A 70,306-nucleotide genomic window follows, 5' to 3' on the forward strand; every position below is an offset into this window, starting at 1 on the left:
ACCCCTCTTGGTCCCATAGTTGGTGTTTCCTGGGCAAACTTCAGTCCAACACGGCTGCCTTGAAAGGGAAGGGGATGGAGGAGGGATGTGGCTCAGTAGTAGAGCACATGCCTAACCGGTGTGAGGCTCTGGGTTAGATCCCTGGCAGGTAGTTAGGAAGGAAGGAAGGAAGGAAGGAAGGAAGGAAGGAAGGAAGGAAGGAAGGAAGAGGGAAGGAAGGAAGAGGGAAGGAAGGAAGAGGGAAGGAAAGAAGAGGGAAGGAAGGAAAGAAGGAAGGAAGGAAGGAAGGAAGGAAGGAAGGAAGGAAGCGAGGGAGGGAGGGAGGGAGGGAGGGAGGGAGGGGAAGGAAGGGAGAGAGGGAGGGAGGGAGGAAAGAAGGAAGGAAGGAAGGAAGGAAGGAAGGAAGGAAGGAAGGAAGGAAGAGGGAGGGAGGGGGAAGGAAGGAAGGAAGGAAGGAAGGAAGGAAGGAAGGAAGGGAGGGAGGGAGGGAGGAAGGAAGGAAGGAAGGAAGGAAGGAAGGAAGGAAGGAAGGAAGGAAGGGAGGGAGGGAGGGAGGGAGGAAGGGAGGGAGGGAAAGGGAGACAGAGGCAGAGAGAGGAAGGGAGGGAGTGAGGGAGAGAGAGAGAGAGAGAGAGAGAGAGAGAGAACAATTGTGAGGGAACAGAAGAAGCCTGTGGACAGCCGAGAGAGCGGGCCTGCGCACATCCTGAGATCCTGAGTATCCTGGGCTGGGTTTGCCTCCAGCCACTTGGGACCCCCAGCCAGTCCACCTCAGAGAGAAGAGCACCCTTAGTCCCAGTCAAGAGATGGGTGCCTCTCCCTTGGGCAGGGCAGGCATCCAGGGCAGCCCCTTCCTCAGACAGGACACCTCCGTCACGGCTGTCTCCAGGACAGGCTGGAAGAGCCAACCCTCCAGAGCCAAACCGCTAGCTCACCTCCTGCTCCCCGTCAGAGCCCTGTCAGCTCTTCAGTGTATGATGGATGAGCGATCTGAGGCGAGCTTTGCATCATGGAATTCTGGAGGTGTAGGTGGGGTGACCGGCACCCCTGGGTGTGTGAGAACAGGAGTAAACGTGCAAGTCCCAGATCAGTTCACCCAGCACGAACCCAACTGCAGAGTCTGATTCTTTGCAGAAGGACGCAATGGGGAGCTCGAAGCTCACCACGGCAGTGCCCAGGGGTGAGTGGGACTATGACGAGGGGGATCGAGGCAAAGAGAATAGCCCCAGGAACAGACACTTGTGTCTGGAGAGAGGGATTCATGGGACACTGGGGTAGAAGCTACCAAACGGGGAGTGGCGAGCCCTCCCTGAGCAGCTGGGCAGTGTCCACACAACAAGTTGAGGGGATGCCCTGAATCTAACCCACTTCCGGTGCCTGGAGTTTCTAGTCATGGGGCCTCTGTGTGCTCTTGGCTCTGCTCTGTGGACACACCTGGAAGAGGGGCTCCCAGGAGCAAGGGACCGGCCTGCTGCAAGCTGCCCCCTCTGGGCTAGAAGGAACCCACCACCACTAAGGTCCCCACCACCATCACCCCCAAGGTAACACATGGGTGTTCCAGAGCTATCTTGGGTGCCCTCAAACAAGTTGTTCCTGCCCGGGCCTTGGGTCCCTCAGCAGCCACCTCACCAACATGATTTACAGACCTCAGGCTCCCAGGGAAGCACCCGGAATGCTGCATCACAGTGCACGTGCAAGAGGTTCTTGCCATTGTGCCGTCGTGGAACTTACCAGAAATCAGGGGCCTGCCTGTTCAGCTTACCTCTATGAACTAAAGACCTGGCACGCACAAAAGACACTCAGTGCATATCTCCTGAGTGAGGAATAGGGTGTGGGGGAGATGGCCCAGAGGGCTGGTGTGTCGTTGGGCGTGTGGGCGCCTTTGGTTGGAACCCATCATAGCAGGGTCCCCCACCCCACCGTCACTGTCTGGAGCAAGTCCCGAGCACCTTACTACGGATGGGGCCTAAAACCAAACCAAACCAGCCAAAGGAGGCCAGAGAGATGGCTCAACGGGCTGAGCACAGCCTTTGCAGGTGGAAGGTCTGGGTTCCAGCCCACACTACATGGACCCCTGAGCACAGTAGACAGAAACCCCCTTCAGCACGCATAGAGGTGGGAGTAGCCCCAGAATATCACAGGGTGTGGCCCCCCAAAACACCCAAACCCAAAACCATCAATTAAGTGCTTTGAGACTCTCTCTCTCTCTTTCTGCCTATATATGCATATATATTTAAGTTGGGATCCCAATGAGTTTGTATCACTTTATAGATTCCAAAAGTGCTTTTTCACATCTCTTCAAAAATAAGTTGTCGAGGAAAAGGATAGACAGAGATTGATCTCTCCCATATGTGGGGCTTAAAGATACTCAGCGAGGTGGCAACAAAGACCAAAGGCAACTCAACGGGACAATTGATCCACAAAACTGAGTTGGGGGTGGGGGGTTGAAAGGGAGAGGGGAGGCTTTAGGTCCTTGAGGGAGGAGGTGGGTACACTGGTGATGGGGATATTGGAATTCCGTGCATGGGGAAACATCAGCAACCGCATTAGAAGTCACAGAACCCCAATCAATAAAAATGTTACAGAGAAAAATGTCAGCTGTCACACCATGCCATGACCAATAGGCCGATACCCCTCCGCCTACCCCACCCCTTGGGTCCCCTTCTTCCCCACCCTTGACAACCTCAACCTTAGTTCTGCAGTCTAAGCCCAAGCATCGGTTTCACCTGCTCCCTTGCTTTGGCTCTTCGTATCCCACAGGTGTGGGAGAGCCGCTGGTCCCTTTCTTTCTCTTTCTGACTTCTTGGGCTTAGCTGACTCCCTTAACCCCATGCATGCTGTCGCAAAGGCAAGATTTCCTCATACGGATGGCTGCATCAGAATCCACTGGCATCTATATCCCATCTTCTTTTTGGTTTTTTGTTTGTTTGTTTTGGCCTCACACCCAGCAGTGCTCAGAGCTGACTCCTGACTCTCTCGCTCAGGGATCACTCCTGGCAGGGCTTGGGCATCCAAATGGGGTGCAAGAGATCGAACCCAGGTCAGTCACGGGCAAGGCAAGTGCCCTACCTGCTGTGGCATTGCTTTGGACAACATGCCCGCCATCACCCATCCCCCACACCACTCCTTACTTACACACACACACACACACACACACACACACACACACACACACACTCATCTTTAGAAACTCATCCGGAATTGGGTTCTTGGGTTGTTCCCATTTACTGGCCATTAGAAGTAGCTCTACAATGAATCCAGGTCTGCACTTACTCTTTGCCATTGGTATTTTTCTTTTCTTTTCTTTTCTTTTCTTTTCTTTTCTTTTCATTTCTTTTCTTTTCTGTTCTGTTTTTTTCCTTTCTTTGATGTCTCCTTCCTCCCCCACCCTCTCCCTCTTTCTCTACTGCTCTCCTCTTTCTTTCCCTGGTAGTTCTCAGACTTCCTCCTGGCTGTGCTCTTGGGGTTCACTCCTGGAGGTGCCTCGGGGACCATATATGGTGCCAGAAATCAACCCCAGGCCATGCAAGTCGCGGTCTATGCAAGCGCACTACCCACTGCACTCTCTCTTCAGCCCTTGTTTTTCTATTCTTCAGACACATACTTAGGAGGGTGATTGCTGGGTGGTGTGGTAAGTCTGTTTTCCTGAGAACACTCGATATGGATTTTTGTTTCTTTGGGGCCACATCCAGCATTGCTCAGGGGTCACTCCTGCTCTGCACTCAGGGAGCGCTCCTGGTGGGCCTGGGAATCCATCCTGGGTCGGTCACGTGCAAGACAAGCGACTTACCTGCTATCGCTCTGGCCCCCTCAATATGGATTTCTAAAGAGGCGAGGGAATCCCTCCAGCTGCAGAGAGGGAGACTGAGGGGCCTTGTAGGAAAGTGGCTGCAACTAGAATGTCTAAGCCCAGTCCCGCCACCAGCTTGCTGGGGGACCTAGGGGCAAGCCCATGCTGGGTCTCAGTTTCCTCATTTGTTCAGTGAAAGAAAGGATTGGACATGCTGAGCTCTTCCACTGCTCTTGCTCCAGGGCCCTGAAAATTTGCTAGAAGGAGATGATCCGTGCACCCCCATCTGAATCTGTGACGAGCAGGAACCACTCTCCTGGGCACACCGTCCCCCAAGAAAGAACGTTTCTTCATTTTCTTGGTTATTTTTTTTTAACCTATGGGCCTATTTCCACTTGCAGAAATTGAAACACTACCTTAGCCTTTTAGGATGTGCGTGTCCTCCCCATCCAGTATTTTTTTGGGGGGGGTTATAGTCTTCCCCACCCCCACCCCTCCCGTCCCCCTCTGCTCAATGTGAAACTCTCCTGCCCCTCAGACGGGAAAGCCTGCTCTCCTCCTCCTCCTCTTGCCCCAGGTTTCGTCTGCCCGCGAGACAGAGGGACAAATGGACAGGGGGAGACAGAGTGACACGCTGCTGACAGAACGAAGCAGCACGCTGAGGGGCGCAGGCCAACAGCCGCAAAGGTGCAGCCTGTGCCAGGTGGGCCTTGCCAGCCCGGGCTATTTTTAGAAGCCGTGTTTGCAGATTCTGAATTAATAGTGTCTCTGTCCAGGCCCTGGCGCACAGGGCTGCAGGAGCAGGAGCAGAGCCGCCCGCGCGGCCGCCGTGTCCTCCGCCTCCTTCTCCTCACAGGTGGCTGGGATCAGCGGGGGCTTCGGTCCAGGCCTGAGGCCTCCCCAGCCAGCCATCTGCAGACAGGAACACCGGGGGCTTCTGGCTCAGGAAGGGAGCAGGACCCCCACCTCCACGTCTTTGGATAGGGAACTGGGAATTGCCTGGTTGCTCCCTCCTAGGCAAAGAACTCAGCCCCCTACCATTTGTGTAGACTCCAGCCCCCCCACATGGGCCTTCTCTGAACCTACGCCTGTGGGGGGAGGCTTCACTCATTTGGTGGCACCAGAGGCATCCTCAGGACCTAGTTTCCTAGCAAGGTCCAAAGCCCCACCCTCGGGCAGAATGTGCCATGTTCTGGGAGCACCCTTCCCACCCAGGCGGGCTTCCCCAAGGGGCTGCAGGGTATGCCTGGCGGACCGAGAGATAAGGGGAAGTCAGGTGGACAGAGGGTGGAGAATTGCAGGGGCAGGAGAGCCTGAGCAGAGTATGGGGTGCGCTGACCGGAGCCCAGGGGCGACTTCCCAGCATGGGGCTCTAAGGAGGGCCTGGTCCATCCACACAGAAAGCTACAGACGAGACCCCCTCCTCGAGGCCCAATCAGGAAGTGGCGCCCCCTACAGGGTAGCAAGCCCCATGCACAGCCAGGGAGCTAGACTCCTGCTCTGTGTGTGTGTGTGTGTGTGTGTGTGTGTGTGCATCCATGCATGTGTGCACGTGTGGGTATGTGTATGCGTAGCGTGCATGTGTGTGTGCACGCTAAGCATGTGCGTGTGCATGTGTGTGCATCCGTGTGCGTGCGTGCATGTTTGTTTCACCTGCCTTGTATGCTTCTCATTAGCCCCTGGATTGAGGAGCTCCACCTCTGCTCTGTGTGTGTGTGTGTGTGTGTGTGTGTGTGTGTGAGCATCCGTGCCTGTGCGCACGTTCGTGCATGCCTGTGTGCGTCCTTGCACTTGTGCATGCCTGTGTGAGTCCCCGCATGTGTGCATGTGTGCATGCATCCGTGCATGCGTGGTGCGTGTGTGCGCACTCGAGCATGTGTGTGCATCCGTGTGAGTGTGTGCGTGTGCTCTCCCGTATGTGTCTGTTTCCCCCCTCGGACACTCGGCACTGCTTCCTGGACTGGGGAGCCCTGCCCCTGCTCGGGTTATGTGTGCGAGTGTGCGTGCGCGTGTCCCACCTGCCTCGAACCCTCAGCAGGGCCCCCTGGACCAGCCCGGCCGGCCGGAGGCAGCTTGCCGCTGGGCTCCCGGGATTCCCGGGGCCGCGTGCAGGGGTCCCTCGAGCTTCATCTGTGCCACGGGGCGAGGATGGAGGCGGGAAGCGGCGGGAAGCGCTGAGCCCGGGAACAGGGCGCTCGGGCAGACGCGCGCAGTGGCCCGCGGGGCCGGGGCGGTGGCCGTGGCCTCAGGGGCCCTCTCGGCACTCGGCCCCCCTCGCCGCCCGGGCTCCGCTGGGCCGCCGCGCTTTACGAGCGAAAACAAACACGTCCCACAAGCGGCCCCTGTGCCCGCGGCCGCCGCTCAAAGCCGGCTTTGTGCCCGCCCGCCGCCCCCGCGGCCCAGGCGCTTTTAATTAGCGTCTGGGTCTGGGCCGCGCCGCGACTCAAAGCCGCGTTCTTCCAGCGCAGCCGCCGCCGCCCCCGCCCGGGTTCGAGTCTCGGCTGGGCGCGGGCCCGCTGCAGGGGAAGCTCGGGGGGCTAAGCCCGAAGCCCGCGCGAAACTGCGCTTCTCTAAGGGGGACCGCAAGGTGTTCGCCAGGGGCTCAGGGAGGGGCCGGCAGGGCCACGAAAGCCTGGGGAGTCGCATCCTCCAGAGGGGAGCCAGGAGGCCGGGAGAAGGGGGTGGGAGGGGGCATTGGCACCGTGGAAGCGGGTGGAGCGCTAGGGACCCGCGGTCAGGTTGGCTCTGGGGCTGCTGGGTAAGGAAGGGAGCATGTCCAAGAGTTGGGACTGGACGGGATGACCGTGCTGCTGATGCGGTGTGACTTGGGTCAGCGGCCAGCAGGGGGGCAGAGAGCAGGGACCATAATCCCCCACCGTAATCCTGGCCCGCAGATGCTGGAGGGTTCGGAAGAGGTAGCCTGGACGTTTGGGTCCAGCTGGGGTCCTTATTTTATTTGTATGGTAGTTCAGGGAACATGGTTACAATAGTGTTTACATGTATGAGTTTGGGGGATTTTTCCTGATTTTTTTTTTTGCGGGGGCAGAGGCCTGAGGGCACACTTGATGATATTCAGGGTTTACTCCTGGAAGTGCTGGGCGGGGGGCATCTGGGGTGCCGAGGATCAAACCCTAGTCAGCATGCAAGGTCAGCGCCCTACCCAGCTCTCACTCCAGAACCCCTACATTTATGAATTTTGATGTTCATACTGGGCTGGCGCGATAGCACAGTGGGTAGGGTGTTTGCCTTGCACGTGGCTGACCCGGGTTCAATTCCTTCGTCCCTCTCAGAGAGCCCGGCAAGCTACCGAGAGTATCCCGCTCGCACGGCAGAGCCTGGCAAGCTCCCTGTGGCGTATTCGATATGCCAAAAGCGGTAACAAGTCTCACAATGGAGATGTTACTGGTGCCCGCTGGAGCAAGCCAATGAACAACAAGAGGACAGTGCTACAGATGTTCATACTTCTTGCACCGTCACCCCCACCAAAGACCCAAGACCCTCCACTACTGTCTTTGTGTTGCTTCTCTCTGCCTCTCCCTAGTGCCACCCCCACTGCCTAGAAATCTTGATTTTGTGATCAAAGGCCAAGGGCTTGGGGCTGGAGAGATAGCACAGTGGGTAGGGTGTTTGCCTTGCATGCGGCCAACCCGTGTTCAATTCCCAGCATCCCATATGGTCCCCCAAACACCGCCAGGAGTAATTCCTGAGTGCATGAGCCAGAAGTAACCCCTGAGCATCACCAGGTGTGACTCAAAAAGCAGAAAAAAAAAGTCAAAGGCTTGTCATCACTGGGCACTGCCAACTGACTCATCTCTCACTCTGCCACAGACAGGTGAGACAGTTGGCTTTTGTCCTTCTCCCTCTGACTTGCTTCACTTCACAGGGTGCCTTCCAGTAGCAATGTCTGGGCTCCCCTTTTAGAGCAGAGTGCCATTCCACCATGCAGAGAGCAGTCTTGCTCTGTGAGCTCACTCCACCCCTGCTAGATCTGCACTTCTGGACTCAGGGCCCCAAAGAATCCAAAGTGGGGACAACCTCATCTTGAATGCATGACGCGGGCTATCCAGAGGATGAGAGAATAGGAACAGAGACTCCCTGCGCCCCGCGCCCAGCACCATGGGTGAAGGATATTTGGTCCTGTGACTGGACCTTATTCCCTTCCTAAAGCGCCTCATTCTTTAATGGGCCTCAGTGTCCCTGTCCATAAACTGCAGAACCTCACTCATCCACCCTCTCGCCTAGAGCTTTGGGATAATCTATGGGCTGAATAGAAAAGGCCATTAGAGGCAGAAAAACTTGAGGGGTGCAAGGAGAGGGGTTGAGGGGTTTCTGCTGCTTCGGGGGAATTGAAGCTGACCTCAAAATCAGGTTTTGCTTTTTGGGTCATAGCCCACAAATTGCAGGGCTTTCTCCTAGCAGATCTCAGGGTTTACTCCTAGCCCTGAACGCAGGGATGACTCCTGGCAGGCTCGGGGACCATTGGAGATGCTGCGAGTTGTACCTGGGTTAGCCATGTACAAGGCAAGCATAGTTGTATTATCTGCTGTATTATCTCTCTGGCTCTTGACCCCACATATCTGACCCCAAGGAAAGAGTGGCCTAAACACACACACACACATAGGGTGGGGGGAGAGGGAAAGGGGTGAGGGAGGCGGGGGGGAGAGAGACAGACAGACAGGCAGACAGACAGACAGACTACCATGTATCCTTCTAGAGGTTTTATTTTATTTTGTTTGGTTTGGGGGCCACACCTGGTGGTGCTCAGGGCTCAGGGCTTACTCCTGACTCTGTGCTCAGGGAGTTCCCTGCTAGGGCTCAGAGAAACATGTGTGGTACTAGGGATTGAACTGAGGTTGGTTGCGAACAAGGCCAGCACCTTACCCTCTTAGGCCGCTGCTCCACACCCTTCTGAGCTGCCCTCAGAACGAAGCTCTGACTCCTTGTCTTGGTGTCCATATTGGGTCCTGATCATCGCTCCCGTCTCCCTTCCTTCTCACAGACCACCATTCCACCCCGCCTTGAACGGACGCAGCCTTCCATGCCCCCCCTCATCCCAACCACTGAGATTCCGTTTCCTTACCTTTGACCAAGCTGCCCTTCTTGGAGTTTTGTTTGGTTTGTTCAGGGTTACACCCAGCAGTGCTCAGGGGTTACTCCTGGCTCTGCACTCAGGAATCACTCCTGGTGTTGCTTGGGGACCATATGGGATGTCCAGGACTGAACCTGGGTCAGTCATGTGCAAGGCAAGTGCCCTACCCACTGTACTATCTCTCCTGGTCCCTTAAACTACCCTTCTTGGACATAGTCTTTGTCTCTCTTTTTTTTTTCCCTTCCCCTATTTTCTTTCCTTTTTTGAGGGGGGGAGGGGACACGCTTGGCAACACTCAGTGGTACTCAGGGGCTATTTCTGGTTCTGTGCTCAGGAGGGAGCCTGGGCAGTACTTTGGGGATGACAAGTAGTGCGGGGGCCGGCTGCCAGTATGGATAGTATGGTGAGCTCCTGTACTGTCTTCCCAGATCCTCTTCCCAAAGAGCCACATTTGGTCATTTCTTTCTGACCTTGTTGAGAGCCAACGTGCTCCCTTCCTCTCTGGGCGTTTTTTGTCTCCTCTGGACCCACCCAGCACTCTCTTCCTTCATCAGAGCACTGCCTACCTCTTGCGCTGGTTAAGATCTTGGGTTTGGGAATTCAAAAAGAAACCTAGGTAAGGGGCTTGCCCTGACCCGACCTGTGGTTGACTGACTCGCTCTGTGGTCCTGAGCAGTCTCTGACCTTGCTAAACCTCTCATTCTTCCTTCTGCTGAGGGTGTTCAGGAAGCGAAGGAGAGAGGAGCTGGGAGCAGGATCAACCAGCGCTGGTTCCAGTGAAGGGCACAATCTCTGGGCTCAAGGAGGCGAGTGTCAACCCACATTCTGACTCCACTCCTTGGCCCGGAGGTCTCAGGCAGGTGTGCTCGCCTCTTCCTTGAGTGTCGGTGGTTTGCTCCTAGCCAGTGGATTAGAGCAAAGTTGAAGGCATTTGCAATTGTAGCACTTTATAAAAGTTACTTTTAAATCATCAGCTTATCAATTAGTAGTTTTACTAAAAGCAGCAGGATGTTTACGCTAGAAACCTATGTTTTGATGCCTAACAAACTTTTAAAAAATTAATTTTAACACTGTGATTTACAAACTGTCCTCCCATTATTCATCGATTTTGCTCGAACGGGCCCAGTAATGTCTCCATTTTGAGACTTGTTGTTACTGTGTTTGGCATGTTGAATACGCCACGGGTAGCTTGCCAGGATTTGCCGTGTGGGCGGGATACTTTCGGTAGCTTGCCAGGCTCTCCGAGAGGGGTGGCGGAATCGAACCGGCTTGGGTGGGCTGGCTGCGTGCAAGGCAAAAACGCCCTACCGCTGTGCTATCGCTCCAGTTTGCCTTGCATGCGGCCAACTTGGCCGACCTGAGTTCGATTCCTCCGCCCCTCGCAGAGAGCTCGGCAAGCTACCGAGAGTATCTTGCCCGCATGGCAGAGCCTGGCAAGCTCCCCGTGGCATATTGGATATGCCAAACGCAGTAACAACAAGTCTCACAATGTTACTGGGCCCGCTCGAGCAAATTGATGAACAACGGGGGGGACAGTGACAGTGACTGTGATTTACCAAGTCATTGATAATACAGTTGTTTTAGACATTCAATGTTCCAACGGCAATCCTACCACCAGTGTGACCTTCCCTCCACCAAGGTCCCCAGGTCCCCCCACCATTAAGCCGACCCCCTTAGCAGGCACAAACAAATGTATTACTTATCGCTTGTTACAACACAAAGGCAAGATCAATAGATCCATGAAAGTCCTTTTAGGATCATTTCTAGGTCTCACTATGGTGTTACTAAAGGTCTGAGGACTGACAGGGCTGTCTGGTGCTAGTTAAACCTTCTGGGTTATTGTTTTCAATCATTGAATTCGATGCTTTTCTATACAACTTTCCCACCGGATTTGCTGGGAACCTCTAACAAACTTGCTGGAAAGAAAGAAAGAAAGAAAGAAAGAAAGAAAGAAAGAAAGAAAGAAAGATGATAGATCACCTTACTGGGTGTGTCTCTTACGAGACTTCAGGCTCTAAGTAGAGAAAATCTGACATGGATGGGTTAGGTTGGGGGTTCTAGAAGCAGAGGGTGAGGTGAGGGAGTTACGTGAAAGTCAGCTATTAGCAGTAGTCTGTGGGAAACCCACTCCTGCCCGAGGGAGCCCTTGGTGCGCCTGGCAGAGGAGGGCTGGGGGATTGAGGGTGGCCGGGTCTGTGCGAGGCTGTGGGACGGCTGACCCCTCAGCTCTGCCAGGCAGCGGTGAAGCACCGCTAGCCTGAGCATCTAGCCTGAGTTCCCAGGCTCGCCGGCCCTTCGTGCTCCTGGACAAAGTGGGCTCAGGCAGTGCGCGGGCAAATCCTCCTGATGAGGAGAAGCAGGTGCCGGCTGTCAGAAACCAGCACCCTGGGAGCCCACACCCTTGGAAATGGCCAGGGATAGGAGTGGCTCTGGGTGGGTCGCCCGCCGCTCCCATCACGTAAGCTATAAGGACATCTGTTGTTTTCTGAGCAAGAAATGGAGGTGGTCCACCAGATTAGCTCAGGGTGAGTCATGGAGGGCTCAGCTCCCTGCAGCGCCCTCAGCGTTCCTAGCTTGCCTGTGCCCTCGCCTCATGGGCACAAGGAGGCTGCCACAGCTCTCCATCTCCCATCCCGAGTTGTTAGCAGCTGATGCAGAAAGTCAAGGGAGCTGGGGGCACAGCAAAGAGACTTTCCTCTCCTTGATTCCTTCCAAGACAGGAAACTCCCCGGCCCCACTTACACCCCCTCCCAGAATGGGGGTGCCATGTATCCAGTCTGAGGCTGGAGTTGCCAGTTCCTGGTATAGAAGAATCAGGCTGGGTTGCCAAGGCTGGCTTGATCCCGGGGTTCATCCCGGGGCAGAGCACCCAAGTGGGGCTCTGTTGGCAAAGGGGAAGTGGGGGGGGTGATTTGGGGGTGGATGATCAGCAATGGCTGCCAAAACTCATTGTTTGGGCTTTATTGTAGGAGTGACTCCCGGTGGTTTGGGGGGTGGGGGGTGCATTTATAGTGCTGCAGAGCAAACCGTGCATTCAGGCAAGTGCCTTCAGTGTTGTATTATCTCACCAGCCCTCGAGGTCAACGGCTCACTTGGGAAAGGAATATTGGCGCTCGCCTCTTTGATACTCGGGGAGCATTCAACGTGCCAGCTTGATTCCTGGTGTGTGGCCACGCCCGCCTCTCTTTCTGGCACAGAGCTCCCAAGGCTGGGCTGTGTCTGACTCATCCTAGCTCGTAACCCCCCACCTCTTCCCCGCCCCCTCCTCCCTGCTCTTTTTCCAGTCCCCGTTGCCACCTTCGCTCTCCCTGATAGCTTCTCCCTCCCTCCCACACGGCCCTGCCTGCTTCCCTTCCTGGCTCCTTCCAAGATTTTCTCCCACAGAAGCCAGAGGGAGCTTTGTAAAACATAAATCTGATTCGATCCGTCTCCTGCTGAAAATATTTCCAATCTTGAAAAAAAAAAAGGAGGGGTGATATTCATTATAACTGCTGCTTTGGAATGGGCCCTGGGCAATAGAATAGACCGGAGCATGGGCAGCCCTGCCAGCACACCCTCCCTGAACATCAGCCTTGTTCTGCGGGCCGGGAGGGCTGGCTGCTGCCCGCTCCTTCACACTCATCTCCAGAGATGGTCCCCACTCGGCCGCGGCCCAGTGCTCTGCTCTGGCCCAACTTAACCGCTTGCTCCCACTTGCCCTTCTCTGTTTTCTTTTTTTTTTTTTTTTGGCACGGGGCAGGGGGAGGGGGCAGCTATTCCTGACTCTGCACTCAGGCATTACTCCTGGCAGTGCTCAGAAACCATATGGGATGCTGGAGATCAAACCTAGGTTGGCCATGTGCAAGGCAAACGCCCTTCCCTCAGTGCTATAGCTCCAACCCATCCAAATGCACTACTTTGCCTTGACACCAGGCCTCTGCGTGTTTGCTGGGACTAGAATGCCATCCCCCACTCTCTTCCATACTTGTGACTCTCGCATCCCTTGGGCGGCTGTCACTCACAACCCTCACTGCTTGTGTCTCTTTTTCCCTCATCACACTGTGATCCTGTTGTGAGCAGCGGTGTCATCTGTGCGACTGGGGTGAGGTGCTGAAGAAGGGCAGTGCAGGTAGAGGCTGGCTGGCATAACTACCCTTAACCCCCAGCAAGCACCCCCCCTCCCGTCCCTCTTTTACTGGTACCCCTACCTGGAGTGCAAGGGACCCAGGGGGCCAAGGGGCCATGCAGCCCTACTTCCTTCTCAGTCAGAGGCCCTGAGACCCTCTGCCCATCAGCACAATCTGTTCCCTGAATCTAGTCTCTAAGACAAAGCAAGGTTTGGGCAAGATAAACTGCATGTGTGGTGGGAGGTGGGGGTGAGGACAGGGAGGGAGGCGTGCTTGGATGAAACAAAACATTGTTCCAGAGATATAGGCTTGGGCCCAGTTACTGTTCCTACAGAACTCAATACTCTCCAACAGAAGCTGGATTTATTTTTTATTATTTTGAACAGTGGTGGGAACGTGGTACTCAGGGGCTATTCCTGGCTCTGCACTCAGGGATCACTCCTGGCTGTGCGCTCGGGACCAAATGTGGTGCGAGGGGCCCAACTAGGGTGGGCCGCATGCCCAGCAAGAGGACAACTAGGCCTGAAGCCTCTGAATCCTGTGGCTCGGGATGGAGCATCCATGGGACGTTTCGTCTCTGCTCTGTACCATCAGCGTCTCAATCAGGAAGTCTCTGGGTTCCCACATTCTCATAACACAAGTCCAGAAAAATCAAAGCTGAACTTGGTTCTTCTCAGTCATTTAGAATGTGTAGGTGTCAAGAGAGAAAAGAGGGCATACGGATTTCATCGTTCCTTGATTTCTAAGTTTGACATAGTTTTGAATATCCTCCATAATGTAGGTTCCATCTGTATTCCACCCAGATAGTCAGGTAGTCCTGGTGGTGAGGGAGGGTGCTGGGCATGGTCCCAGCCCCGCCACCCGGTTGTGCCTGAGTTTCACATCCCCAGTTGCGGAGAGATCAAGTTCACACATGATAATGCAAAAGCAAAGGAACTTTATCACTAGCCCGAGCCGGAGCTAGCTCAAGCTAAGGTCCAAGCCTCATCCAACGCAGTAGAGTCTTGACAAGGACCCCGACTCCAAATCACAAGCAGTTTATATAGGGTTCAGAGTTAAGAGGCAATTTATATACTGGTCTATTTTTAGCTTTGGCCCTATGACAACAGTGGTCAACAATTAGACAATGGTTAGTAACAGTTTCTAAGGAAGGTCCAGTGACTCCTCATGACCAGCCAGACCCAACTGCCCAATTCCTTATCTAGGCAAATTACTCAACTGGGAATTTACCAGAAACTGCAAGTCCTCCTCCAGCAATGGAGGCCTAATTGAGACTTAATGTTAGTCGCACCTTGTCATGGCATCAATTTCGGCCTCACAACCTGTGCTTCCCTGTCTCCTTCAGTAAGCGCACAGTCAGTGTCCCCTGTGTCCTGGGTGTGAGGCACCCCTGTTGCTGGGAGACAGCTCAGCTGCAGATCCGTGAAATGCCGCAGGGTGTGCTAGCATCTGGTGCTGGCTCTGTGTGGGGGCCCAGAGCCCCGACAGGACTTCTAGGATGTGCTGGACGAGGCCAGGAGAGGCCAAGGCATTTCAGAAAGCAGGAGCAGAGTGTGGAAGGCGCGGGAGAGAAGTTGGCAGCTTTCGAGATGGCCCCAGCCACAGAGGTGGCAGCCTGGGGCCTGAGGTACCTTTTGTGACTAGGTATTCCCTGCCCTCTCTCTGATTTAGTCCAATCATGTGATTCTAGTACCTCATTTCTTTTCTCCTTTGGGAGGGTGGGGGTCAGCCACGCCTAGCAGTGGTCAAGGGCTACTCCTGGCTCTGTGCTCAGGGAACCGTGCATTACTGAGGTTGGTCCAGGTTTGGCCACATGCATGGTGAGCACCTTAAATTCTGCAGTAACTCTCGGGCCCAAGCACCTGATTTCTAACCACCCAAGAGAGATTATGTGTCACCGAGATGGGTCTTCAGAGTAATTCCCCAGACTCTACTGGCAGGGGAAGGGCAGACCTTTCAGAGTCTGTCTCTGGAGAGCAAGAGGGTTGGGGCTGGTGGCGGGGAGAGAACACTGGCCACAGAGCGAGAGAAGCTTGGATGGCGATAGTCTGTGCCCTGGCCATCCTGGGGCCCTGGTCTACTCCAACTTGGTCAAGTGAGGCAGCAGCTGGGCCCCAAGGTGCTGCTGGGAGCAATGGTGAAGGAATCAGGGTTGAAGAGGCAGATTCCTTTTGGGGGGGTGGGGTGAGGGAGTTTGGGGTCAGACCCGGCAGTGCTCATGGATCACTCCTGGCTCTGCACTCAGGAATTACTCCTGGCTGTGCTCACGGGATCCAGAGTCAGCCATGTGCAATGCAAACCAGCTGTACTATAGCTCTGGCCCTGCAGAGGCAGAGTTTGAAGGGCCAGGAGACAGTTTCACTGTCACCCCATGGCAGGAGGGCTTCAAATGAGGGGACAGCGTTGGGGCTGACCGAGGGGTTCGGGTCCCAGACCAGCTATCAGGACGGCTTGACTTGGGCTCATTGTACGTTCTCTGATCTGTGTCCAGGGTCCCCAGAGGAGGGGCTGGGCAGGGACTTTCACGGTCATGTGGTCATTTACACATGCGCTGGCATGCAGAGAGCCAGGCTCTAACTCCCACTCCAGAAGATGGCGAATAACGCGCCAGACAGGATACACCACACTGGCCCTGGCCACTCCACTCCAGCCCACCTCCTGCTCATCTTCTACAAACTGACCCTGCAGAGGGAGAAGGGGGGCGGAAGGGGGAGGCCACCAGCAGCCAGCGGCATGGAAGGTGAGACAGAGACAGACAGACAGACAGACAGAGAACAGCCGCTGTGGCCCTCGGCCTTCCCTCACTCCTGGGGAAGCCTCCAGGCCTATTTCAAGGCCTGTTTCTCAGAATCGAAGCCCTTTCCTTTCCAGAACACAGACTTGATGGGGTGACAGGGGACGGGATGGAGGAAGACGGGAAGAGGAAGAGAGGGAGGGGGAGGAGGAGAAGGAGGAGGAAGAGGAGGAGGAAGTCTCCCCAGGGAATCTGGAGGCCAGTCTTGGCATTCTAATAGGATGGTCCATTTAGGGGAGCAGCAGGCTGGGAAGGCTGGGTGGACTGTCACCAGGGGTGACACCAGCCGTACCCTGAACTCAGCCCCTCCTTGGTCCAGCATCCTGCCTGTCTCTGTGGCTCCGTCCTGCCCAGCCTCCCCTCCCACCCCCACCCCCGCCTCCTTCCTGCTGGCCTGCTCTTCCTCCAGCTTCTTTGCAAACTGCCTCCTCGGACCAGAGCACTAAAGTGCTCCAGGCCCCAGCTGCCCGTGAGACAGGCCAGGGCACCTGGGGGAGTCAGGCTCACCCCTTTTGTGCTCTGACTCTCGCCTTCTTCTCCCACAACCTGCTCTTTGGCATCTTCCCTGCAGCTCCTTTAAAGGGCTGCTTCTGAGAGCCTTCTGAACAATGGCGTGGGGGCAGGGATCATGCACTCCGCCCCCCCCCCCCCCATGTCACAGCCCTGAGTGCTCCCAGCAAAGGGCATGTGATGGTTCCTGACCCAGAGGCCTGCCCAGAGCTGCCCATGTGTGCATGAGGGTGATGCTAGCATGGAGGGGGCTTGGTTACGTGGCCCAGGGGAGAGCGCAAGGTGGGTTTGCACATGTGCACTTGGCAGGGGTTTGCCAGGGGCAGGAGTGCTACTCCCTCAGCCTGCCTTCTTCGGTGGAAATGATGGGACAAGGGGGTGAACCCCAAGGGCCCCGGGAAGGCCCTTGGAGGAAGCAGGAAGACTGTGGACCCACAGGACCAGGAAAAGCCTGCAGCAAAGCCCAGGCCTGAGCCAAGCTCCTCGCTGCTCTGCCCGGCTCGGCCAGGGCAGCAAGGAGCTGGGAAAGCTGTGTGGAGCAATCCTGGAGTAGACAGAGGCAGGAGCACTGCTCACGGGGCTCGCTGACCTCTCACCCCACACGGAGGGCCTTGAAGGCCTGTACCAGGCCGCCTTCCGGAAGGGTCAGGGGCTGGGAGGGCTCTTGCCTCACATGCAGCAGACCTGGGTTCAATGCCTGATACCCCAAATGGTCCCCCAAGCCCGCCAGGAGTGACTCCTGAGTGCAGAACCAGAAGTGAACCCTGAGCACAACTGGATATGCACCCCTCTCAACAGAAGCGTCAAAAGATGGTGGTGTTGGTGGCTGCTTATCAGACCTCCCCTCCTCCCGAAAGCAGACATAAACTAAGAGCACAGGGAGACAACAGCCAGGGCTACCACGTGGCAGAACTCCAGCCAGCCCGCGATGCCACCCCGTCCCTCTCCGTCTCCCGGGGTCTATGTCCATGCCAGAAGTCCTGGGGAGAACCTGGGAGACCGAGTTCCAGCCTCACTGCTCCTCTCTGGGATGCTTTGAGGGGCTCTGGGCAGCTGTGAGCCTGTTTCCTGTTCTTGAAAGCAACAGTGATAGGTCTGGAGCCATCGTCCAGCAGGGAGGGTATTTGCTCTGTATACAGCTGACTAGGTTCGATCCTCAGCATCCCATTTGGTCCCTGAGGCCCACCAGGAGTGATTCCTGAGCATGGCCAGGTGTATCCCCCCCAAAAAAAAAAAAAAAAACCAAACAAGGGTGATCAGGTCCAAGGAAGAGTACAGGGGTTAAGGTGAGCGAAGTTCAATCCCTGGCTCCATGTTTTGCAAGCAACACTGGGTAAACCCCCAAACACACACACACACACACACACACACACACACAGAGGTTCATTCCTACTCTGCTTTCTTGTTTTTTTTTTTTTTTTGAGAGGGGTCAACCCAGCGATGCTCAAGGATTACTCCTGACTCTGCACTCCTGGCAGTGCTTGGGGGACCATATGGAATGCCAGGGATCAAACCCAGATCAGCCACGTGCAAGGCAAACATCCTACCTGCTGTCTGACTGCTCCGGCCCTCATATTTCTACACTGTTCACCTGCACTGAATCATGGGCACGAAACCGTTGTTGAAACTGCAAGGAGCGATAGACACAGACTCAGGCAGGTCAAGTCGGAATGCTTCTCTCTCTGCAGTATCGGGCATCCACACCCGGGCATGCCTGGCAGACTGAGTTAGAGCATGGGGGGAATATCTGGATTTAGAACACCGGTCCCCTTTAAAGGACAAAGTAGTGGCTGCGTGGGGGCTGTGGCGAGCAGAGCCCTGGCATCGAGGTTCACATCAGCTAGTGCTCACTCCGGCTTCAGGCAACGATTGCCCCTCCCTCTCCCAAGCTCCTCGTGGCAAAGCGTGGCTGACAGTCGTAAGAATATCTGGGTTATTTGCTGGGGAATGCTGTGCGGCTCCACAGCCCCCCGCCACTGGCTAACCAAGCTCAGCTCCCTGGCACAGTGCCAGAGCGCACCGGAGGGAGCCATGGGAAGGGGGAGGTGCAGAGGTGAGGGCCGGGGTCGGGACAGCACGGAGCAGGGGAGAGGCGTGGGGACAGACAAGGGACAAGCGGGAACAAGCCCTGCTCTGCTAACAGCTCGCAGAGGGGCCACGACCCACGCTGCCCCACGTGTCCCAGTGCCACCCGGGGGGCGGGCCGACCAGCCAGCAATCTGCTCTCGCTGTGAGAACACGCAGAAGCGGGTATGAACTCCTCGGCGTGGTGAGGGTAATGCAGCTTCTTATTTATTAATATATAACAACAACAATAAAGCTCCTATCTGCCACCATTTAGGTCTTTATTATAAGGTCTTGGCTGCTTTGTCTGGACTCGCTGTGACCTTCAGCTCCGGGGTATGGGCTAGGAAGACATTCCAGTGACCTGCAGGAAGGAAGTCACAGAGCTGACTGTGAGAGGGCCGTGTGAGGGGTGGGGGCACCTGCGAGGGTGTATGTGTGGTATGCTGGTATGTATGTGTGATATATGGGCTGTGTGAAACTGGTGTGATGTGTGTATGTGGGGTATGTCTGAGTGTTTCGTATGTGGGGGAGATGGTGCGGAACGTGTACTATAACGTACGTGGGGTTTGAGGGTGAATTGTGGGTTTGCATATGTCGAGTGTGGTATGTATGTATATGGGTGTATGTGTGGGTGTATGTGTCTGTATGTGTGGGTTTATGTGTGGGTGTATGTATGTGCATGTGTGTGTATATTTGTGTCTATATCTGTATGTTGTGTTTTATGTGTGTGTGTGTGTGTGTGTGTGTGTGTTGCACACACACACCTGAGTGAAGGGGCTCAGACAGAGCCAGGAGTGGGCTGGGAAGGAGGAGGCACAGGTATGACCCTGAGCTCCATCACCTGACATTTGGGGACCCAGCTGGATTCTGAAGGTGCTGTGGCCCTTCCCGCCAGGCCCCTCCCCTGAAGTCCAGTTGGGGTCCACGTTCCTTAGTCTGGCATGGAGCAAATGGAGGAAGCGGTGCAGAGGGCCCAGGTGTGGGCAGCCCGGGCTGGGGCTCTTGCTTCCCTCCCTCAGGCCTGAGCAGCCGGGAACTCTCTGGCCCCTGACGCCCACAGGATTCCTGTGCTGGGAACTGACGTGAGTCTCGCGCGTGGGGGGGCGGGAGCGAGGGCACCCCGCCAGCTCCCAGCCCGGCAGCCAGCCTGGAGCTCCCTAGGAGGCTTGGCTCTCTTGGGCGTGGCCCCCTCCAGTCCCATCCTCAGGCCAGGGCCCACCTTCGTGGGTGCCGGTGAGCGGCCGGAAGTTGTGGGCCTCCTTCTGGAAGTCTGGCCTCCGCACCTTCTTGATCTGAATCAAGTGGAAGATTCCTGAGGCGGAGACAAAGGCAGAAGCAACAGCGTTCAGAGAAACGGGGCCCACAGACAGGGGCCCAGCTGGGAACACCCGCACACCTGCTCCCCCCACGCGCCTGGTCTCTGCGTGTGTGGCGGGGTGGGGTGGGTGGTTTGGGCTCCATAGGCCATATTCGGGGCTTTTCCGGCCCTGTGCTCAGGAATCGCTCCTAGTAGTGTTCAGGGGCCCCTGTGTGGTGTCAGGAATCGAACTGGGGTCGGACACGTGCAAGCGTCTCTCCAGCCCCCGTCTGAAATACTGACATCCTACTCTCCCCATGTCTGTGTCTCCCCTCAGTCACCGCAAAGGACGCCCATCTCTTTGACTGCCCAATTAATGGCCCTCAACAGTGGCCCTGGCAGAAACATCTGTCACCCTCTCCCTCCCCTGCATGACCACTCCTCAGCCCTGATCCTGTCCCCAGCCCTGCCCACTCTCACACCGTCCACCCCCACAGGCAGCGGGGAGAGGAGGAAAGGCACCAAGCCCAGAGGACAGGCCAGGCTCTCTCCCGGGCACACGGCTGGCCACCCATCCATTCACACACAGAGCACACCAGAGCACCGGGCCCTTCTGGCACAAGGGTCAGTGCACCCCACCTCCCTGCCCCAAGACTAAGGGGACTTACCTAATGCCTGCGCCCTGCCTATAGTTCCCCCACTCACTCGCCTTCAGGCTGAGCCTTCCTGGATTCTCTCTCACCCTATCCTAGTGATAAATTTCTTCTGTGGAGGTGCACAGACCTTGACTTCTATTTTAAGTGGGCATTACCTTCTTTTTTCCTGGTTTTGGGGTTATATCTCCCAATGCTCAGGGGTGATCCGGGATCTGCACTCAGGAATTACTCTTGGCAGTGCCTAGAGAACCATATGGAATTCTGGGGATCGAATCCTGGTAAGCTGCTTGGAAGGCAAGTGCCCTACTCACTGTACTAGGGGTCCAGCCCCAGGTTGGTGGGAGGTGGGAAAGAAGGGTTTGCTATTTTTTGGGAGGGGTCACACCTTTCTCTGCACTCAGGAATTACCCCTGGCGGTGCTCAGGGGACCATATGGGATGCTGGGAATCGAACCCGGGTCGGCCGCGTGCAAGGCAAACGCCCTACGCGCTGTGCTATCGCTCCAACCCCGAGTTTGCTATTTCTAATACTCTATAACTTTCTTGCCTTCCCTACAAGAATGGGAACTCCTGTGTAGCTTTGCTCTTGGGGTCCCCTGGGCTCTGCCCGTATTAGGGAAATCAAGCAAATTAATTCATCAATCCATAGCAAGTTGAGTGAAGTACTTAATCACTTGATAGCCGGCTGGCCAGAAGAACAAATGTCCCTGTGGATTCCAACCCAGCCCTCAGGGAAAAAAGGCAATGGCCAGTCTCCTGATTCCTGCATCTCACAGGGAACTGAGCACAGCACCCTGGTGACCCAGAAGCCCAGAGCATGTGAGCTGTGAGGCTCAGGGGCTGTGGTCAGAAAGAACAGACAAAGCAATGAGGCCTCTGCCAGGTGGGCCGGGCCCTCAAGGAAACCAAGAACTGGCCTTGATGTGGAGACGGAGCAGGAGAGGCCCAGCACTTCCACTGGCACAGACAGATGCCAAGACCAGGTTGGGGCAGAGACTTGCCTAGAAGGCCAGGTGACACACTAAGCACTGTGGGGTCCTCGTGCCACCCATCATGGAGGCATTGACCAAGGGTTGTCCCAGGGTCAGAGCTGGATCTTTGGGCCCTTGTTGCGCCACTAGGGAAGAGGGCAACCCAAAAGAGGACAGATGAGCTCGGGGTGAACGTTGACCCCACCCGAGGGGAGCCACTCAGGGTGGGGGGGAACCAAGCTGTCTGGGCATGAGGGGCCGAGGCGGGGGGGGGTCTGCCATCAGGGACCGGAAACCATCGGGGAGTTTCAAGGGCTGGAATTTAGACTCCAAGAGTTGTTCCGCCCTGACACTCCAGCCCCTCAGAAGCCAGTACCCTCAGCCCACTCCATTCCCCTCCTGGGTGGTCAAGAGCCCCGCCGACACCCAGAAAGGCAGGTTTCCACTGCCCTGATTGGGCAGGACCATGGGAAAGCTGGCAGGGCCCTGATGGTCCCGGCCGGCACATGCAGGGGGCTCTGCAGAGGCAGAAGGGGGGCTGCCGCTGAGAAGGGGGACAGGACTGCCAGGTTCCCCACCACAAAATAAAACACTTTTTTTTTTTCTGCTGGGCCTGGTGGGGGTCATGAGACCTCCTGGGAGCAGCAGCTCCTCCCTCCACACTGTCCTGGGGGGCCCTGTGGCTGGCTCCCCCAAGAGGCAGTCATTCACCTCTTAGGCTGTTCTGTTTTCTTATTTGCAATCAGATGCCCTTCTGGGGCAGGCTGCTAGTTCAGGCTCCCTTTCGCCTATGCCTTCACATGCGTACGCGCGCACACACACACACACACACACACACACACACTCCCGCCCTGGACTAACTCAGGTACCACTCCCCACCCCCTGCACCCCTGGACCACACTGCAGATGTCTGGGACCTCTCCTCAGGCACTCACATTGAGCTGCCGCACTCGGTCGAGACTCTGGAAGAGACCCCAGGACCCTGGAACCTATAGAGCATGAACGTTAATGCTCTTCCAGTTCCTTCTGTGGGTTGACTGGGCCCAGTGCTGTCACGGGGCAAACAAGCATTTGACCTGCCGCTGCCTCCAGCTCCTGCTGCAGTGCCTGTCTGGGGCCTGTGTCCAGTTCCGGCCATTGGTCACCGAGTCACTTCTGCCCACTCCACTCCCACAGCCCCGGCTGCACTAAAGCCTGTGCCCTGAGCTCCTGAGGATGGGGGTGGGGGGGTGGGGCATGGCCTTCCGGGGCCCCAGAGCCTGAGGAGTGCAGGGGCGCCAGCCTGAATAGACAGCTGGTGATGTGCCAGGACTGGTGGGATCTCACGGCTCTGAACACGTGTGAAGTTGACTGAGCATCCCGCCCCACTGTGGAGACCCGCCTGACCTGGGGTCCCGGGGAAGCCTGGGAAAGTGTTTCTCTGCCATTGTAGCTCACTCAGACCCAGGGCTGGTGTTCTTAGTGCCTATGAGAAGCCAGGGGGTGTCTTGATATTATTCCATTTACTTCTCCAAAACCCCTTGTCTCCAAGAAACATTTGAGGCCCAGTGAGGTCAAGCGATTTTCCCAAGGCCACACAGCTAAAATCTGACAGAGCTAAGATTCACACTCAAGCCTGTCTGATCCCCAAGGCTCTGCATGTTGTTCTGACCCTGGGGTCACTCAGAACACAGCGGCTCCCTCTGCCCAGGCAGGAACCCCGCTGCCCGGTGTCCCTGAGTCTTCTCTTCTTCCATGAACAGCTCCACCTTCTTCGTCCGTTCCTCCTAGGACAGCGGGCAAAGCAGAGCAGGGAAAGAGCCGCCTCTGACGTCACAAGACACAGGCGCTAGCTCCCGTTCACTTACTGGCTGTGTGGCCTTGGGCCAGGGACTTCACCTCTCTGAGCCTCAGTTTCCTCATCTGTAAAACGGGGATAATAATACCTAACCCTCAGGATCACGAGGATCAAATGAGATGATGAACAACGTGAACGCACTTTGGAAACTCTAAAGTGCTTCATCATCATCATTGTTCTTACCACCCCTCTCCCGCCCCCACCCCTCTCCGCCAAAGGCACAGAGAAAAGGGAGTTAGTTTACACTGCAGGGTGAGGGTGAGACGCTCTGTGATTCCGTTATCAACGACAACGCTTCCTGACATTCTGCTGCTGATTGGACCTCGTAGATGAAGAGGATGAGTTTTCCACAATGAGAGCTAAGGCACTATACTGATTTTTGGTGTTGCTTATAGTTTGGGGGCCACACCTGGTGGTGCTCAGGACTCAACCCCAAGTGCTCAAGGCTCACTCCTGCCAGTATGATCAGGGCTCACTCCTGCCTCTGTGCTCAGAGATAACTCCTGGCTCTGTGCTCCAAGATCACTCCTGGCTCTGTGCTCAGGGATCACTCCTGGCTCTGTGCTCAAGGATCACTCCTGCCTCTGTGCTCAGAGATAACTCCTGGCTCTGTGCTCAGAGATCACTCCTGGCTCTGTGCTCAGGGATCACTCCTGGCTCTGTGCTCAGGACTCAACCCCACATGCTGTGCTCAGGGTTCACCCCTGGCAGTATGATCAGGGCTCACTCCTGGCTCTGTGCTCAGAGATCACTCCTGGTTCTGTGCTCAAGGATCACTCCTGGCTCTGTGCTCAGGACTCAACCCCACATGCTGAGCTCAGGGCTCAGCCCTGGCAGTATGATCAGAGCTTACTCCTGGCTCTGTGCTCAGAGATCACTCCTGGCTCTGTGCTCAGAGATCACCCCGGGCTCTGAGCTCAAGGATCACTCCTGGCTCTGTGTTCAGGGATCACTCCTGCTCTGTGCTCAGGGATCATTCCTGACTCTGTGCTCAGGACTCAACCCCACATGCTGTGTTCAGGGCTCACCCCTGGCAGTATGATCAGGACTTACTCCTGGCTCTGTGCTCAGAGATCACTCCTGACTCTGTGCTCAGAGATCACCCCTGGCTCTGTGCTCAAGGATCACTCCTGGCTCTGTGCTCAGGACTCAACCCCACATGCTGTGCTCAGGGCTCATACCTGGCAGTATGACCAGGGCTTACTTCTGGCTCTGTGCTCAGAGATCACTCCTAGCTCTGTGCTCAGAGATCACCCCTGGCTCTGCGCTCAAGGATCACTCCTGGCTCTGTGCTCAGGGATCACTCCTGCTCTGTGCTCAAGGATCACTCCTGGCTCTGTGCTCAGGACTCAACCCCACATGCTGCGCTCAGGGCTCACTCCTGGCAGTATGATCAGGGCTCACTCCTGGCTCTGTGCTCAGAGATCACTCCTAGCTCTGTGCTCAGAGATTACCCCTGGCTCTGCACTCAAGGATCACTCCTGGCTCTGTGCTCAGGGATCACTCCTGGCTCTGTGCTCAGGACTCAACCCCACATGCTGTGCTCAGGGCTCACTCCTGGCAGTATGATCAGGGCTCACTCCTGGCTCTGTACTCAGGGTTCTCTCCTGGCTCTGTGCTCAGGACTCACTCCTGGCTCTGTACTCAGGGTTCTCTCCTGGCTCTGTGCTCGGTCTCACTCCTGGCTCTGTGCTCAGCGATTACTCCTGGCAGGAGTAATTACTCACTCCTGGACAGGCTCAAGGGACCATGTGGGATGCCGGGGATGGAGTGTGGGTCAGCCACATGCAAGGCAAGCACCCTGCTCACTATGTCGCTCTGGCCCCCACGAATCTATACTAGTGTCCATCTGCCCTGGAGAGGGTGACCATTCCACCCAGAAAGACTGAACGAGACTCGCTGCCAGACCCTCAGCTCTGAGTGATGTGGGGGTCTTCCTGCCCGAAGGGGTCTCCCTTCCCAGGGAGCCGAGGTTCTGCCGTTAGAGGCCAGTTTCATCCTCAGGTTCCAGCAGTCATCCTGACTGGGCTCCTCGCAAGACGCAATGCCCCCTTCCCTCCAGGAGAGGGAGCACTTCGAGGGCCGGGCCCGGGCACTGGATACGCTTATCAGAACTGTCCGGAGCCCCGCCAGCACCACGCAGTCGCCCTCTGTCCTGGGCTCAGGGACTCTGAACCCCAGGGAGGCAGCAGAACAGCCCTCAGGCCCCTGGGGGGCCTGACACGCAGCAGAGAGCAGAGGTGGGGGGCAGGGCCCGGGCAGCGCTCACCTCTCACCAGCTTCCAGAGGTAAATCTCCACCTGCTCCGTGCTCTCGCGCTCCAGGGCAAAGCGACGCAGGTTGTCTGGGCTGGGGGAGACGGACGTGTAGACGAGGGCCCGGCCTGGCGCCTTCGGACACGTGGTGGCGCTCACCTCACTGTGGCCGGGGTCGGCCCTGTCCTCTGGGAGAGACGGGGAGCTCGTGACTGCTCTGTCTTCCACCACTGGCCAGCCCAGGGACCACAGGTGTGACATCCCCCTCAGAGAAAGCTCTGGTGCCCCTGGGAAGAGAAGGGCAGTCTCTGGGGAAGAGAGAGGGGCATCTCTCCCATCACCCCCAGCAGACGAGCAGAGCAGAAAACTATTTAGCTTTGAGGGCCCACTCCTCCTCCAGGAAGCCCACTTGGAACAGCTCAGCCCACCCATGCCCTGCTCCTCAGAGCCTACAAAAAAAAAAACTCTTGAGAAGGGACTAGTATGACAATAATAGTTGGAAATGATCATGCCGGACAAGAACTGAGTGTTGAAAGGAGGTAAATGGGATATACAGGAGAACCTTTCAGTATCTGTATTGCAAACCATAATGCTGAGAGAGAGAGAGAGAGAGAGAGAGAGAGAGAGAGAGAGAGAGAGAGAGAGAGAGAGGGGTGCCTGCCACAGAGATAGGGGGGTGGCAGGAAGAAAACTGGGGACACTGGTGCTGGGAAATGTACACTGGTAGAGGAACAAGTGTTAGAACGTTGCATGCTAAAACCTAATCATGAACAATGTTGTAATGGTCTATCTCATGGTGATTCAATTACAATTTTTTTTAATTAAATTTAAAAAAACACCTCTGTGACCCCCACTCATGCCTCTGATCCCTCCTTGCCCTGCCCTGCAATTGTTGCACAGAGGTATGGTCCTCTGTAAAGGACGCCAGGGGAGGGGCAGGAGTCACTTCCTCCACAACTCCTCAGTCACACATTCCACCATGCACAGCCTCTGGACAAGCTCGTGAACAGGGGCAGCTCTCGGGGGGATCGGGGTAATGCTGGCAGCATGATGGCGAGGGAAGATGCAGTGATGCTCGTGGCCTAGGCAACCCCAGTGAGCGGGGCTCCTTGGGGTAGGAGATAGTGGGGGGAGGGGAGGATGGTGGCAACAGTGTAACGTGTCGTGGGAACCAAATTGGAACCAGTCTCGCTGGATTTCTAAGAAAAACCTCCCGATCATTCCCTCTACCAAGGTTTCCTGAGAATTTTTAACTAATTAAAGGATTAAGCGCAACACACACACACACACACACACACACACACACACACACACCTTTGAGACTCTAGTGGCAAGACCCTGTGAAAAATCTAAGTGCTTGTCAGGCTAGCGTCCACTTTTCTCTCTGCTTTAGGGTCACTCCTCGCTCTGTGCTCAGGGGCCATACCCAGCAGTGCTTGGGGGCCATCTGCAATGCCAGGATTCAGGCCAGCGTTGCGGCCACCGCTGCAGCCCAGGCAAGGCGAGGCCTCAGCCCGGGTGCTGTCTCGGGCCCACAGTAGCCCCCCCCCCCCGCTTTCAGAGAAAAGGGGTGCGCCCTGCTGGCTGGGCCCCGACCAGAGGTGCTTATGAAGGCGCCCAGGAGCGAGCCATGGTGAGTCTCAAGGAGAGTTCCCGTCGGACCCCCAGTGCTCACACGTCCAGCATCACGCTGACAGCAGGTTCCCCTGTGGCCCTGTTGCGGGCAGTACAGCTGAGTCAGTGACCCCTGATGTCCAGAGCTTGGTCTGCGGTTCACCAGACATTCTCATCAACTCTGTGTCGAACCCTCGCTCCTCTAAGCTAGGCCAGTCCTTAAAACAAACGCAGACCAAGTTTCCTGACCTGAGATTCTGGGCCAGGTGAGAGAGGCTTAGGGTCACGCCATCTCCGCGAGCTCATATGAGACAGCAGAGTCGGGAGGAGGAAAAGAAAGAGGAGAGATGGCAGTGCAGGGCCTGGGCACAGGAGACCCTCCATCCAGGGTTCCTTCCTCTTCCTCTCCTCTGTTCCCTCTATTTTCCCAGCCAGTGTAGGCAGGGCCCGAGCTCAGATCGGCCCCTCTTCCCACCTGCCTTCCTTCCGGGCCTGACACATGGGGCTCAGCCTCCCACAACTCCTGTCCACACCACAGGCTGCGCTTCTCCGAGTCTGCCTTCTGCATGTTCTTTTTTATTATAATCATTTTTAGTTTTGGGACCACACTGGGCAGTGTGCAGGGCTTACTCCTGGCTCCGCACTCTGGAATCACTCCTGGCAGGCTCAGGCGACCCTATCGGGTGGCGGGGATCAAGCTCGGATGGGCCCTGTAGCCAGGCAAGCGCCCGACCCGCTGTGCTATCACTCCAGTCCCCGTTGAAAGAACTCAGTGGCCAGGCCAGGAGCCTGAGTTCTAATAGCAACTCCACCCACTCCTTTGCAGAAGGGCTTGGGAAAGCCCTGATGGGTTTCCTATCTGCAGGTGAGGACCAAAGGGAGAGGTCAAGAGCACGGTGTTTGGTGGAAGGTTCAAATCCCAGCTGAGCAACCTGGGACAAAGCTCTGTCTTCTCATTCTGTACAATGCAGACAAAGATCCTGCGGGAACATGGCGCTGAGGACTGCCCCAGGCCCAGCAGGCAAGCCTGAGCCAGGCACCCGTCAGGTGCTCCATAGGCCACTGTTTGTCTCTTAACACATCCATACACACTGTGGAGTTCAGGAAATCACATCCAAGTGGGAGCCACTGGCGCCACTAGTGGTAGGTGCTGGTGTTATGTGCTAGTGCCAATGGTGGTAGGTGCTGGTGCCAGTGTAGTGTATCCTAGTGCCACTGGTGATATATGCCAGTCACTGGTAATATGTGCTGGTACCACTGGGTGGTATAAGCCAGTGTCAACATCAAGTGCAGCAGCCTGAGACTTCCCAACTTTGTACAATCCAGACTATTATCTAGTTCCACCTGTGTGCCCAAGACCCCCCAAACCTGCCCCTCTCACAGACAGCCCCTAAGCCCAGTGTTCTGGCGCCTGGCACTCCCTGCCCCGCTGTTTCTCACAGGCTCAGCCTCTCCAGAGCGCTGCACCCATGTCCTGAGCCTGCGTTCCCACCCCCCGCCCCTCCACGAGATGTTCCAGGCATCTGTAGCCCAGGGAGAGGGTCCCGTTGCCCTCCCCACCCCGCACCCATCATACCTGGGCATATCTTGCAGCACTTGCCGGCCACTTTCTCGGGGTGGTGGCAGGGGTACTCGGTGGGGCAGGTGAGGCGCTGGCAGTCCTGGCGGCCGTCCTGACAGGTGCACAGGATACAGGGCAGCGGCCCGAAGGCGCGGAAGGCCGGGTGCCACACCTCCCCGTGGGAGTAGGTCTTCCCGCTGTGCACACAGGCTGGCCCGGGGGCCATGGGGAGCAGGCTCAGAGTCGTGACCATGCAGGTGGGACGGGGGTGCCCTGACCCCCAGAGGGCCCAGCGAGGGGGAGGGCTGGGAGTAAAGCTATCCTGCCCCCACCTCCCCTCCCCACGCTCAGACTGAGATTCTGGGGAGTCCACACCTTGGTGCCCCTCGGGGAGGGGCACAGAGAGCACAGGCCTGGCAGAGAGGCAAGAGGCCCAGCCTGACCCTGTTCTCGGGAACCCGCAAGGCCCCTGCGCCTTCCTCAGCCTCAGCGCCAGGCGGCACAAAGGGGCTGCCAAGGGCTGAGGGGGAGGTGAGGATGTGAGGAAGGAAGCCCCCCCGCAACTGCAAGCCCAGCCCTGCTGCCCTTCCCCGGCCGCCCCCAGCTTGTTCCCATAGGGGCCCCTGTCGGCTTTCTCCCCCTCATGAGCCCCCCAGGTAGGGACCCTTCTTATCTCTCTGACCTGTGTGCCCCAGTTCCGGCAGAGACATGGCAGGTGCCCAAAACAAATATCTCCTGCCGCCCCCCCCCCCCGGCCTGCCCCAGGGCCCAGCTCTGCCCCCACTCAATACTCAGCACCTTGGGGGTCTTATCTGCTAAAGGAGAGGTCCCTCCCTCACGCCCTGGCCCAGCCCTTCTCCAATATTCTGAGCCTCCAGGTTCACGGCCAAGTGGAGCCGGGGCAGCACCGAGTGGGGCATGCAGGGGACCCCCCAGTGTGGTCCTAGTACCCACCTTTCTTGTGTTTCTCCTTCAGGACGATCTTGACCGTGGTGCCGCCTGCCGCCTTGGGCCGGAAGTGGTGAGGGATGAAGCCCAGCGGGGAGCTGGGCCCGGTGGGGGCGGGGGTGCCCAGGCCTCTTTTCCTTGCACCATCTCCTGCACACGGATCCTGGGGAGGTCTCTGCAAACGGCAGGGTGGGGGAGGTAATGGGGGGTGGGCGTGGGGGGGAACCTGTCCGTGGAGGATCAGAGAGCTCGTGGCTGCAGCAAGGGGAGAGGACGGAGCACAGAGTGGGGTCAGAAACACCCATGGGCGCGAGATATGCTCAGACAGCAGGGCCTGGAAAACTCCAGTGTGATAATTCGGAAATCTCGTTCCCACCAAGCCCTTCTAGAACCGTCAGAACCGGGCCAACAACTGCTCTGGGCAGCCTTACTCCAGCGCCAGTGCGAGCAGAGTTGGGCCCTCCAGGTAAGGGCAGAAGGGCCAGCAGGGGCTTCCGGCTCCTCTTGGGATTTGTAGGTGACAAGACAAGGGGGTTATGAAGGCAGTCTCGAGGGTCAGGAAGACTGGGAGCAAGTCCCATCTGCAGAGAGGGTGGGTCTCTGAGCTTTCATGACCCTGAAATGCAAGACCCTAAGTCCCAGGCAGTGACGGGTGTGTGGAGGGGCAGCGCCCCAGCCGGAGTTCTGCTGCTCAGAATTCAACATTGGGAGCTCCGGGCCACAGAAGAGGAACAAGCCACTTAGGGTGGGTGGGGGCTGGGGACAGAGCTGAAGAAGCCCCTGCCGAGCCTGGGGTACTCACAGCTCTTCTGCCAGGCCCCGTTCTAGCTGGCCTCTGTCAGTCTGAAGCTCAGAGACGAGCCCCTAAGAACTTCCGGAAACTGTACGCCAGGCCCCAAATTAGGCCCAGGCTGGAGGACGCAGCGGGGAGATGCTCGAGGTGGGAGACGGGCCAAAGAGAACCAAGGAAACCGGCGCCCAGCAGTGACACAGTGACAGGTCCTCAGGGCCTGCAGCTAAGGCTGGCGGTTCCACTCAGGGCAGGGCCGAGGCTCCCGGATGGGGGCTGGGCAGAGCAGCAGGGAGAGGCCATGGGGTGGCCTGGGGCTCTAGCAAGGGGCCACCTCTATCAGTCCCCAGACTCCCAGGACTCGGGGAAGAATAGCAGAGGCTCCATTTGGACAGTGCAGATGGCAGGCAGGCACTGGACTCAGTGCTCAGCTTGGACTTGAGCCGATGGCGGACACCATCAAGTCCACCAGTGACTGCCTGGAGTCCTCCGAGCCACCACCATGGCCCCAACAAGGGATGGACAGTGCTGGCCACCTTAACTCCAGCCCCAAATCAGGACAAGTCAAGATTGGGGAGAGCAGAGAGGAGCCCCCCCAGACCGGGAACTGAAAGGTCACACGCTCCGGCCATGCTTGGAGGTCACCTGGGCGGACAGTGGGCACTGGGTCTCATTGTCATGGTTAGCAGAGCTGCCACGACAGCAGCTGGGGAGTCTGGGGTCTGCTCCTCCCCTGCATGGGGCAGTTTGGGGGGGGCCCTGCTGGCTGTTAGCCCAGACGGGCGTTAGGAAGAGGGGCAGGAATATTGGGGGGGGGGTTGATGGACTGACCCGGAGACCCTTATGGAGACGTGAATAGAACAGGTGCCGTCCACTGCAGTGGTCAAGCTTCAGCCCTTGACTGTGGTACCCCTCCCCCGGCCCAGCCCTTCCCTCCCTGTCACCAAAGCAGGGACTCACCCCCCTGTGGTATGACTGCGCGGCTTCCTCCTCGGCTGGCTTCTCCCCGGATCCATCTGGAAGCCCCAAGAGACATCGAATCAGCCAACACTCCCGGGCCACGCCCAGGGCCTCTGGCACAGGCCCCACATCTGCACATGTCCCTGAGCCACCTCACATCCCGGGCTCCCAACCTGGGGTGGAGGAGGGTCCTGCAACTGGGTTGCTGCCTCAGTTTCCCCACACTGTCACCAGGAGGACTGACCTGCTTGGAAGAGCCAGGTTCTCTTTTCAGTGTCCATCCGGGCTGGTCATGGGCCCAGGATCCCAGGCCTGCAGCTGCTGAGCTATGGGCCGTGACAGCGATCACCTGCAAGGCCTCTGGGAATCTCCTGCCTGCCAGCCCCCAGGGCTCCCGGAAAGCCCCTCAGCTTCCGGAGTCCCGGGTGGACTCTCCCCCTCCCTCCCACCCCCTGCCTTGCAGCCATCTGCCTCCCGCAGACTGTTTCTGGCCCCAAGACCAGATCACAGGAATCTATCATTAGAGAGGCTGAGGCTGGAAAGACAGTGTAGGGTCACGGTGCTCGCCTTCCACACAGACAACCACAGTCTGACCCCTGGCTCTGCCTGTGGGCCCCCAAGCCCTGCCAACAGTGATCCCTGAGCACAGAACGAGGAGTAACCCCTGAGCACTGCTAAGCATGGCCCAAATCTGCACCCTCAAAAAAAGAAAAGACAAGACAAGAGAAGAAAAAGAAATCACTGGGGCCACTCAGCACACAGGAGAGTGAGGGAGCAATCCACACTGGCACCACCTGGTTCCGGTCCAGTGCCCTGCTGTGACGCCAACAGCCAGGGCACATGTCCCTGGGGAGCAACCCCTCCCCCAGGCAGCTTTCCTGGACTACCCCAGCTCTTAGAGAAGTGTCAAATAACCTGAACACTTCGTTCTGCTCAAGCCTTTTTTCTCCGCAGGGAGGTTGGCTCTGTCTACTCTATACAGTGACTTTAGCTGACACTCACACGGGGGACCCCGGACCACCACTACCTGTACCCCACTCTGCCCAGTCCGTAGGGGTGTGGGTTCCGGCTAACTTTCCCAGGCTCAGTCTGTTAGCACCTGCCTTCCGGCCTACACCCCCTGTCTATATCTCCAGCCACTCAACCCCCCCATGTGTCCTTGGTGTCCGAGCAGCCACACAGGAGGGACTATCCCTGAGGCGGGTGGGGGGGGGGGGGGTTGGAACCAGTAACAGTTACAGGCTGTTGAACATGTTCTTCTTTCTCCTGTACCACCTCACACTTTTTGGGGGGGGGGGTGGAAAAGCGGCCACCTCCGGCTGTGCTCAGGGCTTATTCCTGGCTCTGCACTCAGGAATTACACCTGGCGGGGCTTGGGGGACCATATGGGGTGCTAGGGATCAAACCTGGGTCAGGTGTGTGCAAGGCAAATGCTCCGGCCCCTCCATCACCTCAAACTTTTCTGGGCAGCACAAGAGTTTGAACGAGGGCCTCCCTGACCCCAGGCTGGGACCAACTCCTCCCTGCCTCCCTCATCCTCTCTTTCCTTCTTCCCTCCTGCTCCCTAGAACATTAAGCTCCCTGTGGTGACTGGCCCAGGCTCAGGTTCTTTTTTTTTTTTTTTTTTTTTTTTTTGCTTTTCGGGTCATATCTGGTGATGCACAGGGGTTATTACTGGCTCTGCACTCAAGAGTTACTCCTGGAGGTGCTCAGGGGACCATATGGGATGCTGGGAATCGAACCCGGGTTGGCCGCTTGCAAGGCAAACGCCTTACCTGCTGTGCTATCAGTGTTCTGGGGAGCCCAGATGAGTTCACTAAAATGGGGGAAGGCAGGGTTAGCCACGTGCTGGGGTGCCCTGTGCTGGGTGGTGGGGGGGCATGGCCAAGCCGACACTCACCTCTGCAGGCCTGGCAGCAGGCGGCGGGCAGCGGGCGAGGCGCGGGGCAGCCAGGCTCCGGGCAGCTCATGAGGCCACAGTAGATCTGGCCCTCCTGGCAGACACAGTAAACACCCACTGAGGATGAGCTCCCAAACATTCCAGGGCGGTCCCTGGCGGGGGCGAATGACCCAAGGTCTCCGCTGAGGTCTGGGGAGCCGCAGAATTGAAGCCTGGGCAGCCCAGAGCCCACAGCCTCTGCCCCACTGCCACAATGGCCCGAGGTCTCCACTGAGGTGGGGCGGGAAGTTCCATCTAGCCTTCAGTCCCTAGGGCATTTCACCCACTTCTCCCCAAAGCTTCCCCGGAGGTGAGAGGGGAAAGTGAGGAATGGGGCCTGGAGGTGGCGAAGATGGACAGAGCCCTGCCCTCCTCATGGAGGAGGCTGGCTGGGGACAGCTGGGTCATCTTGCTTTTACTGGGAACCCAGATGCTCCACTCAGGACCCCACCCAGAGAGTCAACACAGGGGGCGCAGAGCAAGTTCTGGGCGTCAGGAGGCCGGGGGAGCTTTGGTGAGTCAAGTCTCTGGGCTTCAGTTTCCTCTTCTGGAAACTGGACCTTCGATCCTGAAGACCAATGGGGGAAGGCCCTGGGCCTTTCCGTGAACTGGCAGGTGGCAAGTTCACCTGGCGGGCTTCCTGCTCTTCTCCAGCCAGTCTCGGGGTTCCGTTCGGATCCCTCAGAGGAAGCTGGGAGTCCAGCTGATCTCATCTGAGCGGGGCCAATAAGGAAAGGACCAAGGGGAGAAGCCAGTGTCCCAGGAGATAGGGGGACGCACAGCAGGAAGGAACGTCCTCTCAGCCCACCTCCTTGTTTCTCTCCCAACTGCACCCACCCAATTCAGGCCGCAGTCTTCAGAGACAGTGGCATTGTGAGGGGAGAGTGACCCGGGCAGGGGCCCTGGCCTGGCTCTGGCACCTGCTCTCCACTCCGTTAGCTGCGTGACCTGAAGCACGTTTCCTCATCGGAGAGACAAGAGCAGGGCCCTCCTCCTTCTGAGTTCCCCAGGCATTCTGAGGAAACCCTTGACATCTCCCTGGCCTGCTGGTGCTACATGCTAGTCCCCCACCAGTGGTCCAGATCATGGAAGCCAGAAACGCACAGCAGGGTTCAGGGTTGCCAATCCTCTCACTGGGACAAGGGGGGGGGGGGGCAGACCCAAAGGGAGAGAGGCACAATCACCCAGGAAACCGTTATGGAGAATGAGCTTGAACCACTCAGCGGTGAATAACCGCTGGTCCAGGCCTATGACCCACTCAACCCCGCTTAGTCAGATCACTGTTTCAAGCAGGGAACACTGGGGGCCAGCTGCTAGAGCCCCTTACCCTCGAGAGGAGCAGAGTAAGGAAAGCTGGACGCAGTGATTTTTCATGCCGATGCATAGGTGAGGGGCTCTGCCCCAAGGAAAGGAGGAGATGCTAAGAGTCATCTGTCACCCACCTACACAGGACCCTCTCAGAACCCTGCCGGCTTGTCAAAAGGAAGAGGAGAAGGTTTCTGGATCCCACTCTACTGGGCTCCAGTCAAGTCCCTGGTTGCACGCATTGTTACAAAGGCCCAACTCTGACCACTTGTTACGAACCTGAAGCAGTTCTGACTCCACCGAATTTATGAATATTCTGGCCCTGTCCCTATGACCCAGTGCTAATCATTCACACATCTGTCCATCCACTCATCCAACCATCTGTCCATCCAGCCACCTGTCCATCCTTCTGTCCATCTGGCCATCCATCTCTCCATCGATCTATCTACTTCTCTATCCACCCACCCATTCATCAATCTGTTCATCACTCATTCATCCACCGACTCATTCATTTGTCCATCTATCAGTCCATCCATCCACTTATCCATCCATCCGTCCACCCATTCATCCCTCAGTCCATCTGTTCACCCATCCATCCACCCATCTGTTCATCCATTCTTCAATTCGTCCACCATCATCCATCATCTATCCATCTATCCATCCATCCATTAGTCCATCTGTCCACCCATCCATCCATCCATCCATCCATCCATCCACCTGTCCATCTATTCATCCACAATCCATCTGTCCACATGCCCATCGTCCATCCATCTGTCTGTCCGCTGTTTATGAGTGCAGATATCCTCTCAATGCCTGGGCCTGGGCAGGGAGCAGTGGAGGAGACAGAGGTGAATTGGGTTTGTTTTCTCTTCTCCATGTCTACTGGGGGACCCAGGAGTGGGCAAATATCCGTGTGAGGAGCCTGGTGCTCTGATAGGAAGCCCGGAGTAGGGCAGGCTGGTCCAAACGCCCATCCTCCATTCTCCATCCTCACTCGGCTTTGACCAGGGGCACACGCCCTGCGCTTTTATGTCACCCTTCCCCCACCCCTCCCCCCCTACCCCCACTGTAGAGGACCCCGGGGGTCTTACTGCGCAGCTACACAGCACACATTGGCTGGGCAGGCGGGAGGGGAACAGCTCGGGGGCACTGAAGATCTCGCCATGCTGGTACATGGTCCCGTTGTGTGGGCAGGACTTCGGTGGGGCTCGGAGTCCAGAGGGCGTGTGAGGCTCTGCAGTGGGGAGGGGCGGGAGGAAGAAGGGAAAGGAAAGAGGTTTCCTGAGGCTCTAACGCTCTGATGAACAAAGCACCACCAGGAGTAATTCCTGAATGCAAAGCCAGGAGTAACCCCTGTGCATCACTGAGTATGACAAAAATAAATAAATAAATAAATAAAGGGAGATTTCCAGGAAGACATTGAATGATTTTTCCCCCAGTTTGGGGTTTTCTGATCCAAACTGTCTCTCTTTGTTTGCCGCATATCCAGTCCCCACTAGCTACCACCTCCTCCCTCCCACCTCCAGCCAAGGAGCTGCTTCTCCCACTGGGGAGAGTCAGCCTGGGTGGGGGACAGAACCTGACCCCCGCACTGTGGCCTGCCCGGCCCTGTGTGAGTGCGGGGAAGGCCTGGTTTGTCCCACCAACGATCTCCTGATCCAATGGGAGTTGCGCAGAGACCAGCCACAACATCCACCTGGTCTGCGTGTGGCAAAGGCCAGGACAGAGGGACACACAGAAGCTGAGGAGACACCTCTGACGGCTGATACAGAGGTAGGGCTCAGGGAGGGCTTCCTGTGCGCTGACATGAGTCTTGAGAGCTTCGGAGAGTCAGTGGGCCAAGGAACAGAGCAGAGACAGAGAGTGAGGGGCTTGCAAGAACACCTCTGGGATTTTGAGCACCCTCCTTGAGGGTCACGAGCTCAACCCCTCGGGGCCCAGGGCACCGGGCATGATCTTGGCAGCTCTGCTGTCTGGGCACTGCAGGTAAGTCCTGGGGACACCACCCGGGGTGGCCCCAAACGTCCAGACACATGTGAGCATTTGCCCCCCTACAAGTCTGCAACTGAAAATCAGGTGTGAGCAGGCCACAGCCCGGAAGTGGGAACCCTGCTGAGAGCACACAGGTAAGGCGGCTCCATCTCAGTGAGCACCACCGCCAGCCTGGGTGACCCCATTCTCAGGGGGGCACCACCAACAGCACGCGTGCAACCCCATCATTGCATTGCTAACAAGAACTGAGATGGGCCAGGGTGAGAGTACAGCAGGCAGGGCACTCGCCTTGTGCATGGTGAAGCCAGGTTCAACCCCCAGCAGCCTACTCGGTCCCCTGAGCACTGCCAGGAGTGATTCCTCAGTGCAGAGCCAGCGATAAGCCATGCGCATTGCTGGGAGTGGCTCAAAAACCAAAACCAACCCCAAACAAACAAACAAAACCAACCACAAGAAAACAAACAACCCCCCACCCAAATCTAGGAGGGGAGGGACTTGAAAATAGCTCAGGCCAGAACGACAGTACACAATAACGCACTTGCTTTGCATTCGGCTGACCCTGGTTCGAATCCCGGTACCACCTGTGGGCCCGCAAATGAAAGCAAGTGAAGAGTAGTGGGAGAGTCTGGGTCCCAGCTAAGCCAGGACCCCCAGAGCCAGTCTGGGACGCAGCCTTCATGGGGTGAGAGGAAGCTCCCAACTGGATTCCCAAGGGAATCCAGAGCCAGGACAACCCATGACTCAAGCCAGCTCCCTACTGGGTGTCGCGGTAGAAATGAGGCCTCTAGATGCTTCTCCCTCCTGGGCCCCAGCTCAGCAGGAAAGCCCTGGCTCCGCCCTGAGCCACCATACAACCTTCTAGAAGCTTCCAAACACGAATCTGCTCCCCACAGCTGCCCAGGTCCCTATAATACCAGATTACTCTTGGACCTCTTCTATGTTCTTCTCTCCCTGACCTCTGGCCTTGAATCCTGACCTCAGAGACTCAGAGGCTCAGGGAAGGAGTCACAGATCTGTGACATCAGGGTTCAGTGTCCCCGAGTCAGAGCACTGGGAGGAAACTCAGGGTACAAGCCCGGCTCAGGCCTGTCACTCCCAGCCGGGTCTCCCCAGAGGGCCAGAGGGGCGTCCAGCATAGCTCTGCCCGAGTACACAGGGCCAGTCCACTCCAGCCAGGTCCAGCCAGCCAGAGATGAGCAGACCCCCAAGTGAGCCTCAACGGGCGCACCCCAATTTCCTTCTATCCTGCCTCCCTGCTCCCACTAGGCCTGGCTCGTCCCAAAGGAAAGGCAGCTGCCCCCAAGCCCCCACCCCGGGCACCCAGGGGCTTTCTTCCCTGGTCACCCCACACACCCCTCTTCCCCAGGGGTCCCTCCACCCAAGGGAGGAGGCAGGGTGAGTGGCCATGGGACTACTTACCCACACAGCGGGGACAGCACTGCTGGGGCTCGGTCACAGGCTGCGGGCAGTGGACAGGTGGGCAGTGAAGGCGGAAACAACTCACGTGGGCGCTCTGAGAGGGACACAGGGAGCTCAGCACCCACCTCCCCCCAGAGCCATCCTCCTCCAGGTGGCTCCCCAAGGGGCCATCTGCTTACACCAAGTGGCCAGAGAGAACCAGCCCCCGCCCCAGCCCGGTCCCCTCTCCCCCCAAGGCTGGGCTCCCCCACCCCACACATCCCCCTGCCACAGAGGAACACAGGTGGGGGGACAGTCCATTTCCTTCCTGGTGGCCTGTGGCCTCTACTGTGTTGGAGGGACAATGCCTTGAGGGACAAGGCAGCAAGTAGGGTGCTCGCCTCGCATGCAGCCAAGCGGGGGTCAATCCCCAGCCCCCAGAGGGCTCTCTGAGCCCCAGCAAGAGTGATCCCTGAGTACAGTGCCAGGAGCAAGCCCTGAGCACTGCCGGGTGTGGCCCCCAAAACAAAAAAAATAAGGAAAAGCCTTGAGTTCTTTCTCCATGGATGGTGACGGGGTGATGAACCCGGGGACTCTGTTCTCTTTCTCAGCTCCAGCCTAAGCCTCACCTATGAGCGAAGTGGGGACACACAAGCACGGGGGGATGGAGATGGGAGATCGGGACTAGAAGTCTGAGGAGGGTACAGGGCACGCGGGACAGTACAGCAGGCAGGGCATGTGCCTTGCATGCAGCTGAGCCAGGTTCGATTCCCGGCATCCCATACGGTGCACTGAGTCCCACCAGGAGTGGTCGCCGAGTGCAGAGCCAGGAGGAAGCACTGGGCACTGTGGGATGTGGCCCCCGAACCCAAATAAGATAAAAATAAAGATAGATGATTGATATTTTTGTTAATGAGGTGGGGAAGACTCAAGGGATCCACCCCCTAAATCTCCAGGGAGGGGCGGGAGAGACCTACACGGACTGTTGGCACCAGCCCCAGAGAAGGAGGTGCCCCGAGATCTGCTGCTCCTCTGAGATCTGGAGTGAGTGGGAGGGGTCATAGTACGCACACAAAGAGGCACAGACACAGGAGCCACAGCCTCAGGCAGTCCCAGGAGGCCGCTGCCCTCTGAACTCACTGCCAGCCTGCCCTGGCTCCCGGTGCCAGCACCCTGGGGTGGGGGGAGGCACAGACAACTACAGTTGTCTCTCCGACCTAACCATGGATGTTCTTCTGAAGCATAAACCCAGGGCTGGACTCCCTGTGGGTGTCTGCTGAAGTTGGAATGAATGAATGAATGAATGAATGAATGAATAAGATCTGGGAGAGGAGGGAGAAATGAAACTCTCACGGGACCGAAGAACTCTCACGGGTTTTGCAGTCTTGTTCAGACTGGAAAACGACATGTTTGTCCCCAGCCCTCCCCCACCTGAAGGTTCCAACAGCTATGGAAAGCCCTAGAACCTAGAGTTCTGGGCTCAGCGCTTCCTGAGAGTGGGAGAAGCCACATGGGTTAGTGCGGAGGGTAGCTCAGAGGCCACACAACTGCCCGGAGCTCTCGGGGGTCTCCAGAGTCCCCTGCCCAGGGGTGCTTAGTGTGGACAGGGCAGAGGGCTTCCCACAGGGGCCACACCATCCTTGGGGACTCAGTGACAGCTTCCGGTGCACGCAGGGGCGCTTCCTCTGTGTCCAGAAGAAGGAAATACAGAAAGTAAATTTCCAGGGGAACACCAAATGACTTTTTTTTTCCTCAAAAGGGGGCAATAAGCCAAATGGGCTTGGCACCCGTCTCGCAGAGGGTGAGCTGAGCCCCCGGAGAGGCACCCAGTGTCGGTGCCAGGTGCACTGGGCCTCGGGAGTCAGAATCACTCTCTTGATTCCAGCCGGGGGAAGCCAGGGCATGGGATGGAGGTAAACAGAGGCAATTCAGGAGAGAGAAGGGGCCTGGTGGGAAAGTCCCCGCCACCATTCACTGAGGGACTATGAGGAAGGACTGAATGTGCTAGAGAAAAGTGTGCTTGCTTTTATCTCTGTGGCAGCCCTGGAGCTCGGTGCTGGCTGGTACCGAAGTTTCCTTGCTCTGGAGAGACAGGACAGGCTGAGCTGCCTGAGAGAGATCACATGGCAGGGAGGCACAGTGCTGTTGCGTGCGTGCGTGCGTGTGCGTGCGTGTGCGTGCGCGCACATGTGTATGTTGTGTTTTGTGTGCATGCATGTGCATGTGTGTTGTGTGTATGTGTTATGTGTGCGTGCACATGCACATGTGTTGTATGTATGTGAGTTGTGTGTGCATGTGTGTTGTGTGTATGTCTGTGTGTGCATGCACGTGCATATATGTTGTGTATATGTTCGTGTATTGTGTGTGCATGTGTGTTGCATTTTTTTAAATTTAATATTTCCATTTATTTAAAGTTCCGTCAGCCTGTGTACACTATTTATATTAAAAACACAGGAAGCTGGGGCTCCTAGCAAAAATATATATTTCAGTTTTGGAGATTGTTCAGACACTGAGAAGGGCCCTCTATCCTCAGCACCAGATGGGGAGGGGGGGGGCGGGCACGCTGGGGAACGGGAGATCAGGTCGTTTCCTGTCCCAACACTGGCCCACTGGGCTTACCCCGACCCAATTCCTGGTCAGCTGGGGGCCGGGGTGTGTGTGGAGGGGACCTGAAGGGAACAAGACCTCTGGGGCCTGGGTGGACCGGGACAAGGGCCAGTCCTGGGAAGAGAGAAATCTGGGCGGGGCAAGGCTGGGAGGGCGGGACCTGGGCGGGGTGAAGCTAGGAGGGCGGGGCCTGGGAAATATGGGCGTGGCCAGGCTGGGAGGGCCTGTGCGTTCTGCATGCCGAGCTGAAGGACAGAGTGGGGCTTATTATCCCCTCAATGTGGGCTGCATGATCAAGGGCCCCTCTGAGGACAGAGCAGACAGCAAGACCCAGGAGAGTTTCTGCTCTCCTGGGGTGCACCTCCTAGTAGTGGGGGACCAACCCCCAGACATACCCAGGCAGTGGTGGGGAGGCGCTGACACCCGTGGAGGGTGTGCTGTGGGGCATCGTGTGCCATCAGTAACAATACCGTAAATCACGGCCTAAAGGAAAACTGACTGGAGGCCCAGAGCTACAGCATAGCAGGAGGCGTTTGTCCTGCACGTGGCCAACCCCGGTTAGATGATCAGATCCTCGGCCTCCCCTATGGGTCCCCCGGAGCACGACTAGGAGCGATTCTTGAGTGCAGAGCGGGAGGAATCCTGAGAACCCCCCAGGTGTGGCCCCACCAGACCAAACAAAGAGGGAAAGGGAAAAAAAACAAAGAGAAACAACTTAGGACCACAGTCAACCAGGGTAAAGGCGGGTCCCGGTTTTGCAGTGAACTGAGGGAGCAGAGGGAGGAACAGAAGTGGGGAGGAAATGAGGCCTGGAGGGAGACAGCAGTGAGCCAGCATGGTTTACGCTGGGGTACAGCCTCAGCCAACGCCTGGGTTTGGAGCAGAGGGGCTCTGGCAGTTTAGAAAAAACGATTTTAGCACTTGACGGGGGAAGTGGGCACAGCACCCGCTGGGAGGCTGGTGGAGCAACCCCGCCGAGAGATGAAACTGGTCTAGATTAGGGCGTGGAGAGAAAATGAGGGTTTGGGGGGGTACCTTTTTGGGGGACCTGGGGCCTGAGGAAAATGCCTGAGAGCTCTAGGGAGGGAGAGGGGAGTGAGCTCCAAGCTCCAGCGCAGGACAAAACCTGGAGCCTGGGCACAGAGAGGAGCTATGCCTGGAATTCTCTGTTAGGTTTCCTTTGGGTTCTTTGGCTGTATTTCATCGAGTTCTTCCCGGTGAGGCTGCAAGGCCTCCTGGGTGCTCAGGGAAAGGGAGGGAGGGAGGGAGAGGTTGGGGGTATCAGGGCTCACCCTGGGCCCCAAAGTAGTACAGTGAGGAAGTGGGGGAGGGAGGGGGTTCTGCCTGAGCTCCTTCCCACCCACCCCTCTCAAGCTCTTCTCAGCCCCATTCCAGGGTGGTCTGACTAGGGGGCGTTCTACCAGAAGCTCTCTGAGTTCCTCGTGGTTCTGTGCAGAGAGAGGGGCTGAGGGGCTAGGTCCTCACATAGCCCCCGTGAACAGAAAGATCCTTCATCCCCACCCTCCACCTTCACACCAGGCATCACAGATGCCTCCATCATTCTCCCCACACCCTAAAACCCCACTATCCTGGACCAGGCGCACCCCAGGAAGACCTGGTCTCGGGCTTCCATGTAGGAGGGGCGAGGCACCCACAGACACAGAGAATGCTCCTGTCTGGCCATTCATGAAGAGGAGAAAAGGACAGAGAAAGGGCCCTGGGAAACCACAGTGGGTGTCTGAATAAGGCTCATGGCGCTTGGAGCAAGGAGGGAAGGTTACAAGGCTGAAATGTCTGAATGGGCAGGGAGGGGAGGGGAGGGCCAGGGGGAGGGAGGGGAGGGGAGGGGAGGGCAGGGGAGGGAGGGGAGGGGAGGGAAGGGAACGGAGGGGAAGGAAGAAGTGGGGAAAGGGAAGGAGGGGGAGGGGAGGGAAGGGAGGAAAAGGGGAGGGGGAGGGGAGGGGAAGGGGAGGGAAGGGGAGAGGAGAGGGAGGAAAGGAAGCTCTGTCTTCCCAAGAAAGAGGCAGGGAGGGGAAATGGGAGCTGGGTCCTCAGCCCGGCTATGGCTTGCTCATCTCCGGGGTGGGGGCCAGGTGCTGGGTGGTAGAAGCAGGTACTGGGGTGCTCAGTAGCCAAATGACTTGGCCCCAAGTCCCCTCAGCTGCTGGCACAGGGACCTGGTTCTCGAGCCGCCCTGGCCCCCGGGGGGTGAATGCTTTGGGAACCCCAGACATCCCTGACACAGGGGGTCCAGGGGAACGTACCTGGGAGCAAGTGCAGCGCAGGCAGTACATCAGGCCCTGGGGTTCCAGGTAGGGGTGCCAGCTCTCGCCGGGGGCGTATCTCTTCCCGTGGAAAAGGCAGAACATATCCGGGCCTGGAAAACAAGGCCCTGATTGGTTAGTGCTGGAGGCTCCAGCTGCAGGACCTTGCCCTGCCCGCTCCACCCCTCTCCCTACTCCCTCCCTCCCTCCCTCCCTTTTCCTCCCTCCCTCCCTCCCTCCTTATCTCCCTCCTTCCCTTCTTTCCTTCCTTTCTTCCCTCCTTCTCTTTCCCTACCCTTATTCCCTCTCCCTCCCTCCCTCCCTCCCTCCCTCCCCTCCCTCCCTCCCTTCCTTCCTTCCTTCCTTCCTTCCTTCCCTCCCTACCCTACCCTTCTTCCCTCCCACCCTTCCTCCTCCCTCCCTCCTTACCTCCCTCCCTTCCTCTCTCCTTCCTTCCTTCCCTCCCTCCCTCTCTCTTCCCTACCCTTATTCCCTCTCCCTCCCTCCCTCCCTCCCTCCCTCCCTCCCTCCGTGTTCCCCTCCTTCTCTTCCTTCCTTCCTTCTTTCCTTCCTTCCTTTTCCTTCCTTCCTTCCTTCCTTCCTTCCTTCCTTCCTCTCTTCTTTTCTTTCTTCCTTCCTTCCTTCCTCCCTCCTCCCCTTTCTGTCTTTCTCCTCCTTCCCTCCTTCCCTCCATCTCTCCCTCCCTCCATTCTTCCTCTCCTTCTCCTTCCTGGCTCTGGGTAGGAGCCATCCATCAGACACTCCTGGAGAGTGCTCAGTGAGAGGATGAATCAGGGGTGCAGCCTCAGGGTTGCAGGGCCAGAGCACTTGGCTTTGAGACCCTTCTTGACCACATCCTTGCTGTGTGATTTGGGGGCTGGTGGCAGTCACCCTTGAGCCTCAGTCCTTCTCCCTCGGGCAGCGAGGGCACCCAGTGGCCACAGCACCTTTCAGGTGGAAATCCTGGCCTGAGTGTTGGCTATGAGATGAGGGGAGAACGGAGAATAGTGGGCGGGGGGGGGGGCGGGGCTGGAGAGGAGAGACCACAGCGCTAGGGACACACCAAGTCCTTCATCAAACACGGAAGTGATGACAGCCCACGTCCCCTGAGCGGCCCTGTTCTCCCTGAGCTCTCTCCTGGCCAGCCGTTCCCTCACGGGCACTGGGGCACACACAGCCCCAGGGATGCTCTCCTCCCAGAGGAAAGGGCTCCTAGCTAAAGGACCAGCTGCGCTTTCTCGGGAAGGACCTGGAAGGCCCAGAACAAATTTGGTGCTGGCAAGGGCTGGTCAATGAGATGAGTCAAAATGTAGGGAAGAAACCAACATTTATTGTCTGTCATCTGTGAGGAGCTCCTGGCTGAATCAGCTCGCTCAGACTGCCGTTCTGGGAATGGAACTGGAGGAGGCGTTGGGCAAGGCTTCCTGAGCCTAGTCCTTGACGCAGAGTTCAACACTCATAGGATGAGTCAATCGCGGTAACGACGATCTTGCGAGACGCACATTTTCATCTACCCCCGGAAGACAGCAGGGCAATGTCCACCCAGTAGGGAGGGGACTGTCGCGATAGATATGGAGGTCACTACACTGCCCTGCCTGACCCTTCCTTTCTTTTCTTCAAATAGCGTTTCTTGAAAAACAAACAAAGGATCATACAGACAAAGTGGCGAAGTCCCTGTGGAGGCGAAGGAGGCCAGGGCTCTCCGGGCTCCAGGCAAAGTTCCTTTCAGCGCTCACCCGCCTGAGCGCTTTGCCCATGCCCAGGCCTCTGGCTCTTGATCTCTGCCCTCACTCTAGTCACTGTTCCCCAGCCTTTAATATTTTCCCCTCCCAGTTCTAGAATTTTCTCTCTAGTATTCCCTGACTCCTGATCTCTCTAGAGCTCTCTGGAACTCTCTAGAACATTCTGGTTCCTGCTCTCTGCCCCACCCCAGCCATCCTCCTTCAGTCCCTACTTTTTTTTTTTTCTTAAATTTTTATTAGTGAAACACCATGAGGTACAGTTGTAGACTTACAAATTTTTGTGCTTGGGTTTCAGTTATACAATGACCAAATACCCATCCCTCCACCAGTGCCCATTCTCCACCACCACCAGTTCCAGTATCCCTCCCACCCCCCATCCTCCCATCCCACCCTACCTCTGTGGCAGGGCATTCCAGTCCCTACTTTTTTCCTCCTAGAATTTTCTCCCTGTTATTGTAGAATCTGTGGGCTGGAACAATAGCATAGTGGTAGGGTGTTTGCCTTGCGCGCAGCCAGCCAGGCTGAGCCGGGCTCGATTCCTCTGCCCCTCTCGGACAGCCCGGCAAGCTACTGAAGTATCTCACCAGCACGGCAAAGCCTGGCAAGCTACCCGTGACGTATTCGATATGCCAAACACAGTAACAACAAGTCTCACAATGGAGACATTACTGGGCCCGCTCGAGCAATCGATGAACCATGGGAGGACAGTGTTTGTTTGTTTTATTCTAGAATCCAGGACCTCCTCTTTGTGTCTCTCCTGTCTCTTCCTTCTCGCTTCCTAAGTCACCCTCTCAGACCCTCCAGACCCAGAGAGGGGCGAGCACAAAGCGAGCAGGAGACTCACAACCAACCCAGGCCCTCCCCCTCAGTGTGGGAGACCCTACAGCACAGCCTGTTTCCAGCAGAGAGGCGCTCATGGACCATGATTACTCCTGTTTCGTTTTATTTTCACTGCTCTTTAGGTAATGTGATTACAACAGTGCTAACATGTATGGTTTTGATATACAGTAACTGCACCTTCACCAGCACCAAAGCGCCCGATACTGTCCCCTCTCATCCTCTGTCACTTCTAGTCGGCCACGGGCCACTCCTCAGCTCAGGAGCACTTCCTGTGCAAGGCGCTGGGGCTCTGCCCACCCTGTGGACGTCCAGTACAGAGATGTGAGGCCCTTGTTCCTGTCAAGTCCTAAACGAACCTGCTGCTCAACGGCCCTGGGCGACTCTCGGGCTGCGTTGTCCCTGCCGCTGTCTCCCCACGTCCCCAGACCTCCGTGGCCTTCCAGCCAGGCCGCGCTGGCCCATATCAAATATACCATGTTTATCTGTCGGCCTCCTCTGCTGGCAGGGAGGACGGGCCAGGCCCGCTGGGCTCAGTGAGCGCCAGCCCCACTCTCTGGGGACTGAATAATGTCTTTCTTTGCCCTGGCCCTGCCCCCACCAGGGAGCAGGCAGTTGCGACACCACGGCCTCAGGTCTCAGCCTTGTGGGTGAAGAAACCCAGACCCACCTTCCTCGGGGCAGCCCCAGGACCTGGCCCCCGCGCCAACTGGCACCTTCTCCCCAGCTCACCGAGACAGAGGGAACGTCTCAGCCTCTGCCCAGGCCAGGAGATCCCTTCCTGACTCCCCCCTGCAAAAGGTCTGGCAGAGGCTGGGAAGAGGGGGGCCTGGCAGGTACCACTCACCCCCACACACACACCTTTCTCCGACACGCCACCCCACCTTTCAAGGTGAGAGGTACAAGGAAGGGTGGCCTGCCTGGCCTCGAGTTCCTTCTTCCTCTGGGGAACTGTGTGCCCGCCGGGGGCCAAGCACAGACTGGAGGAGGCACCCGCTCCCCCGGTCCCCGCGGCCCTGGCATCTATGCACTCACCAACTCGTGGCCTGGAGGGAGGATGGGCTCCAGTCCCACAAACCCACTGAGCAACACTCTGGAGACTCTGTGACTCTGTCTTCCCTCTCTGGGTGCCAGAAGGGAGCCTCGAGACTCTATCTTCCAGGGCCTCCTGAGCAGATGATTTCTGAATCCCCGGTTCCGGAATTCTAAGACTCCGGGCTTCCAACTGTGACTCATGACCAGAACCCCCCCCCCACCCCCCACCACCAAAGTCCAGAGAACATACATTTCTGAGAATCGAGCTTCGGACCTTTGATTGTTTCAAGCTTCCGTGGTCTCCAGGGCATTGAGAGTGCCATACCCTCCAGGACCCTGGGAACCCAGGTGGTGGGCTAGAAGCCAGGGATGGGGAGGTGAGCCTGAGAGACAGCAACAAGGAATCATGTCTGCACATTCCCATCCCCTTCCCTGCCCATCTATTCTCTTCCCTCTCTGTGGCCTTCACTCCTGCTCTCCCTGACCCAACACGCCCTGCCATCCGTCCCCACGCCCACCCACCTGTGCCCACATCTCAATCCCCCAGCTTGAGGGGTTGAGGGGGCTTCGCTTTCTTTCTGGAATCTTTTTGAAGTCATGGCCCCTGACAGTGATTCCCTAACTCGGGAAATAGACTTCACTAGACAATAGTTGCCTTTGAGAAAGACGACTGGTCCAGCTCCAGGCTTGAGATAAATAGAGAAGAATTAATAGTGGATAAGTCCTAGAGCCCACAAAGCCCCCGCAAAGCCCCCTTGCTCAACCACATGTGCATATGCCCAGAGACCCTGCTTTGGCAGCAGAGACACCAAGTTTCACGCTGGATTTAGCCTCACGGGTAGCCGAGTTTAGACAAGATACTAAACCATTTCAGCCTCTCTTTCCACCTCTGTTACATGGACTTGGTGATCTCTACCTTTTGGGATTATTACTGAATTAAATCAAATCATACATCTACCTGCCTGTGCCTGACAGATAGTTGATGTTCCATTAAAAGGTAGCTAAGGTGACTGGAGTGATAGCACAGCAGGTAGGGTGTTTGCCTTGCATGCGGCTGACCCGGGTTCAATTCCCAGCATCCCATATGGTCCCCCAAGCACCGGGACGAGTGATTCCTGAGTGCAGAGCCAGGAGTAACCCCTGAACATTGCTGGGTGTGACCCCAAAAACTAACTAAATAAATAAAAGGCAGCCAAGGAGGACGGGCTGGCGGGTGAAGGTTGGGAGTGTGTGTGCTGTGTAGACTTGAGCCCTAGTTCTGTTCCTGATTCCCAGAACCACATACGCCCCAAGCATTGCTGGGGTAGCGGGGACGGGGGAGTGGAGTAAGTAGGATTAAAAAGAAAACATCTCTCATAAAACAGACAAAAAGCAGAACTGGGCCTTTACCCCAAGCTTCCTTCATAGCCTCTTCCTTGGGATTTTCCTTTATTCCCAGGTCCCTGTGGCAGTCCCCATAGCACCTGCCACTAAAGTAAAGTCCCCCAGGCCTCCTGTTTCCTGTTGGAACCCCCACCAGCATCAAAATACCATCTCCAGCCAGAGACCCAGACCCAGGCATGAAGATGGCCAGAGGGGTTGAAGGAGAGCGTGAGAAGGCAGGGAAGGAGGCAAGAAGTCAGCCCAGAGAGAGAGGCAGGGGCTTCCGGAGGGCCAGGGCCAAGGAAACCCTCTAGGACACTGCACATGCTTGGGTCAGCTGCATGGGTCAGCACTGTGGCTGCAGGAATGGAAACTGGAGGCAGAGAGAGCAGAGGGAGGCCACTGAGGGCATCTGTTTGGCGATATTGCTGGCGGGCCAAGTGAGGAGCTGTGGGCCTGGGCACCAACACGGTGCTGAGCTGGCTCGGGAATGTGAGAACGTTTACGTCTCTCCACTCATGCCCATACAGTCACACTTTCTCTGTTTATTTATAGTGTCTCCTTTTCTCACCAATGAACTTGCTCTCCACCAGGACAGAAGCTCTGCTCTGGGGTCTGGTGGTCCATGGAGGGGACACAGTGCCCAGTGGCATTGTCCAGCCTAAGGAAGGAGGGTGTATGTTTCTGAGCTGTACTCTTCTTATTGGGCCCCTGCCAGGGAACCAGGAGCATGGAAGGGCCTGGCAGGAGAGAATCATCAGGCTAGGAAAAGGAGCTCGTGATGTGGAGAGCTAACTGCATTCACAGTGCCATGGGCCACTCTACAGTGTCACAGCCATTTCAAAGGCCAAAATCTCAAAAAATGCGGGACTGAAGATGATTGACTGAAGATAGTCAATCCCCAATTTCACTGGTGCGGGAACTAAATCCCAAGGAGTGGTCGGGACTTGCAAACAATCATTGATTCATGTGAGCACAATCTCCAATGCCAGGTTGCAGATCAGAGGGGCTTCCAGGAGGAACAACCCTTCCTTAAGGGAGAGGAGCAGATGACATGGATGTAAACAGCAAAGGGTGGTTCAGGTGAGATATAAGGAAGAATCCTGGGCACCGCACAGTGCACTGTGTCAGGAATGGGTGAGCTCCCCTCAGTTCCCTGTTCTTCTGGGAGCCTGGTGGTTACACCCATGAACTGCCTTTGGGCACCATATAAGCTCATTAATGGCTATGATCCAGAGACTCACAAATAAATCCTGGAAGAGAGCAACGAGCCACAGAGATGTCTCCATACCCCAGACCAGGCTGAGCGCATCAGGGGGCGGGTGAGCACACCAGCCACCCCAACAGAGCCCCCACAGCTGAAAACCTCCAGAACCCAATCACCCCCATGCTCATGGCTGATTGCCACAGACTTGGGATTAGCCCCACGCATGAGAATGAATCTTCTGAAAAACTCAGGTATGCGGGTTTTGTGGCCGAAATTTCCAAGCTCGCATGGAGTTGGGGATGGGTGGTCTCCCCTCATCTTCCAGTTCTTCCAGGAGCATGGCAGTCACGCCCACAAACTGCCTCTGGGTGCCATATAAGCTCATTAATGGCCATGATCCAGAGACTAACAAATAAATCTCGGAGGAGAGCAACAGGCTGCCAGAGATGCATTTAACTCCAGCTGTATCACCCTATTAAAATTTTAGAATTCCTGGAGTGACATCTCATATTCTATGCCACTGATGTACCAAGAGTAGCACACCACATTTGACGGGGTGTAAAGCAGAAGGCAACTGATATCAATAAAGAAAAATGTTAACACACACGGCTCAACCTGTAACAACATGTTAGTAATTTCTTATTGAGAGATTACTTAATAATCTTAATATTATATTATTAAGTACTTAATACAAGGGCTTAATGATCCCGAGCTGAGATAAAACAATCTTCATACACTTTCCTCTAAGGAAAACTTTTTGGATCATTTTTAGCAAATTACTTTTAAGACGCAATACAAAATAAAATGTTTGGAATCTGCCTTTGGGGTAGGCTTGGGTGATGGTGGGAACATTTGAAATAATGGTGATGGGTATAGTGTAGTGGGGTTTGGTGTTAGAATATTGAATGTAATGAATTAATTGTGAATAAAAAAATAATTGAATTCTTTAGAAAAGAATCCTGAGCACAAGAATGGGTATGAGGAGAAGGTTCTGGAACTGGCTTCTCAGGGGGGCGGGTGGGGTCACCTGGAGGCAGGCAGAGGCCTGAAATGACCCCTGCTCCCCCACCTCCCACCCCTGGAGCGCCACTCTCATGCCTATCCTTTACTTTACTTGAGGAGCCCAAAGAGACCCGGGGTGGCTTCCCAGAGCCGGCGCCACGGCCTGTGGCTGGGGGAACTTGAGAGGCCGGTCCTGGAACAGGTGCAACAGCTGGAACAACTGTGCGGCTGTCAGCCGGCTGGGCTCAGCCGCGGGGCAGCGAGTGCGTGAGACAGAGACCTCTACTGGTGGGAGAGGGGCAGTGCAGCACCACTTGGACAAGCCCCAGAGGGGCCCAGAGTCAGCCTCAGGCTCATCCTCCCTCTGTATCTGGATAGAGACATGTGGACAGAGATGCAGAAAAACTGCACGACAGAGGGGCTGGAGCGAGAGCACAGCAGGTAGGGCATTTGCCTTTCACTGCACGCGGCTGACCCGGGTTCCATTTCCAGCATCCCATATGGTCCCCTGAGCACCGCCAGGAGTGATTCCTGAGTGCAGAGCCAGGAGTAACCCCTGTGCTTTGCTGAATGTGGCCCAAAAAGACCAAAAAAAGTAATAATAATAAATTTTAAAAAAGCTGCGCAACAAGCCTCCTCTGGGAGGTCTCCTTCTCACTCCCAGTGTCCTCCAGCCTCTTTAAGATCTGGTTGCTAGCGTTATTAGAGTCGCCCGCTGCCACCCCATTCCCTTTCCGAAAGGTCAGGAGACAACAGAATTAAGGCCCCCAGCACCTTCAGCTCCTCGAGTCCTCAGAATGAGAGAATGTCTAGAAACCAGAAAGGGTCAGCAGTAATTTGCTCCTCAGTTTAAGCATCTCGCTTTACAACTGGGAAAACTGAGGAACAGAGAAAGGCCACTTGCCCGGTGCCGGCGCTGAACTCGTGGCTGAGCCAGAGCAGCAGCCTCACAAGCTGACTCCAAGTCTGCATTACATCACTCTGTGGGGCTTCCTTTCCTTTCTCCTCACCCCAGATTCTGGGGTCTGGGATTCTATCTCCTGGAGCAAAGGCTTTCATTTGTAGCGGGAGGTGGGGGTCACACCCAGCAGAGCTCAGGGATTACTCCTGGCTCTGAACTCAGGAATTACTCCTGGCTGTGCTTGGGGGACCATATGGGATGCTGGGGCTCGAACCCAGGTTGGCCATGTGAAAGTCAAGGGCCCTACTTGCTGTACTATGGCTACAGCCCCAAAGCTCAGGTTTCTATAATACCCACAACCTTTGCAGAGAGAACTGAGAGTCTTATGTTTTTCTTTTAGTTTTGGGACCACACCTCGCGGTGCTGAGAATTCACTCCTGACTCTGTGCTCAGAGATCACTCCTGTCAGGGTTCAGGGTGCCAGGAATAGAAACTGGGTCAGCCACATGCAAGGCAAGAGCCCGACCCACTGTACTATCTCTCCGGCTCCCAAGGGGCTAGTGCTTTTGCCTTGTACTTGATAACTGACTCTCTCCTAAATACAGAACAGAATTAAAGAAAAGGCAGAAGCTTGAAGGACACTGGGAACGAGGTAGGTTGGAGGGAGGATAATAAGGAAAGAGTTCAAAGCTCAAAGGAGAGCAGCTGATAGGTGTACAGAACACTGGAGAATGAGCTAAGATTCTGGAAGGTTCTTGCTTCACTGAGGGATACATGCTCAATGTGACCAACCCTGCACATGTATGTGGCTCAGTCTGGGGCTGGGGTCAGTTCCAGGAAGTAACCAGGTCAGGAAGCTGCCCCTGGGTGGAATCAGTGTTCATCTGTAACCAGAGCTTGAGAATTGGGGTTCAGCCTACAACTAGAGTTGGCTTGGGATGAGGGCTCGGTGTGTGTCTGGAAACAGAGTCACATACAGAATGACCCATGTTTGACTAGCCTGATACTCTGAGGGAAGAGAAAGCTGCCCTGCCCTCTCATAGGCCCTTGGCACCGGCAGGGCTGGACCACCTCGGGGAGCTTAACAGCATGAACACGAAAGAATTTCCATCCATTAGTACCACACAGAAAGCATCTAAGACATCACCACTTCTTACCCACAATAGGCCTGGGATCTTAAACTAAGATGACGAACTTTAACTTCAAAAATGACTGCAGGATTATTTCCAGACTCATAGGTCATCTAGACTAGAATAAAAAATGAAGCTCAGTGATTTGCTTTTGGTCCTCCTTCAGACCAATAAGTGACAAGGCAGGGACAGAAATCTAGTTCTCTGTTCTTGGCCATTCTCTTTGCTGTCTGGCATCGCTCCTCCTTCCTGATCTTCAGCATAAGGCCAGGGAAGCAGAAGACTAAGGCAGGTGATATGCAGAAGCTCTTTCAGCTCTGGTATTTCAGACTCACACACCTGCCTCTGAATGTCAGCCCAGCTCTTTTAAATGAGTCTACACCAATGTCCACTCCTTCTTGCAGGTCTGGAGCAAGGCTCCAGGCTGCAGGAGAGAGAGAATACTGGCAGGACCCAGGGTGAGGCATGGACCTGAATGCCAGAGCAGTCACAGAGAAGGAGTGAATCGGGTAGCCAGGGAGAGTTGGCTGAAAGAAGTGTGATCTAAGGAAGGCAGAGAAGGGCAGACAGGTACCAGTGGCAGGAGGGTGTGGGCAAGAGGTGGGCAAGCCTGAAGGCGAGCTGGTTCTAGAATATCAAGACCCATCAAGTCTGATGGGAAACCTTGGGGTTAAGAAGGATGTGCTAGGGGCTGGAGTGATAGCACAGCGGTTGGGCGTTTGCCTTGCACGTGCAGACCCGGGTTTGATCCCCAGTACCCCATATGGTCCCCTGAGTAATTCTGCCAGGAGCAATTCCCGAGTGCAGAGCCAGGAGTAACCCCTGAGCATTGCTGGGCATGACCCAAAAAGAAAAAAAAAAAGAAGGATGTGGATGTTCTGGGTGGGAGGGCTAGAGGCAGATAGGTCATCTGGTGCCCAAACAGATAGGCACAACAGGCAGGTGTTGGGAGGAAACACCCAGGAACCAAGGAACGGCCGAGACACTTCCCAGGTCCCAGACAGACCGCTGAGCCTGGTAACACTGCCACCACTCCTTCCCCAAACCCCTGCAGGTTCCAGGTGAGGGTGTGTCTTAGAAAAGTTGCAGTTTCTAAGGAGCCGAGTCAGGACTTGAACCCAGAGCCAAGCTCTTTTCATTTCTCCTTCCCCAGGACTTCCCGGAGCCACCAGCTGCCGGCAGCTCAGAGGCACGCCCTCACAAGCACAAACAGGAATGCAGCAAAATGCAGCAGCAGCGGCGGCTCCAGAGACTCACATGCCAAAGAAAGGTCCAGGTGGAGATGCAGAGAGGAAGGGAGGGCCCGCTAGGCGGGAGGAGGAAGCCCTGGGGCCATCCAGGTCTGCCCTGTGGGCCAGACCAATGGGACCAAGTCACTGTCCCTGGGTCTCAGTCTCCTATGCCTCAATCTGGTATCTCTGAGTTTGAGAAGTGCCTTCCCTTGCAATATGGTTTTGCTCCTCATCCTCTAAGGAGATTGATGGGATGGGGAGGGGTCCACCTTGCAAGCACAGCAAGGAAGCAGGTTCAGGGGGACTGCAAACCTGTTTCAAGCCTGAGTCCAAGCATGAATTCAAAGCATGAATCTCGACAGGGATTGCTGAGAACCTACCGCTGGCCAGCTCGGCAGTCCAGGGTGCCTGTTGCTTTATGATTAACCCTCAGGGGAGTCCTGGGAACTGAGGTGCATTAAGGTACCCTTCTTGCCGGTTCCCAACAGCTGACGGGAATGGGGGGATTCTAGGGGGGAAGGGGCTGGGATGGTTCCTGACACTCCCTATTTCTCTCTGTGCCCTGCTGCCTCCCAGAGTCCCAAGGCAGAACGCTGCCCCCCTGGGACTCGGCATAGGGGATTGGAGCATTCAGGCTTGGGGGCAGCTCACTAACCGAGAGACTGCACCATTCTTCCTCTCTCAGCCTAAATTCTCCCCCATTCCAATGCAAATGCTAATGTCCACCTCAAGGGAGCCTTTTGAGTTCTTGCTTCCCCTTCAGACGCTGCCCGGGGCACCCTTGCATACTCTCCCTGAAGATATGGAGGACCCTCCCCACCCCCTCTCTCTGGGTCTTCCCATCCTCGGGTCCTGGGCAGCAGACCCCTAGGCTGTGACCCTTGCCAAGTTCCCCCAGACTCCCCAGCAAGGAGCGCTCCCCGAGAATCTCCACCCTCCGGGCACAGGTGCTACACCAGAGGCTACCACCCCGGCCCAGGGTCCCAAGTTCTGGCACTTTCCCCCCCGCCCCCCCCCCCCATATACACCATCCCCCCAAAAACATCCCGCTCCTCCTCTGCCCTCCCAGCGACACCCCCTCCCCGACTTACGGGCTCGAGCGTGGGCGTCCAAGGGGAACCAGAGCAGCGCGAGTCCCAGCCAGGAGGAGAGGACCTTGCCCTCGGGCACCATCCTGCCTTTCCCGGGGGCCGAGCGTCGAGCGTCTCCGGGGACACCGAGGCACGGGGCGGGCGGCGGCTAGGCGCGGGGCGCGCGGGCCGTGCGGGGCGGCGGGCGCGGGGGCCGGCGGGGCGCGGGCGGGCGGTGCACGCCGAGGGCGCCAGGCGCGGCGCTCGGGCGCATTTGTACTTTGCCGCGGGAAGCAGCAGCCCCCGTCTGGCGCTGGCCCGGCGCTGGCGCCTCCTCTGGGGCACGGCGGGCTCGGGGGATTGGCCACCCGAGGACCAGGCCCACTCTCCCCCTCCTCTGCCGTGCGGCCCGCCGGGACGCACGCTCCAGGCGCGGCGCCGAGAGGCGGCGAGGGGGCTGCGGAGGGGGAAGGGCCCCCCGGGCCCGGGCCTTTAACCCCTGACGCCCCGCGGCGCCCAGAGTGCCCGCGGACAGACCCCGGGGACTGCACTCGGCGACCCCTCGGGTGTGGGTGTGTGTGTCGGGGGAGGGGGGGGCACACGGGCCCGGGCCGCGGAGGTCTGGTACACCCCCTCGGGGGGCCGTGTCCCCACCTCCACTGTGTGGGTTTGGGAGCCAAACTGAACACTTGCCCGATTCACTGCCAGCCTGGGTCCCATCCCTGGCCTCCCAAGTTAACTGCCCAGACACCGCTAGGAGTGATCCTTGAGCACAGAGTCAGGAGTAGGTCCTGGGCACCGCCGGGTGTGCCCCCCCCACCCCAGCCAAAAGAAATAAATAAGTTTAAAATTAAAAAAATAAAGGAAAAATTAGGTTGAAGGTTTCAGACATAATCCAGCGGGTAGGGCCCTTACCTCGACTGGCTGGCTCGGGTTCCATCCCGGGCTCCTCAGTACAGGCCAGACGACGCCCTGGGCACTAGGTGTGCCCCATCCTCCACACCTCCCATGGGGGGGGGGGGGGTTCTAATACCTTTTACAGGCTTCCCACAATGATGGCGAAATGGATGAGATCAGGAACGCTGAACTCTCCTCAAAAACAAGGGGCCAGGCCCAGGGAGAGCACAGCGGCTAAGTCGCTGGCCGGGCACACAGCTGGCAAGGTCCCATTCCTCGCAGGGCATCCTGTTTCTGAGCACAGAGCGAGGAGTAAGCCTGGGTGTGGCACCCAAACAGAACAACAAAAACAAAGGGCCTGATTCCAGAATTCCAGCGACAGGAACACCCTCCTTCCCGCTCTGGTGCCCACTGGCCCGAGGTGAAACCTTGGGAGTCAGCCCTGCTTCCCTCTTCAGGACCCCGTGTAGAGCAGCGCCCGGTGAAGGCTGCCTGCCACCGCCCTCTTTGGTAAGAGCAGGCTGACAGAATAGTCTTTGCCACGGGAAGATGTGCTCACGCTTTCCGGATAAGAAATACCCAGCTCGGGCACTGAGAAGCACACTGTCCGTGTCTTAGCTCTCCAAAAGAAAATCGTAGGGTTACTCTACACCCCAATTCTGGATTTAAAATTCCTGCCCAGATGATCTTCCAGAGGATAGGGAATAGAGATCAGAACACCAGGAGGAGAGGCTGGTCTGATGGGATGTTGGGAATCTGGAGTCCCAGTTGAAACAGGCTGGCTCTCTTCCTGGGTCAGGTCACTAATACCACCCCACCCCAACCCTGTCCCTTCTGCTATGCCCCCAGCCCAATCCCAAGCTGGGACCCCAGAAAAATCTTTCCCAGGGCTCTCCCAGGGAGAGGCAGACACTATTCTCTGCCCCCCCACCCCCCCAGCGCCCTCCAGGTATAACTTCTCCCACCCCAGTCTGGCCAGCCTCCTCCTCTCCCAGGAGAATGCGTCAGCATCAGTGAAAGCTTTGTGTGTTTATCATGCTTCCCTTTCAAGCAGGAGCTCAGAGCCCCATTTTCTGCTTAATTACAAATATTAACTAATTGCAAGGGTCTGGGAGAGGAGTCTTTTTCCATACTTGTTTAATTCCTACCATATCTATTACATATAGATGCGTGTCTTTGGTGTATAGAGGTGGACTAAGACCCGCTTCCTCCCCCATTTTACTCCAGAATGATCTCTGTGAACACTGGAAAGACCTAAACCCTCAACTGTGCGTACAGGGCTAGGATTCAAACCAGCCTCATGTTAAGTGAGTGTCTTAACCTTTGTATTAACTGTGGCACTTCCTATGTATTCTGCTTTTTTTGTTGTTTGTTTGTTTGTTTCTGATTTGTTTGTTTGATTGGGGGGGTGGGACACACATTTGGTTATGCTCAGGGCTTACTCTTGGCTCTGTGCTCAGGGCTTATCCCTGGCACTGTGTTCAGGAATCACTCCTGAGTGGACTCAGGGGTCCATATGTAGTGTTGAGGATCAAACCTGGATTGGCTGCAAATAAGGCAAGCACTGAACACGGTGTACTATCTTGCCAGCTCTCAGCCCTCCTTTCTGTCTTTATCAGCCCAGAATATAGGCCACCATCATACCTGACCTAGACTTTCTCAAGAGTCTTTCATGAATGAGACTTCTTGCTCACAGCTGAACCCTTCCATCATCCTCAGATTTCCTAGAATTATGCCGATCATTTCTACTGATCAATCTGATCAAACCACTTTTCCCTTTAACATCTCTTACTGACTATTAAAATGAAATAACACTAAATGTGAACCAGAGCGATAATACAGCAGGGTGGGTGCAAGCCTACCTGGGTTCAAGCAGCCCGCACAGTCCCCCACGCCCCGTCCTGAGTGATCCCTCAGAATAGAGCCAGGAGTAAGCCCTGAGCACCATTGGTTTTGGCCACAAAACAAAAACCCTAAATCACACTAAATACAATGTGGTTTCCTACGTTGAACTCTGGGATAATAAAGGGATATCAATTCAAATATATATATATATATGAATATCAAATGAGAGATAGAATCCAGAGTTCTATCTCCATCAATGCTCAAGAATCAGGGACGCTGTCTCATTTGCCAAGGCATCAAAAATCAGATGGGCTGGACACGTAATGAGGTTTACAGACAACCGCTGGACTAGAGCCATTACTGATTGGATTCCACGGGATGTCAAAAGATCGCGTGGACGCCCACCTACAAGATGGTCAGACTTCTTCGTCAAGACCCTGAATGATCGGTTTGAGGCTCTGCATGTTCCTAGAACGAACAGATGCCATTGGGCTACGCTAGCACGCAACCGGGATGAATGGAGACGTTACTGGCACCCGCTCGAGTAAATCGATGAATAACGGGGGATCAAGTGATCAAGTGATATATATATATATATATATATGTATATATATGTGAGTAAAGTATAGACTTTAGGCCATAGAACTGCAGCAAGGTTGGTTTCCTAATCTTGACATTCATATGTGTTTGTAAGAAGTTAAGATTGGGAGAAATGGGTGGAGGAGATATAGACTACATTTGTAACTTTTATGCCAATTTAAAATTCTTTCAAAATGAAAAGCTTATTGAATAAATTAATATAGGGAAACTATTGTGGTTCCCATCGTGTACAGAATATAATCCAACATTTTTAGCATTGGAGCAAAACCATGCACACTTAGAGCCCCACTTCTCATTCCCACCTGTCACTCGCCTCCCCTATTGCCCTGGCCTTTCCGTTCTCCCTTCATGTCTCAGTTTATGGTTTCCTTCTGTCTGGACTATCTCCTTCATCAGGTGAATTCCTTTTCACTCTTCAAAAGTGAGCTTGAGGCCCTTGGGGTCTATGCCAAGACTGGAGTTGCTGGATTCATTGCAACACTGTTCACATTAGCCAAAATCTGGAAACAACCCGAGTGTCCAAGAATACTTGGACTGAACAAACTGTGGCGCACATACACATTGGAATACTACTTGGCTAGAAGAAAAGATGAAAGCATGCCATTTTCCTGCCATGTGCATGGGGCTGGAGGGTATCTGTTGAAGGTAGTCAGGAGAAAAGGGACAGACCCGCTCTCTCTCCTGGGTAGGATATAAAGTAGCACAGTAAGGGAATAACAGATGTAACAGAATCTGTGAGCTGGTCTACAAAACTGAGTTTACCAAGGCGGGGAGATGGGGGATGGGGGGATGGGGAGGTGACTCAGGGGAGACCCTGAGACAGTAGTGGGTGGAAGCAGACACTCTGGTGGTGTGTGTGAAATTGAAACAAAGTATGGATGAACTTGTAACAGTATTGTAAATCGTGGTGACTAAAAAAATTTTTAAATGTGTTTGGGGGGCTGGAGTAATAGCACAGCGGGTAGGGCGTTTGCCTTGCATGTGGCCGACCCAGGTTCCATTCCCAGCATCCCTTATGGTCCCTCGAGCAGCACCAGGAGTGATTCCTGAGTGTAAAGCCAGGAGTGACCCAAAAAGCAAAAAAAAAAATGTTTGGGCCATACCCAGAGGTGCTCAGAGACCACCCTTGGTGGGGATTAGGGGATCATACATGGTGCTAGGGATTGAAACCAAGTGGGCCACTATAAGGCAAGCACCTGTTTGCTGGGGTATCTCTCCATCCTCACCCAAAATAATTTAACTAAAGAAAGATATTTACTACAGTAAAAAATACATATCAGCTCTGAGTCACTTCTGAGCCTAGGCAGTTCCCCCTTTAAAAAAAAAAAAGAATTGCTTTCCATGGTGAGATGCAACAAAATTCACACACTTTCATCTAAGGAAATATTTTTTGATCATTTCTGATGAATTAAAACAAGCAATACAAAATAAATTATGCAGGGCCTCCTGGGGCAAGTTTGAGGGGTGATTGCGAAAAATGGAAATAATGGGGAGGTACAATGGTGGTGGGATTGGGGTTGGAATATTGAATGTCCTAAATCAGGAACAGCTTTATAAAATAAATTTATTAATTAATTAAAAATTATTTCTTGGGACTGGAGCGATAGCACAGCGGGTAGGGCGTTTGCCTTGCACGCAGCCAACCCAGGTTAGAATCCCAGCATCCCATATGGTCCCCTGAGCACCCCCAGGAGTAATTCCTGAGTGCAGAGCCAGGAGTAACCCCTGAGCATCGCCGGGCGTGACCCAAAAAGCAAAAAAATATATATATATTTCTTGGTCTTTGTGTTTCCTGGAGCACTTTGTATTTTACATCTAGTGATTGGAGTGTAGTTACATGCTCTTCATGGTATTTTGGTCAAGTGTAGACTGCATCTACGATGGTAGCTATACCAGGCGACACCATACAGTTTCGGGGTGTTGCCTACACCCCACTGTATGACATTCATTTTCATTTCATTTCATCATCCTGTTATTCGTCGATTGCCTCGAGCAGGCCCCAGTAACGTCTCTTTTATCCTAGCCCTGAGATTATATTCAAGGCTCTTTAGGAGAATGAGACCCATCATTGTTACTGGTATTTGGCATATTGGGTACGCCACGGGGAGTTTGCCAGACTCTGCCCTGTGGGCAGGCTACATTCGATAGCCTGAAGTTTGTCCAAAGTAGGAATGAGACAATAAGATGTCATAAAAAAAGTTCTGATAAGATGTCGCGCGGCCGCGACATTGGCACATTGACATTGGCATAGTAATAAAATTGTCTAAGGGTACATTTCTCAGAACATATGCCTGTCATTGAAGCTTTAGGATTGTCTCCAAATGGAATGTCCTTCTGAGGTTTCTTTATAATGTTCTCGCTATTCTTCAAAGCCGAGACGTCAAATGCTGGAGTCTGTGGCACCGTCTGCAGTCATTCCAGGGCTAACTCTTCCTAAGGCAGCCCTGCAGTAGAGACACAAACCAAACAAGACCCATATTTCAGAAAGTTCCCTCGAAGAATGTAATGGAATCACATCCAGTAATTAACAAACCTCCATTTTCTTGGGTTTTCCCCAAGAAATGTCTTAGAGACACAAGATGTTCTCTTTCAGTGAAAATTCTGGATACTGTTTTTTTCTTAAATAAAAGTTTTTCTGGGTTAGGGGAAAAGTTACTTTGCCCTCTAACTAGAGTTCCTGGCTGTGTGTAAATACAGAATAAAACTGTGGACATTTGTAGCAAAATGGTGAACTTAGAAATAAAAATGATTCATAGAAACCTTTTCTAGGTGTTCTCAAGATTAATTAATATGAAATCACTGTTCAGCTAGTCTACAGACATGATGTATTTTGGGGGGAGCCACATCTAGCATTAGTCAGGAACTATGGAAACATTTGTTCAACTAGTTTGCAGACAGATCTGATACTCCTGGTGTGGTGCTTGGGGGTTTCTCTCTCTCTCTCTCTCTCTCTCTCTCTCTCTCTCTCTCTCTCTGTCTCTCTCTGTCTCTCTTTCTGTTTCTCTCATACCCTCATACCTGGCGGTGCTCAGGAGTCACTCCTGGCAAACCCAGAGGACCATATGGGATGCGGGCATTGAACCCAAGACCGTTGCATGGCTGCATGCCAGGCAAACACCCCACCCGCTGTACTATCATTCCGGCCCCAAACATGTTCTTTTTGGTAGTGCCAGAGATTGAACGCAGGGCATCAAACGTACAAGGCACGTGTTCTACTTCTGAGCAACATCCCAGGCTTTAAATCTCGATCACAATATTTTGAGAGAAGAGGGGTATTGAGCCTCACTCAATGGTGATCAGGGATCTATCCCTGACTCTGTGCTCAGGAGTGACCCCTGATGATGCTTGAGGAATCATATGTGGTGATGCCAGGGATCTGAACCAGAATAGGCAGGATGCAAGGCAAACATCTTAACACCTCTACCATTTCTCTGCCCCTTTGATCAGAATCTTTTTTTTTTTTAATGAGAAGGTGGGGACACAGCCTGTGATGCGCAGGGCTTATGGGATCTGTGCTCAGGGATCACTCCTGGTGGGACTCCTGCACTCAGGTATCACTTCTGGTGTGCTCAGGGATCACTTCTGGTAGGACTCTGGTGCACTTCTGGTGCACTCCTGGTGGGGCACCTATGTGGTGCCAGGAATCAAACTTGTGTGTCAGCTGCAGACAAGCAAGTGTTCTACCTGCTATACTATCACTCTGGCCCTTGCCTCACAATTCTAAATCGACTTTCAGCTGGACATGGCCAGTCACTGGGAAATATGCAATGAGTGATAAAGTTTTACAAGTCTGGAAAAGATTCACATTGTGGTCAGTTGTCTATATCAGTATAGAGTTTTCTAGTTCCCCTCCCCAATGCTGATTTATAAGTCTTCATTTCTATTATAAATCAGATATGATTTTAAAGGGAAAAAAGGCATTTACATTTCTTCTAAGTCATTGGTGAAAGAACTTTCTACAGGGCTGACTGGGAGGGCAGGCTGGGTTTTGCATTCACCAGTGTGTTTCCAGAGCTTGGCCAAGGTCCCCTCTACATGAGATACAGAGTATCTCATTGCTGCATGAATGAATGAGGACCTCAGGGATTGGAAATGACATTATTCTTTGGCGGGAGGGCTGTCAGCATCCTTCTTGCCTTTGGCTTTAATTGATGAATGACATAGAACTCTTGCGCGTTTGTCTTATGTAGGATTGCTCTTGAAGATGTTAATCGTCGATTGCCTCGAGCAGGCCCCAGTAACGTCTCTTTCATCCTAGCCCTGAGATTATATTCACGGCTCTTTAGGAGAATGAGACCCATCATTGTTACTGGTATTTGGCATATTTGGTAGGCCACGGGGAGTTTGCCAGACTCTGCCCTGTGGGCAGGCTACATTCGATAGCCTGCAAGTTTGTCCAAAGTAGGAATGAGATAATAAGATGTCATAAAGAAAAGTTCTGATACGATGTCGCGCAGCCGCAAATGCGGCCGCACGGTTCCAGGATCTAGATTTTATAGTCTCTGAGTCTTGGCCGCTGATGGGATTACACGGCGCCAGGGGGCCAGGTGGTGGGTGTGACCCCCGCCTACTGGAATTTGGAGGATCTGGGTGGAAGATGCTCGACTCCAATTCGAGTAGGCTTGGAGGTCTCGGCCCCGGAACCTGCGTGGCTTTGTCCCTCTGCCAGTACCTTCATGTGTGCGGAGAGTGGTCTCAGCATGGTGGTGGCTGGTCCTGGAGGTCTCCGGCTGCCGTAGCCCTGGCCGGGGCGGGGAGGAAAGCTCGACCCGCTCCCCTCCAAGGGACTCCGGGAAGGAACACCCAGGCGCGGGGGCAGAGACTGCACTGTTCTCGTCCGGGATCTGGATTTTTTAGAGACTATAAAATCCAGATCTCTTGAAGATGACTGTCCATATATTCTTGGATTTTCTTATTAAAGGAAGGAGACTTGATAGCTTCTTCCTAAAATCTCATGGGGTGGAGGGAAGGGGAAAAAAATTACTCTTTTTCCCAATGCAATTTGTCGTGCATAGTTTGTGCAACCCTTGCTGGTGGCCCTTCCAGGCAGCTTGCTCAGTAGCTTTCCAAGGCAGCCATTGCACTGTTGGACAGCTCTGGCAGGAAGGGCTTGAACTGAAACCTGATTCTCTGGGACTCCCTACAGGCTGCTAGCTCTGCCTCCAGTGCTAAGCAGAACTGGGATCTCTGGAGAACCCTTCTTACTCTCTTCCCTAGGCTACACTGTCTCTTTCTCTGCACAGTCCCTAGGTTACACTGTCTCTTTCTCTGCACATTTCTTCCACTTCTTCCTGCTCCGACACACCTGCCAAACTCATTTTCCCCAAAGTCACAGGCAGGCTTACCACCAGTATCCTACCCAACAGTTATCACTCGCTGATCCTGTGCAGACATCCAGCGAGATGCAGGGACACAGAGAAGAACCAAATCAGACTTGGATGCTGCAGCTCAGATTCTCCCTGCATTTCCAGTTAGATGATCTCTCCCAAGGCTCCAAATTTATCACATTGTTGTCAAAGGAATGTGCCACCTCCTAAGGCAGTTCATTGAGAGTACAGTTGAGAGTACCTAGTGTCTTTCCTAACCACCAGCACATGGGTTTGTTCATAACAGCAACTAAATAAAAGTTTGTTGAATAGGAATTGGAGTGATCGTACATCAGGCAGGGCGCTTGCCTTGCCCATGGCTGACCCGAGTTTGATCCCCAGCATCCCATATGGTCCCCTGAGCACCATATTCCTGAGTGCAGAACCTGGAGTAACTCCTGAGCATTTAAAGGTGTGTCCCCTCACCACAAGAAAGTTTATTGAATAATATCCTTGTTCCTCCCACTAGTCCTCTATGACATGTTATTTGTGGCTGAAAGACCTTCCATCTGGGCTGCAGCTTACTTGGTTATGTGAAGTCAGCATCACAATAAGAATCAGAGAGTCCTGTGTTACGGAAAAACCGTTGGCTATTTAATTCCATCAGGAAGATTCTAAAAGCAGATTCATCATAAGAGTTAGTGGAAGAGTACTAAACCACCTCTCCAGAAGAAAACTAAAGCCCTGCCTGGTTTATACGGCTGCCAATGTCCTTGGTGTAAATGCTCCCACCACCACCAATTTCAAGCCACCAATGGGATCATCACCCACTGTAGAGTTGAGAGGAGAAGCACATTGTATTTCCATCAGACAGTTATAACACATACAATGTCCAGGCATGGACTATAAAATGTAGCAAAATAATTAGGCGATGCATTTAAATGTTTAAAATGTAAGATGACCTTTCAAGTATATATAATTTAATGTTCAGTAATGATTGTACTTCACAGTCAGCATACAGAGTTCTTGGAAATGGACACTCTGCTCTCCTGAGCCACCAATAGCATACTGCCTTTACTTGGTGATGTTCTGCAAACGGTGAATAAATGGACTCTTTCTAGTTGGGCCCAAATCAGATATATGAGGAGGAAAGATTTATATAAAGGATCTGCCCATGTGAATTTATTTGTAAAGAGAACAATCCCACTCCACACCCACCCTTCAACCTGGTCGGAGTTACTCATCCATGGAGCAAATATTTATTTGAAACCTACTGTTATTTTAGGACGAGTGTGTCTGGATCTAGATAGTGTGCTTAGAGTTGGCCTAAATGAATGTTTGCAGAATGAACGTGAGGCTCCATATTTGCTGGAGTTTTGACATGGTTATGCGGCTGTTTCTAAGTCTTTTTTTGAAGTTTCTTTTTCCCTCCCTCAATGAGTCCCCTTTTCTCAGAATGGCCTGTACAATGGGGGAGGGGGTGTCTGGAAACCTCAGGAAATGAAGCGGGGGGGGGGGGCATAGCACTTCATTTCAAAGAGGCTTCATGAAGGGCACAGGGGGTGACCAGGTGTATTTAGTGGAAGACAGTGAGTGGGGACATCCTCCATCCAGCTACTGTCTTGATACTGACAAGAGGTTTCCTCTTCTGCAGATGTCATGAGATCTTCACAAACGCTGCCTCAGGGATGTCTTCCCAAAGTTTGTGAAGATGTAAGCAGGATGCCGGAAAACATTACCTTAGAGCCTTGAGCTCACAGCCAGATGGGATCCGGCACTGTATCTGCTCCCCAAAAGGGTAGCTATGAAAAGCCCGCCAAATTGTACTTTTAAAATGTAAACTAGGTCATGTCATTTTCTTGCTTAAAACCTCCCAACTGTGCTTTAGATAAAGTTTAGACTGTGACACTTTATAAACCCACCCATGACTTAGCTTCCCTACCCTGAAACTTCTGATTTGCTCAATGGCCTTTTGTTCTCTCCCTCAGTCCGGAAGCTGCCTGGACCCTCTGCGGGGTTTCTCCTGCCTGACTCCCTGTTGCTGCAAATGCCACATTTTTAGGCATCCCTGGCCCAACTAATCGAACATACATTCCTTTTAGTAATTTTCTATCATCTTGCCTTGCTTGTGCCTTCTGTCACTTGTCATCCTGCAAGAAGTATTTTTCTACTTGCATATATCTGCCTCTTTGGTGCATATGAGCACTTAGTGGCATCCTAAATCTGCGTCATTGATCGCTCTAAGTTCCTAGCTCCTGGAGACATAGCCTTACACAGAACAGAGGCTTACTGAACTCACATTGTTTAATACTTGGAAATAAGTGAGCAGAAACTTGCTGGGATTATCTGCTCTGTGTGAGGTGCAGATGCCAGATCTTAAATACTAAATTCTTGGAAATAGACCATCTTAGAATTTTTATCACTTGTTCTTTCTATCTTTTGGGTTGTTTGTCTTTGGGTCACACCTGGAGATGCTCAGAGGTTACTCCTGGCTCTGCACTCAGGAATCACTCCTGGATACCAGGGATTGAACCCGAATCAGCAGCACACAAGGCAAACGCCCTTCCTGCTATACTGTCACTCTGGCCTCGACCTTAAGTAATTGCCACACACCTCAGTGCCTTCTGCCACACGTAGATACTTACTGCTTGTTAGATGAATGACTGGGCTTCAAATTTTCTTTCTAGTCTTATTTTCTACTTCCTGCCCACACACCAAATCACAAAAAAACTCTTCCCCTGCTCTCCAGACAATTCTCGCCCATCACACCATGCCTTCTTTTCTCTTTCTTGACTTATTCTGCTACCCCTTTGACCTCTAGTCTCCTTTGATGAGTTCTCTTTCTTCCTTTAGGATCTAGTCCCCACCACCCCACTATCTCGACTTTTCTTTCCCTTGGATATTGTGGTGGTAACTGAGGGCTACACACTTGGTTGTGGCTTCCTGGAGACCTCACACTTGCTTAAGTGCCAGGATCACGAATGGTCCCGTGCCCTCCAAGGTGGGTGTTCTACCCTGGAGACATGCCTGAGTCAAATGACCCAATTTTGTATCCCATCCGGCTCATTAGTTACTTCTTCTTCTGTGCTTCCCTATCACTTCGTCGATGTTTCTGTGAAAAATGCAACTCTGGAACTGGCTGTAAATTCACATCTTACTCCTAGATGGGGAGCTCCTTGAGGGCAAGGGAGATTAATTTTCATCTCTGTGATCTCAGGTACCGTTGGCTGGTCGGCCACATGGAAGTTTCCAATACTTGCTGAGCTCCTCCATCTGGTATCAAGGATAGGTTTCTGCAGAACCATGTGCTTGGGCCAGAGATATACGTCGCTGGTCAAAATATGCTCCCTGCTCCCCAAGGATTTACGACCTCTCTGGAGAGCCAAGTTCTTCTCACAGGAAAAAATATTAAAACCAGCGTACAAAAGACACTGATATTTAAATATACTAGCATGATATAAAATCCAGTCATGGAGGAGGGTTATATTAAATGAGACAGAAGAACGCTTGGTGAGGTGGAGCATGTGTAGGACTGGAGTGAGAGAAAAAGGCTTTGTTTCTGGTTCTGACTTACTTCACGACCTTGACACATTCTCTTTTTTGGAGCTTGGTTTTCTATTCTGTAAACGAAGATGTCTGACTTCAAAGAAGCCTCAAATTTCTGAAGCCAATTTCTCCTCAGACATTCTGAGGTGGAAACACCAGGGAAGAGGCTGGGCAGAGCTCAGTAGTCTCAGTTTGCCCCCTGCTGGTCTCTCAGCGACACCACAGTCCGAGGAGATGTGACCGGAGGCTTTGCCCCTGAAGGAAGTCTCAGAACTGGTCACCAGAGACTGTTCTAGAGGAGAACCACTCAGGCTTCTCTTTGTCCCTGGTTGGTTGGGATAGAATTCCATCATTCCATCTGGATTCTTTTGGGATGAAGGGACTTGGGAGGGGTCCAGCCAAACCCATCTTTTATGTTTGTTTCTTGCCAATGATCTTGGTCTTTCAGAGACTATTTCGTGGTTCTCCAACTTTCCCCCTGCCTCACCACAGTGCTCCTTTCTGAGGCAAAGTCTTCATTCTGGCCAGTGTGTAATAATCTGTTTATGCATTTATGACAAAATAGAGCTTCTCTCCTCTGCAGTCTCCTCCATTCTCTCTCTCCCTTTCCCTCACTCCCTCCACCCTCCCCCCTTCTGGGAGCACTTGATACAGAAGAAGTAAAGACGTGGAAAGGATTTCTTTGGTAAAATGGATAAAAAGAGAGGATTTGCCAGACTAGTATGTGTGGCTGACCTGTCAAAGGAGAGAAAATGAGCAGAGAAAGTTCGTCATTTAGGATTTCACTTTGAAGTGGGGCTGGAGAGAGTAATTTACTCATCACTTAATCACTTAATCACTTAACTTCCAGTTAGTCGTCGATTTGCTCGAGCGGGAGCCAGTAACATCTCCATTTGTCCCTGTCGCGTGCCAGTGTAGCCCAATGGCATCTGTTCACTCTGGGAACATGAAGAGCGTCAAACTGATCGTTCATGATCTTGATGAAGAAGTCTGACCATCTGGTAGGTGGGTGGCCACGCGGTCTTTTGACATCCCGTGGGATCCAGTCGGTAACAACTCTAGTCCAGCGGTCGTCTTTAAATCTCATTACGTGACCAGCCCATCTGATTTTTGACACCTTGGCAAAGGAGACAGCGTCCCTGATTCTTGATCGTCAACAGATGTCGGAACTCCGGATTCTTTCTCTCATTTGAGTGAAACGTGATATTCCAAGCATAGCTCTTTCAATTCCTCTTTGGGAGACCCAAATAGCATTCTCATCCTGTTTACGTAGGGCCCAGGTCTCTGAGGCATATGTTAATGCAGGAAGAACAGTGGAATCAAAGAGATGTGCCCGGAGCCAGAAATTCTTCGTCCTCTTAGCTATTTCTTTGACGTTCTTGAAGGCGTTCCAAGCCGCTCTCTTCCTCCTGCGCAGCTCGGGTGCCAGATCATTTGTCATGTTGACTTCTCGACCTAGGTACACATAGCTGTTGCATTCGGAGATGGTCGTTCCATTGAGAGCGAATGGGGCATCAGGAACGAGGCTGTTTCTCATAAACATTGTCTTCGTAAGATTCAGCTTTCCACACTTCGTAAGATTCACCTTTCCACACTCATGGTCAAAGTCGGCCAGCATTTGTGCCACTTGGCTGATGTTTGGTGTTATTAAAACAATGTCATCAGCAAAGCGGAGGTGGTGTAGTTGCTGACCATCTATCTTCACTCCCATTCCTTCCCATTCCAGTCGTCGCATGATGTTCTCGAGGGTGGCACAAGTCGAACCCCTCTCTTGACATCAATGATTACTTCTTTGTAGAATGGCGAGATCCTGGTAGTGAATCCGTGATACAGCTCACGGAGGATCTTGATGTATTGGGCTTGAATGCCCTGATTGGCTAGGGCTTCAATGACCGCTTCCGTCTCAACAGAATCAAAGGCCTTCTTTAAATCAATGAACGTTAAACAGAGCTGCATCTTGAACTCCCAAGAAACCTCAATGAGCTTGGTTATCGTGTGAATATGGTCGATGGTGCTGAATCCTTTGCGGAACCCGGCTTGCTCGCATGGTTGTCCTTCATCTAGTGTTCTGCCAATCCTATTTAGGATGATTCGAGTGAACAACTTGTAGATGACAGACAATAGGCAGATCGGGCGATAGTTGCCAATGTCATGGATGTCTCCCTTCTTGAACAGTAGTATGGTCCTGCTGGTTTTCCATTGGGACAGAACCTTGCATTCAGACAGGTAGCGTGTGAAGAGCCGAGCCAGTGTATTGATGAGTACTGACGGCAGGTTCTTCAGGTGTTCAGGTCTGACCTTGTCTGGGCCAAGTGCTGTTCATTTCTTTACTGACGAAATGGTGTGTCAGATTTCGGAAGGGAGAATGTTGGGAACGACATATTCATCCTGTGGAATTTGGTATGTCGGCAAGTGAACATGGCTATCGAAGAGATTTGTGTAGAAGTCATGGGTAATCTTCTCCATTGCCGTTCTGGAGGATGTGATGGATCCATCAGGATGTCGGAGGGCAGTCATCTTGGTCTTGTAGTTGGCAAAGGACAGGCGGGCATTACGAATACTTTTCCCGGCTTCTGCAGTATCTACCAGTACTTCTGCTCTTCTCTCTTTGAGGTCTTCCTTGATCGTATCTCTGCACTGCTTTTCGAGCTCGGATGTTAGCTTGAGGTTGCCTGAGGCATGCGCCAAACCACGTTGGCGAATAAGCTCAAGAGTTTTTGAAGACAGGCGTTTTTTTGTGGCTATCTCTCTCTTGACATTCCTTGCACAATCATGGAGGTGCTGAACCAGTCGATCGTATTCCTCGTCAATGTTGTCAACAATGGCATCTTCCCATGTTGCCGCAATAGTGCCAAAGAGCTCCCAGTTGGTGGTCGTTCTGGGAGTTCTCTTTTTAAACTTTGCAGCCCTTTCTTCCCGCTCTGTGAAGTAGAATTTTGCACGAAGGAGACGGTGGTCCGATCCCGTTCGGAATTTTGGGACAACAGCGACATCGGTCAGGCAAAACCGTCGATTGAATATGATGTGGTCTATTTCGTTGTGGAATCGTCCACCAGGAGACTCCCATGTCCATCGTTTAGATTCTGCCTTCTGGAACTGTGAGTTACCATGAATGGTCTTGGTCGACATGATGAACTCAGACAGTCTCTCACCCTGTTCGTTCCATTCTAGGCCATGGGTCCCGATGTGAAGTTCTTCAGCTGATCTTCTCGGTCCTATCTTGGCATTAAAATCACCCACAATGATCTTGTAGAAGGTGTGGTCTTCTACATAGAACTTCTCCAGCTCCATGTAGAACTTCTCGATTTCTCTTTCATCATAATGAGATGTTGGTGCGTAGACAAGAAGATAGAAATTGCCGGCAGTGAGTCACATCTATTCAAATGTAAACGTTCTATTCAGGTTGTTAGGCATTCGAATGAATCAATGCTCATGGCCAAGTTTGTGTTGACAAGGACACCGACACCTTTGTTAGGCATTCGAATGAATCAATGCTCATGGCCAAGTTTGTGTTGACAAGGACACCGACACCTCCGATACCTCTTTTATCGCATGTTCCGAGGAACAATTCTTCGACATTTACTCATATATTCCCTTATTCTCTATATTGAACACATAGGATTTCTTCAAGTCACCCATATTACCTATAATGGGGGGGTCTGAAGCAATAGTACAGTGGGTAGGGTGTTTGCCATGCACGCGGCCAACCCGAGTTCGATCCCCAGCATCCCATATGGTCCCCCGATCACCACCAGGAGTAATTCCTGAGTGCAGAGCCAGGAGTAACCCCTGTGCATTGGTGGGTGTGACCCAAAAAGCCTTAAAAAAAAAAGAAAAGATAAAGG

At 54.5% G+C, this 70,306-nt stretch overlaps 1 protein-coding gene across 2 annotated transcripts; it reads right to left on the reverse strand.

Annotated features, from left to right (window-relative positions):
- Positions 1–18,610: 18,610 nt before the first annotated feature.
- On the reverse strand, positions 18,611–54,370 carry CHRDL2 (chordin like 2). Of its 2 annotated transcripts, XM_056116231.1 has the most exons (12): positions 54,289–54,370; positions 42,750–42,862; positions 37,900–37,993; positions 35,580–35,722; positions 33,145–33,238; positions 31,245–31,300; positions 29,501–29,669; positions 28,562–28,756; positions 25,386–25,559; positions 23,127–23,181; positions 19,576–19,668; positions 18,611–18,717 (listed from the first exon to the last, which is right to left on the reverse strand). In XM_056116231.1, exons 1-12 carry the CDS (start codon positions 54,368–54,370, stop codon positions 18,627–18,629), a joined length of 1,359 nt encoding a protein of 452 aa, XP_055972206.1. In that variant the 3' UTR covers positions 18,611–18,626. The 2 variants fall into 2 exon arrangements, with proteins under 2 accessions (XP_055972206.1, XP_055972207.1); XM_056116232.1 differs by lacking the exon at positions 23,127–23,181.
- Positions 54,371–70,306: the final 15,936 nt, after the last annotated feature.

Source organism: Sorex fumeus, unplaced genomic scaffold, assembly GCF_029834395.1.
Source record: "Sorex fumeus unplaced genomic scaffold, SorFum_2.1 ptg000030l, whole genome shotgun sequence".
In the NCBI taxonomy this organism is placed as follows: domain Eukaryota; kingdom Metazoa; phylum Chordata; class Mammalia; order Eulipotyphla; family Soricidae; genus Sorex; species Sorex fumeus.

Bases quoted from the DNA above. Each gene is read 5' to 3' on its own strand.
- CHRDL2 (XM_056116231.1), bottom strand. From the start codon at position 54,370: ATGGTGCCCGAGGGCAAGGTCCTCTCCTCCTGGCTGGGACTCGCGCTG. The intron at 42,863-54,288 runs GTAAGTCGGGGA...CTTGTTTTCCAG, and splicing joins GGACGCCCACGCTCGAGCCC to GCCCGGATATGTTCTGCCTT. The intron at 31,301-33,144 runs GTGAGTGTCGGC...TGGGGCTTCCAG, and splicing joins CTGCTGCCAGGCCTGCAGAG to ATGGATCCGGGGAGAAGCCA.